Source organism: Mercenaria mercenaria, chromosome 2 (genome assembly GCF_021730395.1).
Source record: "Mercenaria mercenaria strain notata chromosome 2, MADL_Memer_1, whole genome shotgun sequence".
Classification (NCBI taxonomy): Eukaryota; Metazoa; Mollusca; class Bivalvia; order Venerida; family Veneridae; genus Mercenaria; species Mercenaria mercenaria.
In genome coordinates, this window is record NC_069362.1 from 36587759 (window position 1) to 36659847 (window position 72089).

At 37.7% G+C, this 72089-nt stretch overlaps 2 protein-coding genes across 3 annotated transcripts; one reads left to right on the forward strand and one right to left on the reverse strand.

Moving 5' to 3' along the window:
* Positions 1-12835: 12835 nt before the first annotated feature.
* On the forward strand, positions 12836-35606 carry LOC123562670 (zinc finger protein 676-like). Of its 2 annotated transcripts, none has more exons than XM_053535219.1 (9): positions 12836-12924; positions 22525-22640; positions 23292-23427; positions 24406-25699; positions 26479-26704; positions 27797-27880; positions 30417-30506; positions 33154-33858; positions 34813-35606. In XM_053535219.1, exons 2-9 carry the CDS (start codon positions 22548-22550, stop codon positions 34957-34959), a joined length of 2775 nt encoding a protein of 924 aa, XP_053391194.1. In that variant the 5' UTR covers positions 12836-12924; positions 22525-22547; the 3' UTR covers positions 34960-35606. The 2 variants fall into 2 exon arrangements, with proteins under 2 accessions (XP_053391194.1, XP_053391188.1); XM_053535213.1 differs by lacking the exon at positions 27797-27880 and adding an exon at positions 28021-28104.
* On the reverse strand, positions 17077-17637 carry LOC123562111 (uncharacterized). The gene has a single exon (XM_045354761.2). The coding sequence runs from the start codon at positions 17635-17637 to the stop codon at positions 17077-17079; it is 561 nt and encodes a 186-aa protein (XP_045210696.2).
* Positions 35607-72089: the final 36483 nt, after the last annotated feature.

Sequence of the window (72089 nt, forward strand, 5' to 3'; positions counted from 1 at the left end):
TTTGACCTTGAGTTGTGACCTTGACCGTGAGCCAACATGGCTGACTCATGTATTCTGCACATCGTCTTGATGAGGTGATCATTTGACCAAAGTTTCATATGAATCCTTCAAGGGGATTAGGGGATACAGAGCGGACACAAAATGGAAGGCTCAAACCTTTGACCCCGAGTTGTGACCTTGACCTTGAGCCAACATGGCTGACTTATGAGTTCTGCACATTGCCTTGATGAGGTTATCATTTGACCCAAGTTTGATGAAAATCCTACAATGAGTTTAAGAGATACAGAGCGAACACAAAATGGAAGGCTCAAACATTTAACCCTAAGTTGTGACTTTGACCTTGAGCCGACATGGCTGACTCATGGGTTCTGCACATCGTCTTGATAAGGTGATCATTTGACCCAAGTTTTATAAAATTTCTTCAAGGGGTTTAGAAGATACAAAGCGGACACAAAATGGAAGGCTCAAACCTTTGACCTTGAGTTGTGACCATGACCTTTAGCCGACAAGGCTTAATCATGAGTTCTGCACATTGTCTTGATGAGGTGATCATTTGAACCAAGTTTCATGAAAATCCTTCAAGGGGATTAGGAGGTATGGAGCCGACACGAAGTGTTACGGATAGACGGACAGAAGGACGGACGGATACCATTCCTATAGCTCCCCACCCCCACACCCCACTCGTGACGGGGGATTAACAAAACGAGTTAGTAAATCTAGTTCTGACATGTTTACTAAAATTATATGTCACAACTGACACGTTATTATGTCTAAATACACTCCACCTTTAATACGATCTAATGTTTCTTAGAACGAAGACGTCACCGCCGAGGCGCATAGCAAGGTATTGGAAGGGGTGCATGTGCCCATGTTAGGGTCTTCCCCTGGACTTGTTTTGAAATACAGGTGTGAAATGCTATCCTCAGGTGCATTTATTGGTGGCTGTACTCCTCCCATATTGGGGTGGGGTCAGGGGTTCTCCCCCTAGAAATTTTTTTAAATACTGGCATGAAATGGTGGCCTCTGCTGCATTTTAGGTCTAAATTTTGAGGTATTGTAGGGGTACGTTACTCCCCTCTTGATTGGGTGGTCAGGGGCTCTCATCCTGGAAATTTTTGAAATACAGGTATGAAGTGGTGGCCTCTGGTGCGTTTCGGAGTCTAAATTTTGAGAAAAATATTCTTTTGCCAAAATAGTAGGGTGAATCTTTGATTAGTACAGGTTACTTCTCAGCCAACTGTAGTGTGTGTGTGTGTGGAGGGGGGGGGGGGGGGCACATGCCCCTTTCAGCTCGGCTCGGCCCTGGAGCCGGGCATGCTTTCCTGTGATATTTCAGAAAGCAGACAAAGAAAATCACAAAGTATGTAATGCAAACTGAAAAAATGGGGGTCAGACTCCCGACGAAAAGGTATAATAGAAATACCGTACCCACTCGGCCAACGAGGAATCACTGACTAAATCGTTAACTTTGTGTTTTGACTTAATTTTATGTTATTGTTTTGTTTTCACTTATAATCGCCATAATCACAGTGTATAGACTCTCTGTACGCCCAACCGGAAGTCGCCAAAAACTAGGCGTTCAGAAATCAAAACACAAATTTTTGCTGTCGCGGATGGCTTGGATTTTCATTGTTTATTTCGTTAATATCGCATAAAGTAAGTGTATTTTTAATCTACGTATTGTTTAAGAGCTACTGTTTACGTAGATACCAAACACGCCTATTAAAACTCTTAATATACTTCATTTCAAGTCAAATCACGTGTGGGTATTTGTTCGATTTTGTAATGAAACTATCAATTCTTTGAAATACATGTATCTTGAGCTTTTGCAAAGAATTGAAACCTTTGCTACTTCGTAGATAAATATCTTACGCATCGATAAATACTAGCATGGCTCTATGGTAACGAATGCGTTTTTAGGAAAATGTGTTTTTCTGAGACATATATGCCGATTACACTGTCCCACTAGTCGATACATTACTGGCCCACTAATCGCAATTTCTAAAATCCGGACTGAACGCTTAGTCGAAAGACTGTACGCCTATTCAAAACTTCTTTTCAATCATATATTTCAATAATTTGACTTTGTTTTATGACAACCGACAGTTAAAAAGTAATAGTTATAATTTCTTTCGTTTTCGTAACAGTCACGGACCAGTTTATATGTTATTTCTACAGTTTCGAATCCACTTTTCGTAAAGGTTAGTGTTTATTTTGAACCCTTAAGAAGGCTGATGTAGCCGAAACGTTGGTTAAAAATAAAGTGACTTGTTTTTAAAAAGTTTTTGTAGTTTTGACTACTTTTAATACTTATGTTTATTAGTAAGTAATTATCAAATTAATTTAGTCTAGCACGGCTCAGCCGCGCGACTAATTCAATTTGGTAAATGCGTACTAATAAACTCTAACCTGCATAGTGTTTGAAATTATGTTTTGTAATAATGACTAGATTCTTTACACATAAATCAATAACGCATCATTCATATAATCGTTACGTGGCACAACTCAGTGTTCGATCCATCTCCGGCATCTCAGAGACTTGTTCGGACTTTATGACGGGGACTTTATCATCATACACAGAAGAAACAGCTGGCCGTCGGCGCGCTTATTGGTAATTTCTGTTTATTTTAATATCCGGCTCCAAATCACCGCTGATATCAGTCAAAATCAAGCAGATCGAAGCTATTATCCAATTCTTTTTCGTTTGCATTAATAATTATTGCAGTAATCGCTACAGAATAAGCGGAAAATGACCTGGCTCCTAACGTTTACATCAGTTGTTCTACACGTATAACCAACCACACCGTCTTGGAAGATAGATGAGCGGACTCGTTTTGGACACTTTGATTGTACAAAGTTTTCATGTAGACAACGCGTTTGTCTGTTGGCGGAGCTTAAATTCAAAAAATTATTTCAAGTACTTCGCCTTGGTTATTTGGATATAATGGGAAGTCCCTGCATAAAAAGGCTTTGTTTGCACAATGTTTACGTGAAGTTACAGTAAGGTATAAGCAAAAGTAAAAAAAAAGATGTGACAGAAAAAAGGTTGCCGAAAAACTTCATTTAACCGAAGCCTGAGCGAGTAGAATAGCACCGCTATTCCCCGAATAATCGAGCTAAAAATTCAAAGAAAAAAAAAACAAAGTGTCCTGTCAAGCTGAACGGAATAAATATATATTTTTCTCGTATGTTAACGGAAACTCGTGTACAGATTCTATTTCTTGTCCAAGACAAGAACATCGTTAGTGAAACAGACCAATAAATACTCTTTCACTGTCGCAAGTAAAATACAATAAAAATTTATATTTATAAATTCAGTAAGTACAGTGTATAGAGCCTACAAGCCCAAACACTTCGTAAATGTCTTTATTGAATAGGCGTACAGTGTTTTGGCGAATAGTGGTACAGTTATATATAAAGTTTTGCGACTAGGCGGTCAGTGCATAATTCAGATGCATGTTGAATTAAACAATATTTAAACTGTTCAGGATTGTAAATTCATATTTGTAGGTATAAACTCATTTGCATGGATTTATAATTTAACATTCAGAAGCGGTTCTGACAAGTATTTTACTCGCAGTTCCTAAATAATGGGCATTTTTAGCCTGAATGCATCGTCTTTTGCTTTGACTTGCTGGGTTTTGGTTGAAAATACGTTTTAATTTCATGTGTTTGTCTCTATTTAACGGCAGTTTGTTGCAGAGACATTTATCATACACTGAAAAATATACACAACAAGAATATTTATTTCAAATAGCCACAGAAAAACATAAAAATACTCACTACCCGATAGCTTCCAAAAATTTGAAAAACGAAAGTGAACGCCTAGTTATTAGCGACTTCCGTTTGGGCGTACAGAGAGTCTGTACACTGTGATAATACTGTGCGCTACCTGTAGTTCGGTTTCGTGGCAAGCGATGTTTTTACATGTCCTTTTAATAATGGAACGGTCCGTTATTTAGGTAGTGTTATTCGGTACGATTTTCAGTGGTTCTTACCTAAAGTCCATTTTAATCGACTTGGCGAGGCGTGGTTTCGCAATGGTCCACTGCATTATTGTGCAGGATATGTGGTATATTCGGCAATCTAATTTCTTATTCACCGGCCATCTGCCTTACATTGTAACCACTGTAGCTCTACCTACTTTGCTTGCTTTTTGAGTTTACCATTATTTGCATAAGCCAGAGATTAACTCCGCCCCGCCAGGTCAAATAAAACGCACTATAAGTAAGGCAAAGTAAATCATGCTGACTTCCCTAATCGGTAGACGAGTATATAAATTGACCCATCAGACTACATGCGCACTTTTCATTTGCTGCAGTATGATTTTGATGTGATTTTACAGTAAGCAAATGTGACAAGAGAAATCTCTCTTAGAAGATACATGACCCCTACCTTTCTCTTATTTTTATATCAGTTTTATCATAACTCTTTAAAATGAGGTAAGAATTTGTTCTCTGAAATGGGTCTAGCTATGTCTGGTAGCTCTTTCAAAAATGTCAGTTTTATATAGAATATATAGAGAAAACTATTTACCTGTTTGTGACCTATATGGTCATCTCCCAAGTTTGTTCAAATGGGGGGGGGGGGGGGGGGGCACTTGGCTCCCTTTAGAGGCCGCTAGAGCTAAAAATAGAAATACTTTTAAAAGTTTTTTATATTTTTTTTCTAAATTCTTTTTTTAAATTTAATACTTTGTCACATCACATGCAAGATATAATTAGGTCAAAGCCTCATGTTAGCGACTTAGGCCTACTTGGGCCTTTTGTTGAATACACCCCTTGGTTCTTTAGCGTGCCCAGTGTATATCACCGATACACGCAAGGATTGTCTGTGTTTCTGAGTTGGGTGAGGAAGCCACCTGCTTTATGAAAAATTGTAAGCAATCTCTTCTGGATATATTTTTAACAAACTCTAAAACATCATGTGTAAAAACTTTGAATTTTACAACAGGTATATGTGACTGTCATAATATGATAAGTTCAGTAATAAATAACATGACACCAACCATTGAAAAAAAAAGTGCTTTTAGAAGTTTTAAAAATTTTAACCCTGTAGATTTTAACTGTGATTAAGCAAACTTAAATGTGCATAAAAGCTTGTCTCACAATAGCCGTGATATTAATGACACTTATAACGCTTTTGAATCAGAAGTTGGTAGGATCATAGATGAGCATATTCCAGTTAAATATACATACAACAAGAGCTGTCTCCATAGGATGACACATGCCCCCGATAGCACTTTGAATGAATAGTTATGGCCGATGTTAGAGTTTAGGACCTTTGACCTACGGAGCTAAGTCTTGCGCGCGACACATCGTCTTACTGTGTCACACATTCATGCGTAGTTATTTTAAAATCCATGCATGTATGACAAAGATATGGACCGGACACGCCCATCAATGCACTATCATGAAAAATGACCTTTAACGTCTAAGTGTGACCTTGACCTTTGAGCTACGGACCTTGGTCTTGCGCATGACACGTCGTCTTACTGTGGTACACATTCATGCCAAGTTATTTGAAAATCCATCCATGGATGACAAAGATATGGACCGGACACGCCCATCAATGCACTATCCTTTAACGTCTAAGTGTGACCTTGACCTTTGAGCTACGGACCTGGGTCTTGCGCGTGACACGTCGTCTTACTGTGGTACACATTCATGCCAAGTTATTTGAAAATCCATCCATGGATGACAAAGATATGGACCGGACACGCCCATCAATGCACTATCATTTAAAGTCTAAGTGTGACCTTGACCTTTGAGCTACGGACCTGGGTCTTGCGCGCGACACGTCGTCTTACTGTGGTACACATTCATGCCAAGTTATTTGAAAATCCATCCATCGATGACAAAGATATGGATCGGACACGCCCATCAATGCACTATCCTTTAATGCCTAAGTGTGACCTTGACCTTTGAGCTACGGACCTGGGTCTTGCGCGCGACACGTCGTCTTACTGTGGTACACATTCATGCCAAGTTATTTGAAAATCCATCCATCAATGACAAAGATATGGACCGGACACGAAAATTGCGGACAGACCGAAGGACCGACAGACCGACAGACGGTTCAAAAACTATATGCCTCCCTTCGGGGGCATAAAAAGAAGGACAAATTGCCTATATGAATAAAGTATTAAGGAAAGCAATCTATAATAAGAAAATGTCATATCATAAATATCTAAAATATAAAAGCTCTGTAACTGGGAAGATTATAGACAAAAAAGAAATCTTGTTAATAAGCTTAAAACGAAATCTTTTAATAACTACTTTATGGAAAGGTGCTTAGGTGGATGCAAATCAACTGATTTTTGGCAAACTATAAAACCATATATGTCTAAAACAAAAAGCATGTAGTAATGACACTAAGATCATTTTAAACGAAAACAATAATATTATTTCAAAAAAGATGAAGTATCAGAAATTTTCAATGACTTCTTTGTGAATTTGGCAAAAGATATAGGTAAGAACTACACCATTGATAAAAGTAATCACCCTAGCTTGAATGAAATTGCTACAAAAGAATTCAAACAAGATAATTTTTGACTTCTCACCTACTGATCAAAATACTGTATCCAAAATAATTGATAAATTTAATATTAAAAAGGCAATTGGTGTAGATAAAAACCTGTTAAAATATTAAAAAGAGGCAAACCATCTTTTGTACCTCAATTTACACATCTTTTGAATAATACAATAAACTCGGGCATTTTCCAAACAGATTAAAACAAGCTCAGGTCACGCCAATTTTCAAAAAGAATGATCCATTACTAAAGTCTAACTATAGACCAGATAGCATTTTACCTGTGCCCTGAAAAAATTTTGAGAAAGTTCTGACAGTACAACTTAGCAATTATTTTGATTCTATTTTTGACAAATTTCTATATGCTTTCAGAAAAGGTTATGGTTGCCAAACAACTCTTTTAAAACTCCTTGAGGACTGGAAAATGGCTCTTGACTCAAAATGAATATGTTGTTGCCATTCTGATAGACCTATCAAAAGCATTCGATTGTCTGCCCAATAACATTCTCCTTAGTAAACTTAAAATGTATGGTTTAACTGATAAGTCTATAAATTTAATGTCTAGTTATCTTTCAGATAGGAAACAACAGATTAAAATTGGTAACATTGTAAGTACTTGGGCTGAAATAGATAAGGGAGTGCCTCAAGTTTCTATTCTTGGGCCTTTACTTTTTAATGTTTTTATAAACGATATTTTCTACTTTATAAACAATAGTACCCTCTATAATTATACTGATGACAACACTCTCTCATTTCACACACCGAATTATGGTGAGCTCCTTACAACTTTACAAACAAAATTTGATAATTTAATTGACTGGTTTAGATTTAATTGTATGCAGGCTTACCCTGATAAATTCAAGGTAATTGCTGTTGGTAAAAAAAAACTCATGATAAAGCTCCTCTGTTTAAAATTGGCAGTTCCACTATTGAATTCGAAGATATTGTGAAATTACTGGGTGTTGAAATTGACTTTAGTTTAAACTTTGACTCTCATATAAACAATATTTGTAAAAAGGCTGCTCAACAAATAAATATTTTAAAACGAATAGGAAAAAAAATTGATTAAGCTTAACAGATTAACAATATTTCATACCTTTGTGCTCTCAGACTTTAATTTATTGTCGCTGTCTTGGCATTTCTGTTCAGTCAGTAATACTAAAAATTTGAAAAAAAATCAAGAACGTGCTCTGAGATTTGTATATGATGAATATGATAGCTCTTATGAAAACCTACTACTTAAGGCCAAGTTACCATCATTACACTTATGAAGGACTAGACCAATAGCCATAGAACTTTTTTTAATGAAATTGCCCCTAGAGTGCTGTCAGATTTAGTAGTGAAAAAAGATTCCAAGTATAACTTTAGGTATTCCAACATTTTACAGGTCCCTCAAGTTAAGACAACAACATATAAGAACTCGTTCCGTTATGCAGCACCGGTTCTGTGGAACTCGCTACCAGAAAGCTCCAGGCAGCTAACAGATTTTAACCAGTTCAAAAACCAACTTGGGTTCTAGGACGACACTTGTAAATGTGTTGCATGTAAATAATCCCTGGAGCTTTCTGCTGGTGGGTCCCGCAGACCAGCTGTTCCAAACTTGCTTCCTAAGTTGCTTTGATTTGCTTGCTTTGATGTTTTATTTTGCTTTTGCTTTTGTTTTTGAATATTATCATGTCCTGAGTTTGCCATGTTTATTGTAGTTTATTAATATGCTATAGCCTCTGCTTATATATCTTGTTGGCTGATTGCCTAGTATGTGCTATCTCCTTGCGTGTATGCTTCTGTGCTTATTATTGCATTACACACTGTCTGTATATGTCACATGCTTTCTTTTATGTTGTTTTTGGCATTTGCTACTGTGAGGAAGTTGCTGATCAGTTCTTTCCAAATCTGATTTGGAGGGGAGGGGGAGGGATACAGTTTTTTTATCATTATTTCTTAAGCATACACTTTTGTGTGTTTTTTTGTATTGCAGATCTTATTTTCCTTTCTTATGGCAGTTTTTAGACAGCAGTGTCTAGATCAGCAGCTTCAACACAGATTTTAATACTTGTAGTATTGCTCAACTAGCTCTATTTAAATTTATGTGCTTATCTAATATTTCTTTTGTAGCTCTATTATACTTCTGTAAAATTTGTTTTAATTTGTTTCATAGTCGGTTCTGTATCTGTATCGGTATGTTGATACGCCGTGGTAACCAATGCTGGCTTTTACACGACGGGGGAGTACGCATTTAGTCAAAATGAGAGTTTGAAAGTCTATTTCTAAAACTGTTCACAGTGTCTGCATTGACCACACTATCGTCAAGTTTATTCCAGTCATAGATGGTTCTGACAAAAAATGAATATCTATAGTTTTCTGAATCAGCCTGAATTGGTTTGAAGCACTTAGAATTAATTGTCACATAATTTTCCACACTATTTTCATATTCATATTCCGAGTAACGAGTAGCCCGTATCGCTCGTCTCTGTCTGTGGGGCTGGATGTAGTGGTCCTTGTTGATTGCCGGTACCAGCCCTTCCACCGCATTGTACATCAGCGTCAACCTCTGGTCTTTACAGCGATCTTGAAGAGTAGGTAGCTTTAAACGTTGAAGCATTTCAGTTACACTCCCTTCCTTTCTCGATTGATAGTCCTTCATGATGAACCTGGCCGCGGAACGTTGAATGTTTTCTAATTTCTCAATGTCCTGCTTGATATAAGGATCCCAAATCACTGATCCATATTCCATTTTTGATCTCGCTAGCGCTAAATATGCGTTTTTCCTGCAAGATTGAGGAGAGTGATGAAGATTTCTCCTTAAAAAGCCAAGAGTGGAATTTGCCTTTTTTCTCACTTGATCTATGTGTGTGTTCCATTTCATTGTTTCTGAGAAAGTGATGCCAGGGTAGGGATTATCCTGAACTTGTTTGAAAATTTGTCCTTTCGTGGTGTAAAAGTGAGAGGATTTTTGCTTAACACTCAGATGGTAACACTTTTTCACATTGAATTTCATTCCCCATTTTTCTGCCCAGTTTATCAAGTTTTCAAGATCTTGTTGAAGTTTTATGTGATCACTAAAATTCTTGATTTTTCTATAAAGCAAGCAATCGTCTGCAAATAATCTTATTGTCGACTTAACACATTCTGGCATGTCATTGATATAGCAAAGAAACATTAACGGCCCTAACACAGTTCCCTGAGGCACGCCTGATTCAACATTCACTTCATGAGAAGATTCACCCTCAACAACTACCTTCATTTTACGTTGAGTAAGAAAGTTATTAATCCATTGGAGAATTGGTCCGTGTATGCCATATGCTTCAAGCTTTGATAGAAGTTTTCTGTGTGGGACTGTATCGAAAGCTTTACTAAAGTCCAGTATCAATACATCTGTCTGAGTGCTACTGTCAAAGGATTCAACAAATCATGAGCTGTGACCACTAACTGCGTTTCACAGGAATAACCGGCACGAAAACCGTAGTTAAGGGATGTGAGGACCTTAATTATGCTTGTCTAAGTGATCTAGCAGATGTCGGCAGATAATATGCCCCAACAGTTTCGAAGTCACACATGTGAGTGATACCGGGCGATAGTTTTCCGGCAAGTGCATATCACCTTTCTTAAATAATGGAGCGATGTTTGCATTTCGCCAGTCTCTGGGCAACTCTCCAGAATCTACAGACTTCTGAAAGATAACTGTAAGTGCGGGAGCTATCTCCGAAGCACACTCCTGTAACACACGGTTTGGCAATTCATCAGGACCAGCTGCTTTGCTGATTTTGATATTCTGAAGCAGCTTCATAACTCCCTTTTTATCGATGGTGAGAGATGGAATGTCACTTTTCACACGCGTAGGGAAGGACGGGATGTTGTCATCATCATTCTTTGAAAACACTGACTGGAATTGTTCAATCAATTTCTCAGCTTTCCCTTTACCATCCGTGATTAAGTGGTTACCAAATTTTAAAGGTTAAACTCCAATATTGTCTTCCTTATTTGATTTCACATATTTCCAGAAGGGCTTGGTGTTATTTTGCTTTAGGCATTCATTTATAGTATTGTTTATGTATGACCACTCTGCTTTACGAAGTTCACGTTTACTGTCTCGTTGGCACTGACGGTAACGCGTCCAATTTTGAGTTTTTCTAGCCCTTTTGTATAATCTAGCTTTCCGTCTTAGAACACGTTTGACTTTACCCCTAATCCATGGAGTTGAATTACTTGATCAGAACATTTTAGATGGCACATTTTCATTGACAGTTTTCATTAATTCAATGATCCCACATTTCATGAACATATTTTCCAGATTCATAGAGCTCAATTACAGTTTTTGAAATTTCATTGATCTTAACTTTTAATTCATTCCAGTTTGCTTTTGAATAGAGAAAACACCTTCTTGGCTTTTGTTTTGTGTAGAAAGGTTTAGTATCGGAGTCCACAACCACTATATCATGATCGGATATGCCAGGCGTGTTTATAGAAGTTTTTATCAGAGATGGGTTGGTAGTAATTAAAAACTAAGTCCAATAAGTTTTCTTCACGTGTGGGTTTATCATGAATTTTAGACAGATTGAAATCAATCGCAACATTCATTAAAGCTTCTTGCACTTCTTTATCTGGAGCATTTTTGTTAACAGTTAGTCTGCCAATCTACATCAGGGCAATTAAAGTCCCCTGCTATGAGAATCTGATTATCTTTACCAGCAGTGGCCAGTTCAAGAGGACGACGAAGTTCCTGTATATCTTTCATGTTTCTATGCGACATATAAAATGACGAAATCAGAAGGTTTTTTCTTTCTTTCAATTTCACATTCAGTCACAAGTTCAGGTTTTTCGAGTGCACCAAAATGAAAACACCAGCCCCTAAGGAGCTTCTGTCATTTCTAAATGCAGTATAATGACTAGGGAACACTTCACTGGATTTAACAGCGTCAGCAGAAACCAGTTTGCCAGGTTTGACCCCACCCCCACCCCTTGAGCCACGATTCAGTGCCACAAACAATGTCGGGTTTAATGTAATTCAATGCAGTTTGAAATTCAGAGTTATTACTACGAACAATTCGACAATTGAAATTCATAATACGAAAGTTCCGTTTTGCAGAGACACTATAAAATGAAGAAGTATTTGTATGTCCATCCGACGAAGATAGACGAGATGTCCTAATACTTTTAGTGCTATTTTTCACAGAACGACTGCTGGTAATGAGGGGGCGAAAAGGTGCACCTGATGTTACTGAGTCATTGCAACTGATTCATCAATATAAGATAGGGGATTATATATATTTGATGTGCATAATTCAAGAGATCTAACCGTGAAACAGTCAATATTTACGCTTTCACATTTGCAACATAGCCATTGAATGTGAGAGTGTCTAGCTAGTAAATCGTAATCTGCCGAGCACAACTCAATGCACGATCTGTGGTTCCATATCGAACAGCCATCACATGCTATACCGTCTAGATGCTCCCAAGTGGCTGGCATTTCACAAAGACCACAGGGATATATACGTGAATCATCAGATGGTCCTGGGTTTGTTTGAATATCACCACTCAGTAATATTAAGCAAGCAAAAAGTGCCAAGCTTTTGTTTTCAGTGTTGATGTATTTAGGCGACCAAAATCTATTTTTCAAAGTTTTCACACAAATTCCAACGGACACTGATGGTGTTTTGGATTCATCATTGACATGGATCAACTTCAAGCAGAACAAAATCCACAAAAGCAGGTGGAGTGACATACTCATGTTGAACCGGGTGGGTGGGGTACAAGGTGGCTTCCGGGCAGATGTAGGGTGGCAGGTTGATACACTATATAATCATCACGGGGCTACTATTTTTGAAAAAACCAATGTTAATGGAGGTGAATTGCACTAGATGATACAAAATGTGCGTCTAAATTATCACCAATTTGATTAGAAAAGAGATTTTTTCCCAAGATTTTTTTCTCGCGCATGCGCACTCCCAAAAGCTCTTCAGAGCTTATGTTTTGTAATATTGTCTTTCTTGCCGACTTAAAATAAAACTTTTTGTATTGTATTGTATTGTATTGTATTGTATTGTATTGTAACACTGAAAAGCATTTCTGAAAATTCCCGAGGAACAAACCCCGGACCTGTGGATGGGAAAGCCAGCGTGCAAACCACTGAGCAATTCCGTCCACCTTTATTTATTTATTTATTGTTTCTGTCTTTGAAAAGCTGAGTTTATCTTTAAAAGCATCACACTTTAAATATGTTACGCATTGCCATATATTGATTTAGTGGTCTTCAACCTGAATCTAACGTACCAAATTGAATAGGTAATATTTGTTCTACCACCGGCAGCACTGTGCTGATTGGTGGATAGCGGAAAACCAAACTGAGTGTACAGGAAGAATTACTTCAGAATCTCTGTTTAACACGATAAAGTGGTAATTTTGAACAAATTGTTTTTATTAATTTATATTCTTATTTACTGCTTTATGTAAAAAAAACTGTGTTAAATCCTGGAGCGACAGTAGGGCAGCACACAACCGTTGTGAATGTGCTCGCGTAAAATCAAGATGGCGTATTTTCGATTCGTACTCGAAATTTACACACCATCGGTATCAATTCTCCTTCTTTACTGTATAGCAATACAAACATTTCTTGACACGAACAGTCGAAACTCTGAATTTCATTTTCAATGACAAGACTTAAGCTGTGCCGATACCTAGTCGAACTAGACTAGTCCAAATAATTGTACTCGAGAGTTGAATATCGTTATATTATTTTGACTTGTCGATATCCGCCTCCAGGTACAAACCAGAAAAGGTAAAAAATGTGGTAGCACTGCCCTCTTCTTTGCGTAAGTAACACCCAATGGAATCCGTTCGGCGGGAATTATGTTATAATAATGCAACGGATAAAAAAAAGAAATACATAAATAGAAAGCCTGTAATTTTTCCTTTTCGATGATGTATATATTACCGAGATTTCTTGAGAAAAATTCAAACTATGGCAGTTAAAAAAATGCCAAGGTTTAACACGAGTGTACTACATATTGGAAAATGGCCGATCACCGGTAAACACATTACTACACGAAGCGTTTTCATTGGTCACGCCTCCGACCGCCATAACATGAAGACGATTGAAACGTTAGAGGTTTAAATTTTTACGACAGAAATTCTTGATAAATATGTCCTGTTCTTATGTTTTTTATTTACTATTTATGATTTAAAACAACAGGTAAGCAGTTACGGCTAAAGAAAAATCGTGACTACTGATAAATTGTATTTTCAATTGACCACAGTTTCCACCACAGTTTTGATTGTTTCTGGTTGAGACCTCTAGGTAGACAACGTAAAATATCAAAATGTGAAATCGGTCTGCCTGAGGTCTCATTATTTAGATTAGAACTAGACAAGCTTACTGTCGCTGAGTGGCTGCTTTTTAATTTCTGACTTTTGCAGCCACAGTTTGACGTCACAATATAAAACAAACTGTATACATCGGACTACTAGTCGAACTAATCCGACTTATACATGTAGTGATTATTCACTACACAGGAGCCGAGGAACATATAATTAATAGGATGCCTGGCTGTGCAGCTTAGCCAGGCTGGTAACATTGCCCGATCGGGCTTTTGACAGAAAAACTAATATTTCTTGCAAAATAATGAAGACATTTCTTTCAAACTTGGTCCATTTATTAAGCATAACATATGATACAAATAAAAATAAAAATAAATTGGTTGCCTTCAGTTTTGGAAGAATTATTTCCCCTTTTCAGGTTTTTATGACGCATAATTTTTTAAGTCCAAAAAAGATATGTTCTAATGCTAAGTTTAAAACAAAAAAGAGTTCAATGGCTTTCTAATGCTCTAAATTATTGCGCTAGCACATGAATGTATACATTTTACTGTGTTCCCAGTTACAACATTATAGAGAAATGTTAGTTGTAAAAAAAATTGTTCCATCATCTGCACTAGAAACAAAGTATTAACCCTAAATATATAGAATAAAGGTATTGGCGCACAAGTTTGGAGCACTAGAAAGCCATTGAACCCTTTCCTGTTTTAAACATTGCATTAAAACATAATGTTTTGGACTTTAAAAAATATGCATCATAAAAATCTAAAAAAGGGAAGTAATTCTAACAAAACTGAAGGCAACAAAGTTATTTCTATCTTAATGTGCATCATATGTTATGCTAAATAAATGGACCAAGTTTGAAAGAAATATCTTCATTATTTTTTAAGAAATATTAGTTTTTATGTCGAAAGCCCGATCGGGCAATGTTACCAGCCTGTTAGCAGGAGACAAGATAGACATAAAAACCACCACTTACCTCCGATAGGAATCAAGGATGCAAGCAGATCGATATCTAATGAGCACAAAGATACGTCTTTGCAAGATGGCTGGAAGGGCTAGAATGATTAATGATTGGCCGCCTCCTCGTGTGACCTCTTGATGACCTCACCATTGCCAGTTGGCGACCCCTTCTCAGCACTGGTCTCAGGCCACTATTCACTACACTCCTCTCTTTCTTATAAGGAAGATTCTAGGGATACGGATCCTTACCTCTAGACAAGCCTGTTAGGAGTTTTCTTGGGGTACGGACCTCCTTTTTCTAGAGATTTATGGTTATGTATATCTTAAATTTTGTTGAAAATGAAATAACAAATAAGCCTTAACCAGTCTTCACTTAAAACTTGGATCTCATTGGTCTACAGATACCAGCGTTCTCTCGATTGTTTAACTTCTCTTTCAAAACCTAAACATGCTAAATAACCGATGAACTCCAAATGAATACACCGTTCCGTGCCAGTTAGATTGTTGTCAAATAAACTGTTGAAAACAGCTAGCTTAATGAATGAATCTATCCCTTAAATGAATTCTATTTGAAATTCAGCAAAAAGAAAAAAATAATAAAATAAATTGGGCGTAATAGTATGCACCTATTTATTTTGTTATTTAACAAGGTATAATGATAATTGGCATGGAACTGATTGTTTAATAATCAATTAAGGAACATTAAGTAAAAGAAACTGTGAAAATGTCCCTTGTATCTGGTAACGGCTACCAAATATGCAAAAAACCTCATACACTAAGCATGCTAAGGGTTAATTATCAGTTTAATATAGTTTTTTTTTCTGAACATATTTAACATTATTTTGTTTAATCTTTATATCTTTTTCGAATCCTTGTGATTTACTTGGTGTTCCTCGGTTATTTACATTCCGAAAGAAAATGTAACAAATCTGATGAACGTTGTTATCTGTAACTCATTTAGCTAAAAGTTTAAGGTGAATTCTGATGAAGTGTTATTTTTATTTCATTTTCAACAAAATTTAAAATATAAATGACCCGTAATCTCTAGAAAAACGGAGGTCCGTACCCCTAGAAAACCCCTAACAGGCTTGTCTAGAGGTACAGATCCGTACCTCTAGAATGATTCAGTCAGATCCTAGAGGGACTGATCCGTACCCCTAGACACTTCCTTCTTATAAACCAGGTCCCCGGGGTAGAATTATTGGGTCTCCCCAGGGGTAGGGCTGACAGAGGGATCTAAACCTGGCCTAGATGTATGGCCCAGTGGAATACTGACACCTGTTAACCTAGGTGAGGTCAGAGCTGTTGATAGCTCTAATTTAACCAAGTTTGGTCGCTTTTCCGGAGTGAATGGGTTGATGACCTTTAGGAAAAGGGTGAAACTACACAGGCTACTCTCCACCCAAGGGAAGATATGGGTGAGAACCCATAGGGGCAAAGAACAAGCAGAATTGCTAGAGAACAACATCCATGTGGGACATAATCATTTTTCCCAGGCCATCCTATGGGTGAAAATTCATACACAAAGGGCAACAGTAATTAGCAAAATCCATGTGGGACATATACGTTTCTCCCTAGCCGCCCCATGGGTAGACTCACATAAAACGGAGAACAAAGCATAACAGTAGGTTAAGCGAAATCCATGAGGGACATATACATTTCTCCCAGGCCATCCCATGGGTAAAAGCCCATAAAACGGAAAATAACGTGTAACAGGGACTTGGACATTTAACCATTGTGTGACCCAGGAATACATTCCTGCCCACTTAAAAATTGACCTAGATACTAAATGGACAGGGGTCTCACCACCCAGTTAAGGGGAAATGAGACCAAATTCAATAGGAACAGAGAGACCATAGAAAGAAGGGCTGGTTAACATTCATGGATCTGGAGACATGAGAGACCGGGGGAAAACTCCCGGGCATGGGCCACTAACACGCACTTAATCGTCAAAGAACAGCTTGTTAGCATTTTCACAGGTGCGGGACATAAGGGCCTGAGGGGAACCCCCCAGGATATGGGCCACCAATACTGCTGTGATGCCCAGCAGGTGTGGGGCATTGTAGGAATACTGCGGAGAGCGAAATGCTGGGGCCATCCATTTCCAAAATTAACCAATCGGAGGGGATGCTTTTTTGAAGTTTTCAGACCAGCCAACTGGTCTGTGTCATACTCATAGCTCCCCACCCAGTTGTTTACGCTAAAAAAGGTGTTAGGGAAAGCTTCCCTCCACAGATTGACTAAATCGGTAGACCCCTGGAAGCAATGCAGTTAGATGTACTGCGTGTTAGGGATCCCGGCTGCTTGACACAGTGACAGGAGCCTCAGGGTCGGCTCCATGTTGAGCCTATCCCGGGGGACACCCCGGGCATGAAGGACTAAAACCCCCTCAGGAGGTACCCATCGCAGTAACTCGTGAAGGAACTCCTGAGCCACCCACTCATAAGGGTGAGTGGTCCTATCTAGGCCCAACTCCCCATAAACCACCAGGCGACGGGAGTCCCAGAGCTGGAACTTAAGTTCCCGCTCATGCCTGGTCAGCAAGTTTACAGATTTTGGGTGTACCCCCACTGTTTTGTACATCTCCCTGGACATCAGATCTTCCACCCTCATAAGCGAGGGGAAGAACTGGGGATCGCAGAAGGAAGTGACCGCACCTTTAATCCCAACCAGTTGACTTGCGGGCACCTGTCCCACGCCCCTAATAATATCCCCAAATGAGGCGGTGATAGAGAGCCCCAATTCCCTGGTCAGGCGATCAAGGTGAAAATGGGTATCTACCACCCAGGCTCCTTCCTCGGTTACCCTCTCAGGCAAGTTTGCCCCTTCCATTCCAGCTCTACTTCTGGGGCTTTGGCCTTCACCTCCGGGGATATTGCTACGTTTACCCCCCCCCCCCCCCCCCCCCCCCCCCCCCCCCCCCCACCCCCACAGGAGGCAATCTGTCAGACGCAGCTTCCCCCGAACAAAGGACAGCTGCTCAGCGGAGGATAGCAAATTAACCGCCACTGCCAGACACCTCCAATCCCCTAGGACCATAGGAGACCAGAGGGATCTGAGGCTGGGCACCAGTTCAGCCCTCCACCCATTAACCCGTGCGAACAGCGCCATATTGGCAATCTGGTCGTTTTGAAATCCCTGCTCCAGGCTAGGGACTACCTCCTGATTGATCAGGTGGATCAAGCGGGAAAGGGTGCCCATCCCCCCTCACCCGACTGGCCAGCCACTGAACATGACGTTCCCGCTTCCTAAGGGTGGCGGGGTTCTGAGCCCCCAAATGGAAAGGCCCTGGCAAATGTGACATGGGTTTTCATGTCCGCAGCCCGAGCCCCACAACTGCGGACTGGGCACAACTTTCTCTGGGTGCTCCCCTGGGTTTTGGGACGGGCTCCTCCCCAAGGAGCTTCTTGGGAAGGGTTGTTGGCTGGGTTAGGCATAGAGCTTGCCTTGGGGTGTACAGAGTTGAGTCTGTGGACTGAGCATGAGCCCTGGCCCTCAACTCACTCGCATCCCCGTAAGCTTGGCTCTCTTCATGGGGGACAAAAAGAGGTTCAAGGGAACGTTGCCTCTTTGACACCCGTTTGATACTGCCAGAAGCAACTTCCTTTCCTGACCTCCCCCTTAACTGGAAACCCTCTTGGGTCAAGGTTAACCTTGGTTTCTCAAGGGAGTTGAGTGAAGTTTCACTCTCCCCTGAGTCGCTCATTGCTGGTAAGATGAAAGGGGGGAATACCAGTCTCGAGTCCACTGGAGAGGTGGACAGTGCACCTTCCAGCAGGGCCATATACTCCCCTACCATCTGTGAGGCCAAGGGACTTTCAGGCTTTGATGAGGAAAGGGACATATCCGCCCCTGGTTCCTCAAGGGGAAATGTAACCTCCTCCAGCCTATTGAGAGCTGGAGGCGCAAGAGGTTTGGGGGCCTCAAGTGGAGCCCAACTAGGATGTACAATTGGCCGTTCGGATTTATCCTCCTCGGCTGCCCAATTTACCCGTATCCCCTCCCAGACTGCTCGAAATATTCTCATCCTCGCAGTCTTCATGATGCCCGGAAGAATCAGTCCCACTCACTCCGGAGCCCTGAGGGGAACTATTGGCCAAAGGATTCAGTCCTCGGCCCAGAGAGAATCTGGTGACCAAGGTGGAGGCATTCCAGCTCCTAGGTCCACTCCTATCAGGGGAACTGACAGGGGATAGACTTACCCCTGTCATATGCCTACAAGGGCTTTCGGTAAGGGAAGGGGACCTGGACCCCTCACTACGTGTCCCGGGGGTCTCCTCCCTGGGATCCACCAGCTCTATGTCTGGGTCACTCATAAATGTGAACTCGTCCACCACATACCCGGTGCGAGCTATGCCAAATCTCCCTCGTTGGTGCCTTCTCATGGTGGTCTGAAACAAGGTAAAAGGGTGTCATTTTACCCTCCTAAACACGGCTTAACAGGGGAGTATTTTCCCCCGCAACCAGAATGGTCAGTACATTCCAGTCACTGCTGCAGGGCCCCCTCCCCAAGTCCCTCCTGACAACGCAAGCACTTGTATTTGCGAATATCTAGTGCCTCTGTGGGCGAGATATTCACGCAAGAGCCATGGTACCAGGTATCACAGAAATGGCACATTATCATAAACCTGCCAGACAGTGGCTTCCGACAGATACAGTAAATTTCCTCCTCAGCAGTCTGAGGCATGCCAATGAGATCTGTCCCTTTTTTCCAGAATTCCAGAACCCACTTCGGTAATTCCCGATCTTTGCACAACTTCATTCGGTCATGGTTAGTGGTGAAGATGGCATTTTTGACCTTAACCCTAAAAATGGACTTGGACAAGGCCTGGACAAAAGTTCCTGGCCCCTTCCATGGGTTTACCAGCTTCCTACATTTACCCTTAGTGGCTGCCGTGTCAAGAATATACACTGCATCACCAACATTATACGTGCATTCTGCGAGGCGTAGAGCATAATCGCGTTTAGGTGCTTCTGATACGTTTTGAGACGTTCACGTGCTATGCAGTGAGCTTCATTATTCTGGATCATTAACTGGGTTACGTATGATTTCTCATCCCCCGCCTCAGTCTCTGATCCAGCGGGAACCAGGAACATGAGATGCGCTGGGGTGTTCACCTCCTGCCCCAACATAAGCTTATTAGGTGTAAACCCCGTGGCACTATTCACCGAAGAGCGCATAGCTGCCGCGATCTGCGGCAAGAACTCATCCCACCTATTTTGTGCCTGCCCCGTGAAACACCTCACTGCATCTATAAGTGTTCAGTTGTAGCGTTCCACCTGACCATTGGCGGATGGGCGATACGGAGTATTCTTGCTTTGTGGATCTTAAGCATTTCACACAGGTTCGAAAACAGATTGCTCTTGAAATTCCGCCACTGGTCAGTAAAGATTTCAAAGGGGAAACCCATCCTACTGAAAAACTCATTCACAGCCGCCCTGGCCGTGATTTCTGCTGTTTGACTGGGCAACGGGACCAGTTTGCACCATTTTGTGAACTAGTCCACCATGACTAACACGTATTCATTACCCCTAAGGCTTTTGGGGAGCGGCCCCAAGAAGTCCAGATGCACCCGTTCCATCGCCTCCCCTGCATGAAATTGAAAAGGGATCATTTCCCCCCTTCCCAGGTGGGTTGGTTTTTTGCTCCGGTTGCAAACCCCACAGGACTTCACATTTCCTTACCTTAAGCTTTAAGCCATACTGACAGAAACGTTGTAGGTTGCCCGGCTGTACATATTCCAGAGTAACTGTGGAAAAACTGCGGATAAATGCAAAACTTATGATTTATGGTTATGTATATCTTAAATTTTGTTGAAAATGAAATAAAAATAAGCCTTAACCAGTCTTCACTTAAAACTTGGATCTCATTGGTCTACAGATACCAGCGTTCTCTCGATTGTTTAACAGTTAACTTCTCTTTCAAAACTTTTTTGTTCTCACTAATATATAGCTACCATTTAATAAAACTGACTTCGTGTTATATATATTTTATATAAATTTGAATGTTGATATCAATGTCAATTGTGGCTGAGTTATGGCCATTTTTGGACTTGGAAATTGGTTCAGTTTTCGTACAAGTCCATGTTTTGTCAAAACTATTTGACATGTGGCTTTGAAACTTTGAACTCTTGTTCACTGTGATGATCTCCATCTGTTCCCTTACAGAAGAAAAAGGCCTGCTGTGTACTCTTGCTGTGTACATACAGCGTATATGATGCGTACATGATGTGTACTGAAATCAAGGGCTTTAAATAGTGCGCAGGATATACACCGTACATACACCGATAGTACGTTTGTAGTACACTGTTGACATGCAAATGAGCTCTGCCGCGTACTACTTGCTGCGTACATGCTGTGGACTACATAGTACACAGGATGTACGCTGGAGGAATTTAGTATGCGGGAAATAGTACGCAGCATGTACGCGGCACATACACTTTTCACATGCAAATGAGCCTGCGGTGTACTACCCCTGCGGCATACATGCTGTGTACTCCTGCGGCGTACATGCTGTGTACTCCTGCGGCGTACATTCTGTGTACTCCTGGCCCGAGTCCTGCGGCGTACATGCTGTGTACTCCTGCTGCATACATGCTGTGTACTCTTGTGGCGAAACTGCTGTGATAATGTAAATTCCTTACCCTACCAACTTTCTTATGCAAATGCTGATCATTTGGACAGAAAAAAACAGAAAAAAGATAAGTGACATGCATCAATAAGTATTTACCCTTACCAAAATAATGTAGATTGATGTTATCAAATAAATTAGTATGCTTTTCTTCATCCACTTTTCAATGAAATAAATCAATTTTTGTATCATGTAATTTGGTAAACATCTGAAGAAAATGGCGTAACTGCATCAAGGGGAAACAACTTAAATGCAACTAAATATAAGTGTTATAAATTTTGAAGTATCTGCGGTGTACATGCAGTGTACTATTTTCTTGTACAAGTCCCTCCTGCGTACATGCAGTGTACTCCTTAAATTTTCAGAGTCTGTGCTGCGTACTTGAAGTGTACTAGTGACCTCCTGCGTACATGCTGTGTACTCGTCGAAATAGTACGCGGCATGTACGCGGCATGCGGTGTATGTAAAATGTACTCCTCTGGCGTACTGCTGTGTTCGCGGCATATACACAGCAAATACGCAGCATGTACGCCACAGAGGCTTGCTTCTGTAAGGGTTGTCAAGGATATGTAACTATGTCAAAGATATTTGACTGAATTTTGGTCTGTTTTGGACTTGTAAATCAGTTAAGTTTTTCATATCAGTCCATATTTTGTTAAAACTGTTTGAAATATGGTTTTGAAACTTTGACTACTTGTTTACCATCATAGTCTCCATATGTAGGCAAGACTAACTGGGGCAAGGTTTTTGGCTCTGTTATGGACCTCTTTTGACATAGAAATTAGTTATGTTTCGTGTACCGTTCTATATTTTGTCTAAACTTTTTGATACATGGCTTTACATTTGCATAATATCATAACACATTGCCATATAGTGCAACACTTACCAGTTCCACAAATACAAGTACATTGTCTTACCTGAAAATCTCTGGTAATATTTTGTCCCCATACTTACATCAGTTCTTTGAATATTAGTACTTGATTTTCATGTGGATATCCAAGTCCTCTGACACTCGCTACAGCTCTACCAGTATGTGGTGCTCTTCATAGTTTTCCATCATTGATAATGATTTAGTTTTTCATTTGAAGGTAATAGATGAAGTTCAGGAAATATGGCAAACCTGATTGAGTTAGAAGATACTGGGGAAAGGTTGAAGGATGCCGGGGAAACAGTGGTTGAACTTCTGGTAGATCTAGATATATTGGTAAGTGTTCAAATGAGCCGTGCCATGAGGAAACCAGCATAGTGCGTTTGCAGTCAGAATGGATCCAGACCAGCCAGCACATCCACACAGTCTGGTCAGGATCCATGCTGTTCGCTTTCAAAGCCTAAATTGTAATTAGAGAAACCATTAGCAAACAGCATGGATCCTGACCAGACTGCGCGGATGTGCTGGCTGGTCTGCATCCATTCTGATTGCAAATGCACTATGTTGGTTTTCTCATGGCATTTCATAGCATTTCTATTGAGCAGCATTTACAAGTGATTTAATTATGTCAATGAAATAATGAAAGTGAATTGTGAAAATTTGTTGTCTCCTGTTTGTTATCTTAAAACTTCTCACTTCTATAAATGTTTCTCTTTATTTTCATATGAAGTTATTTTAAAAGTGAGAGCCACGAATAGAAACTGTATTGACACAGTCATGTACTTCTGACATAAAGCTGTATCAAGTAATTGAAGTATACCTATTGAGTGTTTGAATTACATTGCTGCCATAATTTGCAAAAAGACTAATATTACACCTTTTGTAACACAGAGGAGGGGCAAGTATTGATAACACAAGTTCGAAGATTGGAAAGTCTTTTTACAGCTGTGTACATGTACTGTTTATAAATTACTTTCCTATTTACAGTGTAGGAAACTGGAGTTACTTGGCCAGGAGACGTTGATTTTCTGCTCTGGTTCAGACGGTGTTATAACATCAACTGTAGCATCTTTATTCTTTAAACAAGTAGATACCGTCTTTGCAAAATTTAAAGAATTCTGTAGTAAGTACTTTGATTTTCTTTCAGTTTGGTTGAGGCATTAAGGTAGTAGTATTAGCACTTGGCAATTTTTGTCTGATTACATATTTTCAGTTTGGGATATCTGTATTTCTTGGCTGGGAAGGAAGGTCGTATATTAGTCCAAGCTACATTAACATCTGATAAATACTGAAGTAGGATACAGACAGAAATTAACATAATCACATAGAAATTTCCAAGTATCGTAACAGGTCCACTACCTTAAAACTTCAATAAATGCCTAATAGACTGTATTTAAGTCAGGTTACAAAACTGCCATTGCTGAGAGATATAGATTTATAATATGTATATGTGTGTCTTTTAAGATTATTGAATCTGCAAAAAAATCTTTGAAAATAGCATGCTTTTATACCTCAGCAATAGGTTTTAGGATTACATAGGGTTGTGTATGCCTACTCTGTTATGAAATAGCAATGTTCTGAAGTGATCCACAATATGAGCTGTGCCATGGGAAAACCAGCATAGTGGGTTTGCATCCGCCCAGTCTGGTCAGGATCCATGCTGTTCGCTTCCAAAGCCTATTGCAATTACAGAAACTGTTAGCGAACAGCATGGATCCTGGCCAGACTGCGCGGATGCGCAGGCTGGTCTGGATCCATGCTGGTCGCAAAGCCATTATGTTGGTTTTGTCATGGCACGGCTCATATCTCTTTGCAATTTCATCACATATTGGATGATTTATATTTGTTATAATAACTACCAAGTATATTTTTCACTGGACCAGGTACGAAATTACAGAATGGTAAATCTGTTAAGACTTTTGCCTGTTACACATGTAAGATCAAAATATCTTTCACTTATGAAAACCAGGTTTTGCATTTTCACTTAGACTGTGAAACACGAATCAGATATACAGGTTGTGAAAGATATTTAGACATTCATAATTCTTGCACTAAAACAAATAAGTACCCTCTTAATCTTATTTAATATTGTCTACTTCAGCACAACGACCAACAGTAGATCAGTTAGTTGTGCCTCCAAAACCTGATACAGATAGTGCATCCAAGCATGAACCAGTGGAGGATGAGTATGATGGTGACACCGATGATGAAGTTGGAGACTTTGATAAGTCAGAGAATACAGCTGAAGAGACAAGAGATGAAACAGGTTTGAATTCTGAAACATTGGTTACAGAAACATCTGATGTTCAAGAAACTGTTGATAGTAACACTGAAGTTCAAACTTCAAATAAAAGATATCTTGAAAATGGAAGGTTGGGAAATGGAATAAAAAAGACAAAACTAGATGGAACAGACTTTTTCTCTGATAAGAAAAATTTACTTCCTAGTGTGTCTGTGAGAAGAATTGATGAAAAGAACGGACCAGGAAATCATTCTCAGAAAGACAAGAAATATTTGGAGGTTAACGATGAGAAGTTACTGTTGTTGACACCAGAAGAGTCGGGTCTAGATTTAACACAGGATGAAAATACTCCATTCAGTTGTTTCAAGTGTGAAAAAATAGCCGGTGGTTTGAGCAGGTTGCGAGAACATCTTACGAAGGTTCACAAGATTAAAATAGGCCATCAGTGTGTTTGTGGACGTTTCTTTCAGGATACTGCATCGTATAATAAACATACAGACAACAAATGGTACAATATGTATCACCATGAATGTCAGCATTGTAAAGGTATCTATCCTTCAGTCAATGCCTTAAAATCTCACATGATGCGTGTTCATGATGAGAATTCTGCAGATATAATAGTCAGTCAAGCTGAAAAGCTTGGAGACTTTCCTTGCTTGAAATGTGAGACATTGTTTCATCATGAACAGCATCTTATAGACCACAATGACAATTTACCTGACTGTGATGTTGCAGTGAAAGATGATAAAATGGTTGAGAAAGATTTAGCTGACTCTGAAATAGTGTACATGATCGAAGACGGAAAGGATGTCAAAACAACATACGGAAAAATTATGGCTTCCCAGAAGTCTGCACCATATACATGCCCATGTTGTACAGACTCGTTCACAAGGAAAAGTAATTTTCAGCGACACATGTTGCGGCACCTTTCTCAAGGGACACATTTATGTCTGATTTGTGGAAATAAATTCAAGGGAAAAGATGGTCTTCAGAGGCACTTGAATCAGCATATGACGCGTCCATACAACTGTTCAAACTGTAGAAATAGGTTTGAGACTCAAGCCGAGTTAAGTTTGCACATGAGCAGTCGGTGTAAGGAGGGTAGCAGGGATGATTTTAAATGTGACCTGTGTGATCATGTTGCCCCAAACATGTAAGATTTTTTATGCTTTTATGAAAAAAAAAATTCTGGGAACAAGATGACTGTTTTAAGTTAGAAAAAAAGAAACAACAATAGTAGTAGGTTTTATTGGCTGATATGATAAAATCGGGTTTCAAGACACAATTTTTGGCACTGTATTAAATCACTATTCTAAAAATCTCACAGTTCTGCACATCAAAGCAAATTTCATTTCTGTTGACACCACAAAAGTTTGATTTAGAAAAAGGGCTTGTCCTATTAAGGTGCCCAGAAACATTTATGGGTACTGTACCAAAAATTATTTTTATGCCCCTGGCATCTACTGATGCAGGAGGCATACAGTGATTGTCCTGTATGTTCATCCGCCCGTCCGAATGAGGTTAACCAAATGGGACTTTTCGTCTAGCATCAATACCCCTTACTAGAATGACTTGATACCAATGCAGATGTAACCTGTGACCATTTCTCAGACATCACCTGACCTCAGTTTGAACTTGACCTAATTTTGGACTTAGATTACTTTGTATCGACAAGGATGCCACCGGAGGCATCAAGCGTTTATTGAACACAGTTTCTTGTTTTCGGTATTGGTTTTTCAAAACGTAAACAAGTTGTAAAAGGATTTTTTAGCAGGAAAGGAAGTTAAAGGCAAGGCTTTGGTAGAAATGTTGTATCCTATGCCATCATTGTCAGTGTTGGCTGATAGAACAGTTCCTTAACTTGTAGGCACAGTATTAGAGAAATTCTGTTATTAAGGCATATTGAATAAAATGCCTGCTTGTCTGTTTAAGGTCTTCTCTACGGGTCCATAAGAATATGCATGCAGGACTTAAACCGCATGAATGTGCTAAATGTGAGAAAAGTTTTGCAACCAAGAGCAGTCTGGAGCGCCATGATGCAGTGCGACACCAGGAGGCTACTCCTTTCAAGTGCGGCCAGTGTGGTAAAGCATTTAAAACGAAAGATAACCTGAAAAAACATTCTAAAGTCCATCAGGAACCAAAATTTTCTTGCGAGGTTAGTCTGTAACTAATTGGTTTTTGTAATGTATAATTTTGATACATATATTGGTGATTAATTAGCATTTATAAGGAAATACTTAGAGACGCATACTTGTACTTTTTGCTATAGATAGACGTTATGTTTCAAAAAACCAGCTTTAGTAAAGAAGCAGAATAATATCTTTGTAATTGCTAAAGGTCCTAATGATGGCAAAAATGATCTGCTGCACTGTTAGTTATGTCTTCAATAGATAGTCAACTGTCTAAAGAGAATTCCTAAAGAAAATAACTGAAAGGGGCTATTTGTGCTACTTTTTATGCCCCACACATTTATGTGCAGGTATATAGCATTGCTGCTGCCCACATGCCACAAAATCTTGTGTGTCCAACTCCTTCCTCACTATAGTCTTGATTTGCTTCAAACTTCCTAAGATGAAGATTTGTTCGTTTGTTTGTTATGGATTTAACGCCGTTTTTCAAAAGTATTTCAGTCATGTAACGGCGGGCAGTTAACCTAACCAGTGTTCCTGGATTCAGTACCAGTACAAACCTGTTCTCCGCAAGTAACTGCCAACTTCCCCACATGAATCAGAGGTGGGGGACTTATAATTTCAGACACAATGTCGTTTATCAAATAGTCAGGAGAACATACGCCCCGCCCGAGGATCGAACTCGCAACCCTTAGTTCCGTAGACCAATGCTCTTACCTACTGAGCTAAGCGGGCGGGCACAGGTGAAGACGCTTGATATGCAGATGAACATAAGGAAGGAATTTTTCTGTGACTATTTTTACTGCATTTATGGCCCATTGATAATTTTTTTTTTTTTTTTTTTTTTTTTGTTAAATAGATGATCGCACAGTATATGGGGGCATCCATGTCCTATGGACACAATTCTAGTTATCTAAGAGGTTTAGTAGACTGTATTGTCAAGTTTTAGCTTCTCCACTCTTTCATTTTAAAATTGTTAAATAAGTCTGCTAATAGTACATATACAAAATGTATATATAATGTTTGATATGCTGTAAAATATTTTATCTTTGCATGTTTTCTTGGAAGTATATCATTTATATTAACACACAAAATCTTGCTGACTTGTTGTTTGTTAGGTGTGCGGGAAAGGCTGGGTGGAGAAATGTAGCCTGAGAAAACATATGCAGGTTCATACAAAAGCGAAACCTTTTATATGTGAGGTACTGTACATATACTATTTTCTCTGTCTATATATTTAACAAGTTTTCTGTACCTTGTATGAGAATGGGATACAAGTTAAATATATAGATAGAGAGAATTATATGTAATGTTACTGTCTATCTATATGTTTAACTTGTAGGTATGTGGCAAGGCTTGCACAGAGAAGGGTAACCTCACTAAACATATGAGGACACATACACAGGAAAAACCTTTTGTCTGTGAGGTATTTGTTGTTGTGTTATTCCATTCATATAAAGCCACTGATCAGAAATTTTAATCTTAAACTTTTCAGTGCTGTATTTATACTTAAGTATAAAGTTCATACTGAAATTATTTTTCTTCCCACTTCACACTCACAAACTTCATAGAAGTGCTGTTGCTTATGAATACTACATACAGAATGGGTGAAATTACTTATTTTTAGCTCACCTGTCACAAAGTGACAAGGTGAGCTTTTGTGATCGCGCGGCGTCCGTCGTCCGTCCGTCAGTCCGTCCGTCCATAAACTTTTGCTTGTGACCACTCTAGAGGTCACATTTTTCACGGGATCTTTATGAAAGTTGGTCAGAATGTTCACCTTGATGATATCTAGGTCAAGTTCGAAACTGGGTCAGGTACAGTCAAAAACTAGGTCAGTAGGTCTAAAAATAGAAAAACCTTGTGACCTCTCTAGAGGCCATATTTTTCATAAGATCTTCATGAAAATTGGTCAGAATGTTCACCTTGATGATATCTAGGTCAAGTTCGAAACTGGGTCATGTGCCTTCAAAAACTAGGTCAGTAGGTCAAATAATAGAAAAACCTTGTGACCTCTCTAGAGGCCATATTTTTCATGGGATCTGTATAAAAGTTGGTCTGAATGTTCATCTTGATGATATCTAGGTCAAGTTCGAAACTGGGTCAACTGCGGTCAAAAACTAGGTCAGTAGGTCTAAAAATAGAAAAACCTTGTGACCTCTCTAGAGGCCATACTTTTGAATGGATCTTTATAAAAATTGGTCTGAATGTTCACCTTGATGATATCTAGGTCAAGTTTGAAAGTGGGTCACATGCCATCAATAACTAGGTCAGTAGGTCAAATAATAGAAAAACCTTGTGACCTCTCTAGAGGCCATATTTTTCATGAGATCTGTATGAAAGTTGGTCCGAATGTTCACCTTGATGATATCTAGGTCAAGTTCGAAACTGGGTCAACTGCGGTCAAAAACTAGGTCAGTAGGTCTAAAAATAGAAAAACATTGTGACCTCTCTAGAGGCCATACTTTTGAATGGATCTTCATGAAAATTGGTCAGAATGTTTACCTTGATGATATCTTGGTCAAGTTCGAAACTGGGTCACGTGCCTTCAATAAGTAGGTCAGTAGGTCAAATAATAAAAAAACCTTGTGACCTCTCTAGAGGCCATATTTTTCAAGGAATCTGTATGAAAGTTGGTCTGAATGTTCGTCTTGATGAATATCTAGGTTAAATTAGAAACTGGGTCAACTCTGGTCACAAACTAGGTCAGTAGGTCTAAAAATAGAAAAACCTTGTGACCTCTCTAGAGGCCATACTTTCGAATGGATCTTCATGAAAATTAGTCAGAATGTTCACCTTGATGATATCTAGGTCAGGTTCGAAACTGGGTCACGTGCCATCAATAACTAGGTCAGTAGATCAAATAATAGAAAAACCTTGTGACCTCTCTAGAGGCCATATTTTTCATGGGATCTGTATGAAAGTTGGTCTGAATGTTCATCTTGATGATATCTAGGTCAAGTTTGAAACTAGGTCTACTGCGGTCAAAAACTAGGTCAGTAGGTCTAAAATTAGAAAAACCTTGTGACCTCTCTAGAGGCCATACTTTTCAATGGATCTTCATGAAAATTGGTCAGAATCCCCATCTTGATGATATCTAGGTCAAATTCGAAACTGGGTCACATGCCATCAATAACTAGGTCAGTAGATCAAATAATAAAAAACCTTGTGACCTCTCTAGAGGCCATATTTTTCAATGGATCTTCATGAAAATTGGTCAGAATTTTCATCTTGATGATATCTAGATCAGGTTCAAAACTGGGTCACATGAGCTCAAAAACTAGGTCACTATGTCAAATAATAGAAAAAACGACGTCAGGTGAGCGATTCAGGACCATCATGGTCCTCTTGTTTTGGTTTATTTAGTGTTACTAACCAATACATTTAAAGTAAGTCTGGAATTTTCTGAAAAGTTTACATAAAATACTGAGCCATGCTCCTTTAATGTTCTTAGGGAGTATGAAGTTTGGTAGGTAAATAATTTAAGCTGTTAACCAGCATTAACTTTTCTTCACAAGTAATGGACAACTTCATCATATGAATCAAAAAGGGAGGAATACAAACATCTACTCTTTGATCTTAACTTGGAATATTTGGGAATCAATTGCACAACCTCTGTAGGTAGCCATAAATTCTTTCAGAGCTAACCAGTGACTCCACTAGGATTGAGTATAAAATCTACTTTAGTTTATAAATATTGTAATAAATGTTTGTTAATACGTGTTGTGTATATTACAGCTATGTGGTAAAGCATATGGAAGGAAATCATTGTTAGACAATCACAGACGCCTGCACACTGGGGAAAAACCTTACAAGTGCACTAAAGAGGTTAGTTTTATACACCCCTTTGTTTGCTCTAACGTTTAAGGTGAATATGACCACATTGAAGTGAAGCCATTTGCTCAGCTTTCTCAATGTGTAGACCAAATGTGTAACAGTATGCTAGTTAAATTTAAACAGTTTGTAGTGGCCTGAATAAGGAGGGGAACAAATTGTATATAGCAGATTATCCAGGCAAAATGTTGACTCAACTACATAGCAGATTATCCAGGCAAACTGTGGTCTCAGTTATATAGCAGATTATCCAGGCAAAATATTGACTCAGTTATATAGCAAATTATCCAGGCAAAATGTGGTCTCATTATATAGCAGATTATCCAAGCAAAATGTTGTTTCAATTATATAGCAGATTATCCAGGCAAAATGTGGTCTCATTATATAGCAGATTATCCAAGCAAAATGTTGTTTCAATTATATAGCAGATTATCCAGGCAAAATGTTGTCTCAATTATATAGCAGATTAACCAGGCAAAATGTTGTCTCAGTTATATAGCAGATTATCCAGGCAAAATGTTGTCTCAGTTATATAGCAGATTATTCAGGCAAAATGTTGTCTCAGTTATATAGCAGATTATCCAGGCAAAATGTTGTCTCAATTATATAGCAGATTATTCAGGCAAAATGTTGTCTCAGTTATATAGCATATTATTCAGGCAAAATGTTGTCTCAATTATATAGCAGATTATCCAGGCAAACTGTGGTCTCAGTTATATAGCAGATTATTCAGGCAAAATGTTGTCTCAGTTATATTGCAGATTATCCAGGCAAAATGTTGTCTCAGTTATATAGCAGATTATCCGGCAAAATGTTGTCTCAATTATATAGCAGATTATTCGGGCAAAATGTTGTCTCAGTTATATAGCAGATTATCCAGGCAAAATGTTGTTTCAATTATATAGCAGATTATCCAGGCAAAATGTTGTCTCAATTATATAGCAGATTATCCAGGCAAAATGTTGTCTCAATTATATAGCAGATTATCCAGGCAAACTGTGGTCTCAGTTATGTAGCAGATTATCCAGGCAAAATGTTGACTCAGTTATGTAACAGATTATTCAGGCAAAATGTTGTCTCAATTATATAGCAGATTATCTAGGCTGACTGTTTGCTTAACAGTTGTAAATAGCAGATTATTTAGGCTGAGTGCTGATGCATTGGGGATATTGTCTGTAGGGGAGTTTGTCCTACATTCACCTGTTGTATTGAGCAGATTATCCAGGCCAAACGTTGACTCACTTGATAATATATAGCAGATTATCTAGGCCGACTCTTTGCTCACCAATTGTGAACAGCAGATTATCCCGACTGAATGCTGATACATTGGAGATTTTGTCTGTAGGGCAGTTTGGCCTACATTCACCTATTGTAAATGGCAGATTATTCAGACTGAATGCTGATACATTGGGGAAATTGTCTGTAGGGCAGTTTGGCCTACATTCACCCATTGTAAATAGCAGATTATTCAGACTGAATGCTGATACATTGGGGATTTTGTCTGTAGGGCAGTTTGGCCTACATTCACCCATTGTAAATGGCAGATTATTCAGACTGAATGCTGATACATTGGGGGAAATTGTCTGTAGGGCAGTTTGGCCTACATTCACCTATTGTAAATGGCAGATTATTCAGACTGAATGCTGATACATTTGGGATTTTGTCTGTAGGGCAGTTTGGCCTACATTCACCTATCGTAAATGGCAGATTATTCAGACTGAATGGTGATACATTGGGGATTTTGTCTGTAGGGCAGTTTGGCCTACATTCATATATCGTAATTGGCAGATTATTCAGACTGAATGCTGATACATTGGGGATTTTGTCTGTAGGGCAGTTTGGCCTACATTCACCTATTGTAAATGGCAGATTATTCAGACTGAATGCTGATACATTGGGGGAAATTGTCTGTAGGGCAGTTTGGCCTACATTCCCCTATTGTAAATGGCAGATTATTCAGACTGAATGCTGATACATTGGGGGAAATTGTCTGTAGGGCAGTTTGGCCTACATTCACCTATCGTAAATGGCAGATTATTCAGACTGAATGCTGATACATTTGGGATTTTGTCTGTATGGCAGTTTGGCCTACATTCACCTATCGTAAATGGCAGATTATTCAGAATAAATGCTGATACATTGGGGGAAATTGTCTGTAGTTTGGCCTACATTCACATATTGTAAATGGCAGGTTATCCAGACTGATTGTTGGTTAACCTTTAAAATGATACATGCAGGGACAGAGAATCCCTACTGTGTTATTACAGATTTGAATCTTGTAGGTATTTCAATCATGATCTTTCATTTGCTTTTCCTGAACTATGCATACTATTTTGCATTTTATCTCTGTAACAGTTGTCCTGTAGATATGCAGACATACAAAAACACTTGGAATATTTATTACTTATAAACCTACTTATAAACCTAGATGTTTTCTGCCAAATGTTGACCTCAAGTGAAGATAAAGCAAGAATATCTTACAAATACTGAAAAACTTACTTTCCACAAGCATTTAACTGTTGGGATTTAACTGTTGGGGTACTTACAGTAGAAATCATTGAACTATAAAACTAATTGAGAGATAACTTATGATATTAGATATTGAATCAAGAATAAATTCCATTTATTTCTTTGTTTTTAGGGCTGTGATAAAGCTTTCCGTAGCTACTCCAACTTGAAACAGCACATCCGTAATCACTCTGCCACCCATCCTTATGTCTGTGATGTCTGCGGTAAAATGTTCAAACAACCCGGCCGTCTCAATCATCACCGTAAAGACCACACTGTCGAATTCAGATGGCCGTGTGCATACTGTGAACAAAAATTCAAATCCATTTTCATGTACAAAGGTCATCTAGCAAAATTTCATGCAGACATGAAAAATGACATTGAGGAGAAAACAAATATAAGATTGTACGAGTGTGAAATGTGTCATAAAATGTATGGTGATAAGGATGATCTGACGCGGCATATATACATTCATCAGAATATTAAACCGTTTAGTTGTCAGTATTGTGGGAAAAGTTTTAACGATAAGAGCAATATGAGACAGCATGAAAAAATACACACGGGTGTAAAACATCATTGGTGTGAAGTGTGTAAAAAAGGTTTTATTCACAAACGTGATTTGAGAAATCATATGCAGACAAACCACACAAAAGATGAAGACGATGATGTTAAAACTCCAAGAGAAAGGAAACCCAGGAAGAAACCATTACTTAACATGAACAGTATGGCGAGCCAAGGCTCGTATGCCGAGTTTACTCCAGTGCAAGGTCAGGAGATGGACATGCAGTTGATTCAGGTGGATTATCAAGGGAAAAAAGGCGTGGAAACAGTTATAGAGGTATGATATAAAAACAGTTTAATCATAGTGAGGCAAGGTCATGTTTCAGGGACCTGACTTAATTTCTGGATTTTTTTTTTATTTCCGTGCAATAGGTCACAAAGGAGAATAGCTACAGCATGCAAACTTAAGAGGATGACTCGGCACCGTTTGAAGATCCTTTGTGTTTTTTGATCAGGTCAAAGGTCAAGGTCACAGTGATGTGGAGACTAAAAATAGTTCTGTTAAGTAAAACAGCTATGGCTTTCAAATCTGATATAATGACTATGTACCACTACAGGAAGATCCGTTTTGATTTTGCGGTCAAACCTAACCAAAAATATTGTGTAAAAGGGGAAATAATCCATTGTAGCACTTTTGAAATAATGTAGAAAGTCGACATCTTGCCTTTTTACCTACATTTAACACTTATTGTCACTCACTTAATCATTTTCTGTGTCAAAGACGCATTTTTACCAAACAAACTTTCACCCCAACTGTGGCGATAGCTTTAAAAGCAACAGCCAGCTATTCACACTAGTATTGTCGTTTTCAGCTATATTTGTACACTATAAAACTGACCTGACATAATTTCTGGTATTTTTTCATTTTCAGGACTCTACACAATTATTAAACCATTACTTAAACTATTTCTACAGTTAGATCTAGCTGCTTATGGTAGGCAGCTGTTTAAGACAAGTTGACATTAGAACAAAAAGTCAGTTTGGGAAGTTGTTTGTCTGGCTGCTTAATGCAAATGGCTGTTTAATATAGGTGGTCATTTAGACAGGTTCAGCAGTATTTTATTTCTCATTTTTCTTTCATGCTTATGCATTAAAATATGGTGAGAAATTTTCCAAAAAAAAAGAATCTTCGCATAGCTAAATTGACATCCTATTTCCTTAATTGATTTTTTTTCTTAGTTCGGTAAAGTAATGATAGCCATTGATATATCAGGCATTGATCATGTTTCAGGAACAGCCCAGAGACCTTACTGTACAGCCGGCTCTAGCCTACCTTGGCTCACATGGTGAGATACCTATGCATAATTTCCCTGTAGCGGCAGTTAATGCAGCCACTGGGCAGATTGAACCCTTGATGATTATAGAGAACTACCAGTGATCTGTTTCCATAGCAACATGGTGAAAACCTTCCATTTACAGTCCTAGGCAAGGCAGAAGTATCATGCAGTTCAAAGCTGAATTTGGTATTTTTAGCTCACCTGTCACAAAGTGACAAGGTGAGCTTTTGTGATCGCGCGGTGTCCGTCGTCCGTGCGTCCGTCCGTAAACTTTTCCTTGTGACATCTCTAGAGGTCACATTTTTCATGGGATCTTTATGAAAATGGGTCAGAATGTTCATCTTGGTAAATTCTAGGTCAAGTTCGAAACTGGGTCACGTGCCTTCAAAAACTAGGTCAGTAGGTCTAAAAATAGAAAAACCTTGTGACCTCTCTAGAGGCCATAATTTTCAATGGATCTTCATGAAAATTGGTCAGAATGTTCACCTTGATGATATCTAGGTCAAGTTCGAAACTGGGTCACGTGCGGTCAAAAACTAGGTCAGTAGGTGTAAAAATAGAAAAACCTTGTGACCTCTCTAGAGGCCATAATTTTCAATGGATCTTCATGAAAATTGGTCAGAATGTTCACCTTGATGATATCTAGGTCAAGTTTGAAACTGGGTCACGTGCGGTCAAAAACTAGGTCAGTAGGTCTAAAAATAGAAAAACCTTGTGACCTCTCTAGAGGCCATATATTTCACAAGATCTTCATGAAAATTGGTCAGAATGTTCACCTTGATGATATCTAGGTCAAGTTCGAAACTGGGTCACGTGCGGTCAAAAACTAGGTCAGTAAGTCTAAAAATAGAAAAACCTTGTGACCTTTCTAGAGGCAATATATTTCACAAGATCTTCATGAAAATTGGTCAGAACGTTCACCTTGATGATATCTAGGTCAAGTTCGAAACTAGGTCACGTGCCGTCAAAAACTAGGTCAGTAGGTCAAATAATAGAAAAACCTTGTGACCTCTTTAAAGGCCATATTTTTCATGGGATCTGTATGAAAGTTGGTCTGAATGTTCATCTTGATGATATCTAGGTCAAGTTCGAAACTGGGTCACGTGCGGTCAAAAACTAGGTCAGTAGGTCTAAAAATAGAAAAACCTTGTGATCTCTCTAGAGGCCATATATTTCATGAAATCTTCATGAAAATTGGTCAGAATGTTCACCTTGATGATATCTAGGTCAAGTTCGAAAGTGGGTCACGTGCCATCAAAAACTAGGTCAGTAGGTCAAATAATAGAAAAACCTTGTGACCTCTCTAGCGGCCATATTTTCCATGGGATCTGTATGAAAGTTGGTCTGAATGTTCATCTTGATGATATCTAGGTCAAGTTCGAAAGTGGGTCACGTGCCTTCAAAAACTAGGTCAGTAGGTCAAATAATAGAAAAACCTTGTGACCTCTCTAAAGGCCATATTTTTCAATGGATCTTCATGAAAGTTGGTCTGAATGTTCATCTTGATGATATCTAGGTCAAGTTCGAAACAGGGTCATGTGCGGTCAAAAACTAGGTCAGTAGGTCTAAAAATAGAAAAACCTTGTGACCTCTCTAGAGGCCATACTTGTGAATGGACCTCCATAAAAATTGGTCAGAATTTTCATCTTGATGATATCTAGGTCAAGTTCGAAAGTGGGTCACGTGCCATCAAAAAGTAGGTCAGTAGGTCAAATAATGAAAAAACGTTGTGACCTCTCTAGAGGCCATATTTTTCATGGGATCTGTATGAAAGTTGGTCTGAATGTTTATCTTGATGATGTCTAGGTCAGGTTTGAAACTGGGTCAACTGCGATCAAAAACTAGGTCAGTAGGTCTTGAAATAGAAAAACCTTGTGACCTCTCTAGAGGCCATACCCTTGAATGGATCTTCATGAAAATTGGTCAGAATGTTCACCTTGATGATATCTAGGTCAAGTTTGAAACTGGGTCACGTGCCTTAAAAAACTAGGTCAATAGGTCAAATAATAGAAAAACCTTGTGACCTCTTTAGAGACCATATTTTTCAATGGATCTTCATGAAAATTGGTCAGAATTTTTATCTTGATAATATCTAGGTCAAGTTCAAAACTGGGTCACATGAGCTCAAAAACTAGGTCACTATGTCAAATAATAGAAAAAACGACGTCATACTCAAAACTGGATCATGTGGGAAGAGGTGAGCGATTCAGGACCATCATGGTCCTCTTGTTAATACAACTGGTACCGATAGTATTTTGAATGAAGTGTGACTCTTTTTTAGTAGGTTTTCGTGTTTTGAATTAGAGCGCAGTATTGAAAAAAGTAGATATTAATTAGGAAGAAGTCTGAAATCTGGTCTAGTATTTTCTTATCAGAAAAGTACAGATTAGGCAATAGAAAGTTAGTTTTTAGATTCTCATCCCCGCCCGCCCCTATCTGAAACCCCCCGCCTTGAAATTTTTTATTGGTCAAAATCCAGATATCCAAAATTTCATGTCCGGATACTGGTACACTTTCATAAACATTGCATAATTCTAGAGTTTAAAGAAAATGTTTAACATATTATGGTAATGCAAAGACAATTTAACAGCATTTGACAGTATCTGATATTAACATTTACCATGACATTACCTCTTATTATAACAAATTAAGAAAAATGATCATAAAATATCGGCAATTCACACGACTAGCAGACGTTCTGGCAAACTACTTTCGATTTCAAAAACTTTTAGAAAAAGGTAAAGCCAATGTATTTTCTTATCCTTATTTGATTGTTATTGATTGTTATTGATTAGAAATAAGTATCTGTTGTCTGGATTTCAATATTTCAATTGTGTTTAACATGGAATTTGCCTTCGTGGGGAAGCCTGACATGCCATTTTCACGTGCAAAGTATACTGAATTACCGCGCTATTTGTTTCATAGATATGGAAATAGGATTAAAATATGCTGTGTATGCAAGTGCATCTAATTAAGAAATATCTGAATTTTTTCAAGTGTAGAAATACTAGATTCCTCGTATTTTAAACTTTAAGCTCGAAAGTCAATATCATCATCATCATCGGTTCCACGGGTATATAGCTTTTAGCACATGCTCAGCAGAATGACGGATTGATTGTTTTCTTTAAAAATCGTGTCTGTACTTCGACAGAACTAAATATTTTGAATTTTCAAATACACTGAACTGACAAATATTAATTTGCCGTTGTTGTAGATTTACTTTTTTGTATAGGATACAATCAACCATCAGACAAAATGATTTACTATCACATTATAAACAAGATAAAAGTTTATGACATAAAATTATTTGGTTCATTTCAAAATTATTTCAAAATGGGTTTTACATATACAAGCATTCAAAGACACAGCAATACACACTAGAATATCAATACAGTGATATTTTAAATATAATTTGTCAGATTGACCTCCACAATACCATATTTCCAAATTAAAAAATAAAAAATAAAAAGTGCCCACCTGCCCCATTTTTTCTCAAAATTCGGATGAGAATCTAAACATTTATTTTCTCTGGCCTTACTTATGTTAAAGTAATGTTCAAGTATTGGGAAAATATTGTGAATGGGAAAAAAGACGTTTTATGTACTTTTACTGTATGACGTAGTTTTATTTTTTTCCCTGTGAATTTGATAATTCTTTAAGTAACAGAATTGACCCAAGAATTAAAAAGATACTGTCTGTCTTTATGTTTATTATAAGTAAAAAAAAAATACTAACTGTTAGATCCACCAAACAAGCAACAAGATTTATCATGAAATGCAGTTTTATTTTTGCAATCCAATTATAGATTATGCATCTGTTTTTAGTCTCTGAGGGTGGTAGTAGAGTTCTGCCAGAAGTTAATTCACTTGCTTCGCAGAGAACTGGGTTTGAAACCTCACTTAGAGCGTAGAGTTCTGCATGTAATGAAGCCATCAAGCTGGTCACGGAATGTTGGTGGTTCTACCTTGGTACCCACTCATGCCTGTAACAATTCCTACACCAACAAGAGCAAGGATAGTCAACATACGAGCTAAATTGTGTCAGTGTGATTTTAAACCCAATCAATAAATAAAATGAAAATGCCTAAGAGAATGTAAATAATAAAAAGTTCAATAAATGGCAGGTGTGTGCCATAATGGAAAGAAGATGCAACCAAAAGGTATATTAACTGTTAAGTATAATAAACATATTTTAATACCATTGTAACAGTATTTCTGTTTTGATGTTTATAAACAAATTTTTGTGTTACGAGTTATTAATGGCTTTTGTTAAGAACTTAGCCTTTTTACATATTAGAGGTTGTGAGTCAGAAAGTTATGCACTCCTTTTTAGCTCACCAGTCACAAAGTGACAAGGTGAGCTTTTGTGATCGCGCGGCGTCCGTCGTCCGTGCATCTGTCCGTAAACTTTTGCTTGTGACATCTCTAGAGGTCACAGTTTTCATGGGATCTTTATGAAAGTTGGTCAGAATGTTCATCTTGGTAAATTCTAGGTCAAGTTCGAAACTGGGTCACGTGCCTTCAAAAACTAGGTCAGTAGGTCTAAAAATAGAAAAACCTTGTGACCTCTCTAGAGGCCATATTTTTCACAAGATCTTCATGAAAATTGGTCAGAATGTTCACCTTGATGATATCTAGGTCAAGTTCGAAACTGGGTCACGTGCCATCAAAAACTAGGTCAGTAGGTCTAAAAATAGAAAAACCTTGTGACCTCTCTAGAGGCCATATATTTCAAAAGATCTTCATGAAAATTGGTCAGAACGTTCACCTTGATGCTATCTAGGTCAAGTTTGAAACTGGGTCACGTGCCTTCAAAAACTAGGTCAGTAGGTCAAATAATAGAAAAACCTTGTGACCTCTCTAAAGGCCATATTTTTCATGGGATCTGTATGAAAGTTGGTCTGAATGTTCATCTTGATGATATCTAGGTCAAGTTCGAAACTGGGTCACATGCGATCAAAAACTAGGTCAGTAGGTCTAAAAATAGAAAAACCTTGAGACCTCTCTAGAGGCCATATTTTTCATGGGATCTGTATGAAAATTGGTCTGAATGTTCATCTTGATGATATCTTGGTCAAGTTCGAAACTGGGTCACGTGTGGTCAAAAACTAGGTCAGTAGGTCTAAAAATAGAAAAACCTTGTGACCTCTCTAGAGGCCATATATTTCAAGAGATCTTCATGAAAATTGGTCAGAACATTCACCTTGATGATATCTAGGTCAGGTTCGAAAGTGGGTCACGTGCCATCAAAATCTAGGTCAGTAGGTCAAATAATAGAAAAACCTTGTGACCTCTCTAGAGGCCATATTTTTCATGGGATCTGTATGAATGTTGGTCTGAATGTTCGTCTTGATGATATCTAGGTCAAGTTCGAAAGTGGGTCACATGCCCTCAAAAACTAGGTCAGTAGGTCAAATAATAGAAAAACCTTGTGACCTCTCTAAAGGCCATATTTTTCATGGGATCTGTATGAAAATTGGTCTGAATGTTCATCTTGATGATATCTAGGTCAAGTTCGAAACAGGGTCATGTGCGGTCAAAAACTAGGTCAGTAGGTCTAAAAATAGAAAAACCTTGTGACCTCTCTAGAGGCCATACTTATGTATGGATCTCCATAAAAATTGGTCAGAATGTTCACCTTGATGATATCTAGGTCAAATTTTAAACTGGGTCAACTGCGGTCAAAAACTAGGTCAGTAGGTCTAAAATTATTTAAATCTTTTGACCTCTGTAGAGGCCATTTTTTTCAATGGATCTTCATGAAAATTGATCTGAATGTTCACCTTGATGATATTTAGGTCAGTTTCGAAACTGGGTCACATGTGGTCAAAAACTAGGCCAGTAGGTATAAAAATAGAAAAACCTTGTGACCTCTCTAGAGGCCATATTTTTCATGAGATCTTCATGAAAATTAGTGAGAATGTTCACCTTGATGATATCTAGGTCAAGTTCAAATCAGGGTCACGTACCTTCGAAAACTAGGTCAATAGGTCAAATAATAGAAAAACCTTGTGACCTCTCTAGAGACCATATTTTTCAATGGATCTTCATGAAAATTGGTCAGAATTTTTATCTTGATAATATCTAGGTCAAGTTCAAATCTGGGTCACATGAGCTCAAAAACTAGGTCACTATGTCAAATAATAGAAAAAACAACGTCATACTCAAAACTGGGTCATGTGGGAAGAGGTGAGCGATTCAGGACCATCATGGTCCTCTTGTTTCAAATTTTGTTTATTTTTAGCAGGAAGGTTTATGTGTTTGTTTCTTCAGTCTTGAATAATTTAAGCTAAGAGTTTTGGCAGCAAAGTTTATATTGTTCATTCAATTTTAATAGGCTTTAAAGCAGTTTTAATTGTCTGCAAATTCATATTGACAAAACTTGTCTTTAAAGTAACAAAACCATTGGAAACTAAAAACAAATCCATACAATAATGTGTTAGACACTTCTGTCCCAGTATAAATTTTAGAAAAGTCTTTAGTGAATTACGGTACCATAAACCAGTGATACAAGTACACCTATGACGAAAAAGGAAGTATCATGATTAACAGGTCTTGATTTACTCTCGTGTTGTATAAGTTATATAACAATAGGATGTAAAATAGAAATTGATACTCTTGCTTTATTAACATGAAATATTAAATAAGTTGTTTTCAGATTGTTCAGGTCTACTAATTCCTTGGAATTCTTCCAAGTAAAATTAATATGTCTCTGACTGATTCTGCCTGTCTTATTGCTGTCTGGTGTATACATGTTCTGTTTTTAGCTCACCTGAATTGAATTTTAAACCTGCCCACTTAGCTCAATAAGGAGAGCGCAGATCAGGGTCACGAATACAATGCCTGGGTGTTCTCTGTGGCGATTTGATAAAAGACATTATGTCTGAAATCATTCATCCTCCACCTCTGACTCGTGTGGAAAAGTTAACAGTTAGTTGCAAAGAACAAGCATATACTGGCACAGAATCAAGAAACACTGGTTAGGTTAACTGCAAGTTGTTATATAACTGAAATACTTTGACAGAGTGGTGTTTAACTCAAAACAAACAAACATTTATTCTTTTTGGTAAGCAGTTGTTGTTTTGCTTTAAGTGAGTTTCTTAAGTTGTTTACGTATGGATTCAAATGACTTCCTGTTTGAAACTGCTTCTCTGATGTCCTCCAGATTTTTTTGTAGCATTCTAATATGAAGCTTCCTTAAGTTTGTACAAATCATGACCCTGGGGTCATTTTTGGCTCTGCCCAAGGGCTTATCAACTTGGAGATTTTTTCTGAAAATTTTACATCTACTCTGCACTGGAACTTCTACACAAGAGTTTACAGTGAAGCATAAGCCTCCAGCAAATTTCACACAGAGCGTTCATTGCCTAAATATTCTGACCATAATGTCATTAGTTTACTTTGGAGGGTTAGAACTTTCTTCTTTGGGTTTCTTCTCACTTTGTTTTCCATGACGAGTTTTACCTGAACTGTGATTTCCTTACCCTCTGTAGACAGAAGGTGCACTAGGAGGTAGAATGGAAGATTCCATTTATTGGCATGATCATTTATGCGAGCATGTCGCCCCTCTACATTGTTGTTTATTTATTTTTCAATTTCATAGATCACAACATTAACACACATTATATAGTATAACAATATAAAATAATTTCAACAAATAAATTTCTACTGCACATATTAAATTTGACATATTGTAAATTCAGCATTCTTAAAAGCAAAAGTGATAAATAAATACTTAACCCTTAGCCTGCTGGCGGCGATTGGTTTTGCCTTTGCGACCAGTGCAGACCAAGATCAGCCTGCACATCCGTGCAGGCTGATCATGGTCTGCACTGTTCGCTATTCAGTCAGTAAATTTTCAGTGAAAACCCCTTTGAATAATAAGTGGTACTATCCAAATTGAAAGATGGACCAGTCTATTATAGAAATATAGCAGGGTAAGGGTTAAGAGTAATAAAGAGTTTAAGAGCATATTTTTTGCTATTGAATTAGAAAAACTTTGGTAATATGAATAAGATCTGTTGTTGCATGGATAACCCATTAACCCCGAAAGCTTATTTCCATCGGGGTCCAGTTTACCAAAAATGAACAAGATGGAGCCGGAGAAGTAATGAAACTAATTTAGTGAGTCTTAAAACATATATATTGACAATTATAAAAGCCATATGTAAGTAAAAAGATTTACATGTATATATAAAAAATATGATTTTAAGGTATAAGATGTTTAATTACTACAGACAAGTAATACTGCCATATAATGTTTATATTATAACACAATTAAGTTAAACAGCTTTATTCTGAGTTACTTGCATTTTTTTTTTCAGGTTTTTTTTTTTTTAAACTTTCATACCAAGAACAGTCAAAGTGACATTGGAAGTAATTTTCTACTGTCTATTTGAAGACCTTTACATTGTCTGTATAAAAATTCGAGTCTTGAGTTTACTTTAAAAATAATATTATTAACAACAGTTACTGCTTCACCTGATAGTGTATTTTCAATATTCAAACCTAGATATTTTACTTAATGCTCAGTAGTTTCTAAGGTATGTCTATTACAAACAATGTTAAAATGTTTAATTTTTCTAAGTTTTTCCTTGGGTCCGAAAAGAATACATTCTGTTTTTTCAAGATGAAGTGATAACTTATTATCAACAAGCCAATCTTAACAGAATTCTAGAACTTTGCCTAACTTATTAGAAATAAAATCTGGATCTTGATGAGAAACAAGTATAGTGCTGTCATCAGCATAAAAAATAAGCTTACACCCTGGATCAATACTAGTGATCATATCATTAACATAGCACAAGAAGACTAAAGGGCCTAAGATACTGCCCTGGGGAACTCCACAGGTGACTGAAGCTGCAGATCAAGAAGTTTTGTCAACATTTATAACTTGTTTTCTGTTTATTAGGTATTATTTAAACCAGTCTGTGCTGGCAATTCCCATAAAATTTAATTTTCCACATAATATAGTATGGTCAACAGTATCGAAAACTTATTGTAAATCCAGTAAATAAACCTCTGGAATTGTTTGTTCTAATATGATCTAAAAGATGAATTACACAAGTGTCGGTAGAATGTGAAGTCCTAAAAACTGACTAATGTTCGTACAATAAATTATTTCTAACTAAATACATTTCTAACTGCCTGTATACAGCTCTTTCTAAAATCTTAGAAATAATACTTAAAATGCTAACAGGTCTGTGGTCACCTACACTAAGAGTACTATTCTTTTTGTACTAAGGTTTGACCCTGGCAAACTTCATTTCTTCAGGAACAGTATTATCAGCAATTGACATATTGATAATAAAAGTAACAGGGTAATTTTAAAAAATCAGCACCATCTTTTAAAAATCTAGAAGGTATTCCATCAAGACCTGTACTTTTACATACATTTAAATTCAAAAGTTCTTTATATGTGTATAAAATTCTCAGACACAGTTTTCAAGTGAAAAGTTTCCCTATTCGTACAAGAATTGGAGTAGAAATTTTTTACAACACAAGAATCTTAGAGTATCCAAGTGGAAGCTTAGCTACTATATCTGAGGCTACCATTGTGAAGAATTCATTAAAATGGTTAGCAACAGGTGTTGAGTCATGACAGTTTTCACCATTGATACTAAGTACAATGTTCGAACATGAATTCTGTATATTTTTATACCCAAGAGACTTTAAATTTTACCATAACTTCTTGGGACAGAATTTGTTTTCTTCAACTTTAGTAGAGAGATAGTCAGACTTTACTTTTCTGATTTGCTTTTGTAAATTGTTTCTTTGTTTAGTAAATTGTTTCTGAGTTTACAAAACATTTTATAGTCTTATTTATAATCATTTTTTTTGTAATTTATATAAGTAGAGGTCTTTTTGCTTAATTTGGTCAATAATATCTGATGTCATCCATGGTTCAGTTGATTGATTAAGTTTAATTTCTTTAATGGGAGCAACAGAATTTAATACTTCCAAGCAAATGTCAATAAAAGCCAGCAAGACAAAGTTTACATCTTTTGCTAAAAATCAAGCATCCCAATTTATATTATTATTATTATTTACCAGATTTTTATAGTGCTCTTTTCATCCATAAAATAAATGTTCAAAAGCACTGAAAAGTCTTCTTTATTTTAATTCTTTTAAAAAGATCTCAGTTTAACAATACATGTATTTAGTTTCTATGTGGGCATCTTAACTGACTTAAAAAAAAAAGTGATAACGGGGATAATTCCTGATGCAGAAAATTTCTCAGAAGTATTACAAATAACATGATCTAACAGGCTACTAGTAGTATCTGTAATTCTTGTTGGTTCAGAAATAATCTGACTAAGGTCAAACATTCTTAAAATATTAAAATACAATTAAAAAATATTATTTGAATAATGATTTCACAATCAGACCTTAACTTAGACAAAGTACTTTCAAAACGATCCAGAAAGTCTGTCTGTTTGGGGTGGGGGTCTGTAAATTGTAATAACAATGATAGGTTTTGTTCTAGGAAGCAAAAGTTTGAAAAACGAAAAATCATTAGATGTATCATTTAGATCATGTCTTTTAGAGAAAGCGAGATCATTAACTAAAGGATGTATGTACAGACTCCTCCACCATTTCTGTTTCTGTCTGCGTAAAACAATATGATTATCTATGTATATTTCCCCATCAGTTATTGTACTATCTAACCACGTTTCAGTTGTAGAAAGAACAGCAGTGTTAGATTTTTTAACGATATATTTAACTTTGGACATTTTTGTAAGAGAGATCTGCAAATTCATATATTAAAAAATGCAAACCCTTACAAGAAAAACATTGAAAATGGTCAGTATTTGCCTTTGAAGGTAAAGACTTTTGCTCTTTTAGGATAAATAGATCCTTTCATTCTTCTCTTTTTCCATTGTCCGTTTTTGAGGCTATGATGTGCTACATCAGCAGAACTAAATTTGCATGGATTGGTTCGGTGTTGTCAATCCTCTTTCCAGCCTCATTAACTATTCCTTTCTTTTAAGCTTGAATGTTTGAAAATTTTCAAGCAGTAAAGCTTTTGTTGTCAGGTCTGCTGGCATCTATTATCTGCCTTATAAAAGTTTTGAATGTAAACGGATTTTTACTGCCTTACTACTTGTGGGATCCACAGATTTTCCTCATAAGGAACTGACTGTCATAATAAACCCAGTTTTTCGTTGGGAGTGGAAAGCTTACTTATTACAGACATGTATTTTAACAGACCTTGAATAGCATCAAAGTGTGTTGACAATTCTGGCTTATGATTTGCCATCTTGAAAAATTAAAAAAGACAAGTTTTTATCATCATTGTTTTCCAACTGTAAAGAATTTATTTCAGTAAAATCTTTATTCCAAATTTTTGTTTCAGTTGGTTAAAGAAATCAGTAGTTGTGGATTGATTTGCATGCTGCGTGGTTCGAATGGCCGAGCAGTAGAATTATTTGTTACTGGATTAATTGATTATTTGTTTGATTAGTTGTCTGTTATCACAGTTAGATTGAACACCTGTACCTTCAACCAACTGCCTGCGGGGTAAAAGACCAGGAACTTCTGGATGAGGAACCCCTTCTCCTGCCTCCACTTGGTGAACAGGTAGAGCTGCCGGCACTACAGGGGGTGTGGTGGCCTCAGAGTTAACTTGTTAAATGTAGAGCTTTCCATAATGTACCATGGACCTCTACTATCACAGAATTCCTTCGTGAATTGTTTTTACCATCTCCCATGATGACTTGTCAAAAAGGTTAATAAACCACGTAAAGGCATGGCCCTGTAAATGTAGATGAAGTGCTATGATAGCATGCTGTGGTTCTGCTACGGAGTTGATATTGGACAGAGTACAATGGAACAATTACAGGTGGTGGTTGTGGTCCTGAAAGGAGGCATTCTAATAGTATCCATGGCAGAAGAATTTAGTCCTATAGCATTTAGCATGTCGAGCAGGAACAGCATTGAATAGAGTATACATAGCAGATAAACCATGAGTAATATCCCACCCAGTTGCTACCATTCTAGCTCTAAATGCATTTTGCAACTGATGAAGCCCACAAAAGCCAATGTTAATAAGCCGATGCTTGTTCTCATTTTCAAGCTTTTTCTGAAGGGCATCAGAATCAGCCCAGTTTACGTTTGGACCATCTATTGCCAACTGAACAAGACTGTTACAGCCTAAATGTGATTCAATACATTCTGCAAAAACAACGGACTAAGTCAGTTGCACAAGCTTGACCTAGGAAGATAGAAGTAAAGTAACTGTTAATGACTATTGTGATCCTAATGTCTAGCTGCTTTTTCTGCATTTCTCTGTTTAACGACTCATCAAACTCACAAAGTGCTCATGGTGAGCTATTGTGATCACACTGTGTCCGTCATGCGTGTATGTGTCCGTCCGTTTGTTAAGTTTTCTGTCATCAATAATTGTGTTTGATCAATATCTCCTGCTAAACCACTGAATGGATTTTAATGAAACTTGGCCTGGATGTTCTTTGGTTGGTCCTCTACAAAAGTTGTTCAAATGGTTCCACTTGATTGCACACAGGGGTCGCCAGAGCTAAAAAATAGAAAAATCTCCTAAACCAATAATCCGATTTTGAAAGAATTTTACACAAAGGGTTCTTATGTCTGCTTCTACCAAGATTGTTCAGATTGTTTCGATTTGTCAAAAAACGTGGCTGCCGGGGGGTGTGGTCATTTTCCTATATGTATGTAGTGGAAATCTAAGTAATTATGCCCCTCTTGGAAGGTGGAGGGGTATATTGTTTTGCAGATGTCGGTATGTAGACCAATCCATTTACGGATGATAACTACAGAATGTTTGGGCCTAGGATCATGAAAGTTGATAGGGAGGTTGGCCATGACCAGCAGATGACCCCTATTGATTTTGAGGTCAATAGATCAAAGGTCAAGGTCACAGTGACCCAGAAAAGTGAAACTGTGTCCGGATGATAACTCAAGTTATTGATTTTGAGTTCAATATGTCAAAGGTCAAGGTCACTGTGACCCAGAAAAGTTGTTAGCCAAAGTGGGGTCAATATCGTCCCCACATGTCTCCGCAGAACGAAACCATTTTCTTGAGCTAGAAAACTGAATATTAGATTTATCAGTCTTTACAGACATCTTCTTTCTGGAGTCATTTTGTCCATCAGAAAAATCTCCATCTCTCTGAACTACAGACGAGTCATCACCACAAAAGGGACGGATCAAAAAGTTGGATAAGCCATGTGAGGGTTCAGATTGAGCTCGGTAATAATCATAGAGCGATTTGTCCTGATTCCGGGCCTTTTCCATATCAGCCATCCACTTAACGAGGCCAACAACACTGGATATTCATAAAATTTAGTCAGAATAATTGCCTTGATGAAATCTAGGTCAAGTTAGAATATGGGTCATCTGTGGTCAAGAACTAGGTCACTAGGTCAAATAAAAAAAAACCTTGTGTATGCGATAGAGACTATATTTTTCAATTGATCTTCATGAAATTTGGTCAGAATGATAACCTTGATGAAATTAAGGTCAAGTTTGAAATGGGTCATCTGGGTCAAAAACTAGGTTGCTAGGGCAAACTAAAAAATAACCTTTTGTATGCGATAAAGGCTCATTATTGTGATTTATGAAATTCGGTCAGAATGATTGCCTTAATCAAGTCTAGGTCAAGTTCAAATGTAGGTCATCTTGGCTCAAAAATTAGGTCACTAGGTCAAATCAAAGAAAATACTTGTTTACCCTCAAGATTTTTGGTCCAGTCTTTATGAAAAATGGCCACAATATTTGTGTCCATGAAATCAATAGGTCAAACATGTTTACACTGTTATGGTGTGTTTCTCAGGTGAGCAACCTAGGGCCATCTTGGCCCTCTTGTTAGCAGCCATCCCCAGTAACTTGAGAGAAATGTAATTTTGAAGATTTCTCAGAAAATGGGTTTATGCTTATGATAAATCTCTGCCAAAAGCATATGTACTTAAATATGTAGCCCAATGACCAGGATAGCCATAATTAATAAAATAATAAAGAAATTGTAACTAACACTAGCCCCACTAAAACCTGATATTGCTTTGAAACTTGCAACACTTGTTCACCATCAATAGCTGACCCAGTACAGCAAGAAACATAACTCTGTCCTGCTTTTTGCAAGAGTTATGGCCCCTTTTGGACTTAGAAAATATATGATTTATTGGTTAAGTTTTATGTTTAGGTCAAGTTTTCTCCTAAACTATCAAAGCTATTGCTTTGAAACTTGCAACAGTTGTTTACCATCATAAGCTGACTCTGTACATCAAGAAAGATAACTCCATCCAGCTTTTTGCAAGAATTATGGTCCTTTTTGGACTTAGAAAATCATGGGTAGGAAAATTTTTCTATTATACAAAAAATCAGATGAGCGTCAGCACCCACAAGGTGACTGAATCATCACCTATTAACACCTTTCTTTCTTCTTTCCCAACCCTAACAGTGATTTCCTTTTGCAGCCATTTAAAACTGAATATATTTTTCACACTTTTGTCACATTCTCTGACTTTATACTCGTCCGTGGATTTGACCATTTCCATTTTAAAGCAGCATGCCTCCAGATCGTTCGACAACAAAAAAAACAACTTAATTACTGACAAACTTTATGTTACGGAAACACATGAGAATTTGCTGTTTTTACTACTTTTAACGATGAAAATCGAAAAGCGTTTCCAGGTAAACTGTCTCAATTTTAAATATCTATATTTTGAAGTCATTATTCACTACTTCAGCTATAGCGCTATTGGTTATGACGATGGGAAAATGTCTTTATTGCCGCAGCGGTCCGGGGTTTGATGCCCAACGCGGTCATCTTTTTTTCTTGATTTGGAATTTTTAAAATATTTTAGAAACAAAAATTCATATTCTAATGTTCATAATATGACCAAATTTGAAAGAAAGATTATTTTTAGCCAAATCTGGAGGCATGCTGCATTAATGTTTTGATTTATGAATTTTTTAGGTGGTCGCCATTTTGGAAGTGCAGCCTAAGTGTACAAGGTAGAAGCCCCCGCCCCCTTCCCAAATTTTCTCCTCAGATTTATCCGCGAGTCCGCGGAAAATTCACAGTCCTGTAATAAGAAAAATTGAAATGTTTAAAGAAAGCATTACAAAATTTTCTTCATTTTAAATCAAACAAAGCAACATTGAATATACGAAAGAAAATATACATACAGGTCAAATGAATTCTTCAAAATAATCCCTAAACCAAGAATATATGTGGGTCTTAGACATGACAGTGATAATATCCTATAATTATCTTATTTGCCTAGGTCATGTCTAACAAAAATATGAACAAAAATAATACATTTCATTTCAACTTGCTCACACACTCTCTCACAGTTTGTAACTAATTATACAAGCAATAACAATCCACGCATAAATTCGATTGTCTGTATCTTCTTGATACGTCTTGGCGATTGTGGAGTTTTTGCGATAGTGGCGTCCCATAATCAGTGTTAAGATGTCCATCATGTCAATTGCATAGTTTATTTTAGCGCTGCAGACAACAGTCCGTCACAGTGGTCCTAGTTGTTGATCCGTCTTGTTGAAGATGCACTTGTGTTTACTTTTATTGTTGTAGTTTACAGTTACGGGTTCCCTTACAGAAGCAAGCCTCTGTGGCGTACATGCTGCGTATATGCCGCGAACACAGTAGTACGCCAGAGGAGTACATTTTACATACACCGCATGCCGCGTACATGCCGCGTACTCTTTCGACGAGTACACAGCATGTACGCAGGAGGTCACTAGTACACTTCAAGTACGCAACACAGACTCCGAAAATTTAAGGAGTACACTGCATGTACGCAGGAGGAACTTGTACAAGAAAATAGTACACTGCATGTACACCGCAGATACTTCGAAATTTATAACACTTATATTTAGTTGCATTAAAGTTGTTTCCCCTTGATGCAGTTACGCCATTTTCTTCAGATGTTTACCAAATTACATGCTTCAAAAATTGATTTATTTCATTGAAAAGTTGATGAAGAAAAGCATACTTATTTATTTGATAACATCAATCTACATTATTTTGGTAAGGGTAAATACTTATTGATGCATGTCACTTATCTTTTTTCTGTTTTTTTTCTGTCCAAATGATCAGCATTTGCATAAGAAAGTTGGTGGGGTAAGGAATTTACATTATCACAGCAATTTCACCACAAGAGTACACAGCATGTATGCAGCAGGAGTACACAGCATGTACGCCGCAGGACTCGGGCCAGGAGTACACAGAATGTACGCCGAAGGAGTACACAGCATGTATGTCGCAGGAGTACACAGCATGTACGCCGCAGGGGTAGTACACCGCAGGCTCATTTGCATGTGAAAAGTGTATGTGCCGCGTACATGCTGCGTACTATTTCCCGCACACTAAATTCCTCCAGCGTACATCCTGTGTACTATGTAGTCCACAGCATGTACGCAGCAAGTAGTACGCGGCAGAGCTCATTTGCATGTCAAAAGTGTACTACAAACGTACTATCGGTGTATGTGCGGTGTATATCCTGCGTACTATTTAAAGCCCTTGATTTCAGTACACATCATGTATGCATCATATACGCAGTATGTACACAGCAAGAGTACGCAGCAGGCCTTTTTCTTCTGTAAGGGTTGTTGTATTGTGGTATCGTATAGTTCTGTTTGTGGAATATTTTTCTCTTTTGTTTTGATGGATTACTGGATGGTGTTCTGTACTTTTCAACTTGGAGTTGTTCGATTCCTATCTGGTATTGGTTAATCAATGAAGCTGCTGTGTTCTGATATCTTACGGAACTCTGGTATTCTGTGTTGGCTTCAGATTGAAGGTAAGAAATTAACGTCATCTTTTTCAGGAGAGAATCTCCATGTTGTATGCTGTAAAGAATGTAGTTCCTCTAGTAAGTTATTAGTAAGTGCTCGCATGCGTCCGATTTTGTCCGGACCATAACTGACATGCATGGACCAATCTTGTTTATTTTATATTTAGCATGAATGTTTACCTCAATGAGAAGATGTGTCATGTGCAAACCCCATGTTCCTATCTCAAAGGTCAAGATCACAGTAAGAGGTCAAAGGTCAAATTGAAGTTTGTCCAGAGCATTTCTTCTTCATGCATGGTGGGATTTTGATGTAACTTGGCATGAATGTTCGCCATTATGAGACTGAGTCAGTGATTTTTTTTACTTTTTTTTTGGCAACAGCCCATGCCTTCTAAATTGGGAATTTTTAGCATGATAAACTTCAAAATTGGGAAACATTAACAAAACTTAATAAAGAAATCATTTTGAATAGTTTCATTTTAAGGTAAATTTATTTCATTCAAATATGCACTGAGGTTGAACAGACAGGACAGACGGGTTATTTTCTGAGGTAACAGGATCTGATGGCTCAGATAGCTTAGGGTCACCATGAGCTTCTGTTGATTTCTGAGGGTCATTCTGTGGGGACTCAGATTTCTTGGACAGACTACTTTGCTTTTCTGACGTTTGATTTGAATTGGATTTCTCTTTAACTTTAACAAAAGATGTTCGAATGTCTGGAGCACCAATGGTGTGTTCAAGTTTTATTTTCTTATTATAATATTTTGAATTATGCGACATTTTTCGATAATTTTTGTAATTTTCTAACTATTTTTTCCGAACTCATTTTGACGCATGAAAAAGCGTTGAGCGACCGTGATGAAAGTCATACTAAATGCCGTACTGTGCCGTGACCCGTTTTATGTAACAACGCGCTTCAAATTGGCAACAAAATTCTGCGAATAACCCATAATTCTAAGAGTTGGAATTTTTATGATTATTTGCATCGTTTTAGTTCAGCTTTCGCAAGAAATCAATCTAATTGGGAAAAATCATCTTGTTTTTGGGAATTTTGAAGCATTTTTTTGGAATTTTGACCATTTTTGTCAATTGGGAGGACGCCGAATTTCGGAGTCAAATCAGCGCAAAAAATCACTGGGAGTGTCATGTGCAAGAACCAAGTCCCTAGGTCCATGGTCAAGGTCACACTTGACAGCTGGCGGTCTCGAAATTCTGCCCGTGGGCATACTTGTTGTTAGTGTTGCTTATTATGCACTTACTACAATATATGCAACAGAAGAGTCTGAGCTGCAGTTTCTCAGAAATCTTGAGGATTTCCAATACACGCTGCCTCTCAAAGTTTCGTATCATCCAACAGCGTGAATTTCTTCTTTATTATATTCGTCGATTTATCCTCCTTTGATGGAATAAATTCCAATTCTTCTCTCTGGTAGACTGTTACGTTATACTTCGCCACTCTAGTGTGTCTTGTTTATTTGCTTTTGGGCGCTTCCTAGCAAGGCAAAACAATTGAGAAAATATTTGTTCTTTATATTTACGGAAGCAGAAAATAATGAGTTGCAAAGCTATGATTGCCCCTATCATTATTAATATATATCCCCATATTGGAAAATGCTTTGATTCCATTGGTTCAAGACTCGAGTCATGCTTATGTAATTCTTGCACAAGATTACAAAGTGGAAAGTCTTCCATATTTTCAAGGTGTTCAGGTGTTTTGATACTTTCGTTATCAAAAGATATGACAAGATCAAGCTTTTTCCAGAGATTCACATTACTAATATTATAGGACTTAACCACACTATATAAAGATTATACTTGCAGGATTTTCAATGTTATTTGTTAGATAGACTGCCGCTGGTAGTACAGTCTGATGCACCCAAACATTGCAGTGCTTTCTGACCTTTTAATTATCATGATTGTAGTTATTTAAGAGGCAGTAAAAACGTGACCTACGTTGCTATTTCTAATTGGAATTCTTATATTACATATTTCCAAGCCAGACTCAATGCAGAGCTTGGCTTCAGATTCGCTTAACAGAATATACTGGGATCTGTCTGAATTTACTGCCAAATATTTTGATTCTAGTTTGTAAGTAGGCTAATATATCTAGTATTTCCGCTCATTTTTGGTCTGTCCAGAAGTGGAACAGGAAGAGAATAAGCTCGGAATATGTCAAACTGTTGCGAACATTCTACAAGATTTCCTTTTGAATAGAACTAGACTATAAATTGACCAACTTTTCCTCCAACCTCCAAATTGTTTTATTTGGCACAAATGTTTGTCTCAGCGAGACAGTTTCGTGTGCAACTCTCAGTCCTTTTAACAGCTTGTGGACTCCACATGTTGCTCTTGGGCATCTAGTCATGAAATTTGGTCAATAATTGCCTTGATGAAATCCAAGTTGAGTTTGAATATGGGTCATCTGGGGTCAAAAAGTAGGTCACTAGGTCAAATCAAAGAAAAACCTTGTGTATGTGATAGATGCTGTATTTTTAACTTGATCTTCATGAAATTTTGTCAGAATAATTGCCTTGATGAAATCTAGGTCCAGTTTGAATATGGGTCATCTGAGGTCAAAATCTAGGTCACTAGGTCAAATCAAAGAAAAACCTTGTGTATGCGATAGAGACTGTATTTTTCAATTAGTCTTCATGAAATTTGGTCAGAATGATTGCATTGATAAAATCTAGGTCAAGTTTGAATATGGGTCATCTGGGATCATAAACTAGGTCACTAGGTCATATCTAAGAAAATACTTGTTTAAACCCATGAGACCACATTTTTGGGTCATCTGGGATCATAAACTAGGTCACTAGGTCATATTTAAGAAAATACTTGTTTAAACCCATGAGACCACATTTTTGGTTCAATCTTAATGAAAATTGGCCAGAATATTTGTTTCCATGAAATCACTATGTCAAATTTGTTTACATTGTTATGGTATGTTTCTCAGGTGAGCGACTTAGGGCCATCTTGGCCCTAATGTTTCTTGTACTGAGATGAACTTTGACCTTGATTTTGACCTTTATCTAATCTTGAAATTTGGAACATCCAAAAATGGCTTAATGGTGGGCGCAAAGGTCACTCTGTGATCTCTTGTCTCTACTTCAGGTCATGTGACAATCACATGCCTGTTGCCTTTTGCAGAATTCTGTGGAGTGATTCGCCAAAGCTGTGTTGCTCTTGACCGACTCAGCTCCTGGCTGGTTTGGCCGGGACTTCTGACCAAGTCACATTTTCTTACATATGGAGGAATATTGAAGGGTTTATTCTTCAGACATGTTACTAAATTTGGTACACATAATTGACAGTTGAATTGTTTGACCTCTCTAACTGGGCATTGGGAAGCCTAGGATGGTCTCTGACAATAATCATCTGTCATATAGTCATACTTACATAAAGCTTGACCAATTTCAAGTACATGTGTACCAAACAATTACATGTACATGGTAGGCCATATTGTTACATTATATCACTTCCGGGTCGTGACATCGGGAAATATGTCGTCCGGTGGAAGAAGTGTCAGCATGCACTATGTTGCTGGCCACCACAGCAAGGAATATCAACAGTACAACACCTAACATCCTTCACTCATTTTGGATTCAATAACTGGTAGAGAGTCTGTTCCAAAGCAAGCCGGTTTTGCTGGAGGCCGTATTTCTGCTGTCACTTTTGTTGGAGAAAATGGCTCCTCTTCTGATTATGGAACACCCCAATGAAGAGAGCTTCCGGGATGGTCAAATCTTGTCGATAAACAGTAACTAACACACCAGCATTTATCAGTCTGTTATCAAAAAGTGAATGCAGAGCAGCAGGAGTATGGTTCCCACCTATTACTTCCAGGACAACACCGCCTGGCACCAGGGCTCGATCTATGTTGCCTGACACAAAAACACCGGCGAGGACATTAAATTGCATCCCTCCAACTAGAATACTTTTCCTCAGTTTCTCAACATGTACTGGGTCAAGGGGGCATACCAACTTTTCATCTGATGGTGCTCTTAAATTGCTGACATGTCACCTGTAAATAAAATATATAAACAAAATTGTATGAGTCATTTGACAATGTTACGCACCAAATATCTAAACTCTTGGCAATGTGATTTTGGAGAAAAAGATTTTTAAAGTTTAGTTTTGGTTTAACCAAGGCAACCAGAATTCTGCATGAAATGAAATTATTTAAACAGCATTGGTAGAGGATATTCTGGGTTAAAGTGTCATCAACTTCAAACACATAGTTTCAAAGTAAACATTTGAGCCGTGCCATGAGAAAACCAACATAGTGCGTTTGCGACCAGCATGGATCCAGACCAGCCTGCGCATCTGCGCAGTCTGGTCAGGACCCATGCTGTTCGCTTTCAAAGCCTATAATTGCAATTAGAGGAACCATTTGCGAACAGCATGGATCCTGACTAGACTGTGCAAGCTGGTCTAGATCCATGCTGGTCATAAATGCACTGTGTTGGTTTTCTCGTTGTACGGCTCATTTTGTAAAATGATGGATCATCAACCTATACTTATAGCTGTCCTTTAACAAAGCTTATAAAACATAATTATATACCCAATACTTTCTCCCTGGCTACATGGGGATTACTAAGAGTAATGGTTTGCACCTCTGACAGGCTGCTGGTCAAAATATAACAAGAAATACATCAGTAATTGCAGATAATACTTAAGCCTCCATATTAATAGGAATAAAAGTTAACAGTATATGTATGCCTGGCAAATCCATTACTTTCATTTCCTGTAATTTAAGATAATGATTAAACATGCAAATACTGAAGCATCTGAATGATGAACCGTGGTAAATTAGGTGATAAATCACAAGAAGGCATTGATTGTTTTCATTCTGACATGCTCAGTGACATATTTTAATAAATATGCTGGACCTATATACTTGAGAAGTAATGTATCGGACGATTTGACATCATAATGCTCTTTTACAGGTCCGCGCGTCAATACATGTCTAGTTCCCATTCCTTGCTTGTTGTGTTATAATCCCCCTAACTCTTTGTGTTCTTTTGTTTTGTAGGGATAACGCATGTTTTTTCGTGTTATAACATCTGCAGAATCCCGAGGGATTCTGCAAATGTTATAACACGAAATGAACATGCGCTAACGCTATTCTAGCATAAAACGCGTAGAAACTGCTGATAAATGGATAAAATGTCTCTCAACGTCATTAATTTTCCACCAAATGCGAGGGAATGTCTTAGTTGTTTTTTACGTTGACGTCATTTCGTTTTGAATTATCCGTTTTGGGGCCGAATGACGTTTACGCTTTGCCACAGAATGCGCATATATAAAAAGGTGTTATAACAGCACGCAAGCGCGAGAATCTCTCTGTTAACGCACGTTTTCTCTCCTGTTAAAACACCCCCGAAAAGTGACAAGAATAGCAGTTTTATGCTAGAATAACTGTTCATTCCAATTGACTTCAATGATCTACTTAAGATCCTTCTGCATACCTGTTTCAACAGTGTTTCATTATGGATGGTGCTAATTACACGAATATTAAAAATGCAGCATATAAAGTTTACGCTCCACAATTGCTGACGTCACTAATGTAGTGCCAAATGTGATATTTTTGGCTAAAAAACTTGATATGCGAGCCTGCATTTTTAACTAGACATGTTTCGATCTTGAGTGCAGTTCTGTAACAATTTTTTTTGGCATATGACGGCATTCCTAAACTGTTCCGCCTCCAGATATTATTATTAGGTAAGGCTGTTCTAAGAGCCTCGGCTTGGACAAATCCTTATAACATATAATTATCTGGATGACAGTAGCATTGCTCTATTGACATTTTTGAATTTTCAAGAAATTTCTTTGACTCAATGTTTTAAAGGGAAACTTTCCATGACCAGTTGAACTTTAATGTTGGGCCAACACACAAGGGAGCAAAATGATGTCTTCCTGGGCCTGTTCTGACCATATTATTGTATATGTTGAACTCTAAATAATTATGGCATTGCCATTATATTTATTAATATTTTATCTACATCTAAAGGTTGTATAGCCAATGACATGTTGTAATATGTATAGAGAGTGTAAGCTTTAAAATGTATAATAAATATTTAATGATAAATCAAGCGAAAAATATTCATCATCATGTATTTTTTGATAGACATTATGTGGTAGTCTCAAGGTCTTCAGTCAGTGCACAGATTACAGTCCTTGTGTCATTGTTCCTTCTGTTTGACTACCAAACTGAAATATCCTCAAACAAAGAATTGTCTTTAAACAAGCTTTCTTTCATTGTTGCTTAACAGTCCTTCAGTTGCTGTTGCTGAATAAGTATGAACTTTTTGCCAAGATACAAAATAGTGGTTGTTATAGTTCTTTTGTTGTTTTTATGCCCCCGAAGGGAGGCATATAGTTTTTGAACCGTCTGTCCGTCTGTCGGTCTGTCAGTCTGTCGGTGTGTCCGCAATTTTCGTGTCCGGTCCATATCTTTGTCATCGATGGATGGATTTTCAAATAACTTGGCATGAATGTGTACCACAGTAAGACGACGTGTCACGCGAAAGACCCAGGTCTGTAGCTCAAAGGTCAAGGTCACACTTAGACGTTAAAGGTCATTTTTCATGATGTACATTCGTGTCCGGTCCACATCTTTGTCATCGATGGATGGATTTTCAAATAACTTGGCATGAATGTGTACCACAGTAAGACGACGTGTTGCGCGAAAGACCCAGGTCCGTAGCTCAAAGGTCAAGGTCACACTTAGACGTTAAAGGTCATTTTTCATGATGTGCATTCGTGTCCGGTCCATATCTTTGTCATCCATGGATGGATTTTCAAATAACTTGGCATGAATGTGTACCACAGTAAGACGACGTGTCGCACGCAAGACCCAGGTCCGTAGCTCAAAGGTCAAGGTCACACTTAGACGTTAAAGGTCATATTTCATGATAGTGCATTGATGGGCATGTCCGGTCCATATCTTTGTCATTCATGCATGGATTTTAAAATTATTGGGCATGAATGTGTACCACAGTAAGACGACGTGTCGCGCGCAAGACCCAGGTCCGTAGCTCAAAGGTCCTAAACTCTAACATCGGCCATAACTGTTCATTCAAAGTGCCATCGGGGGCATGTGTCATCCTATGGAGACAGCTCTTGTTCTGTCCGACTTTCAAGTAAATTATTGTGATAGCTCATTTGTTGTTACCTCTGACTGACTGCAAATATTGTATATAAGATTAAAAGTAAGGATTTTCTCAGTTCAGTTGTTGTTGTTCCTTCAGAATGACTGTCAAACATGTAAATCTTTCTTCACCCTTGTGTTACTTAGGTCATAGTGACTTTACAGTCTGTCTGTTTGACTGTAAAAGGGGTCATAGTGACTTTATGGTCATAGTGACTTTACAGTCTGTCTGTTTGACTGTAAAAGGGGTCATAGTGACTTTACAGTCTGTCTGTTTGACTGTAAAAGGGGTCATAGTGACTTTACAGTCTGTCTGTCTGACTGTAAAAGGGGCGGGGCCTATGTGGCTAATGGTTAATGTCCTTGACTTCAAATCACTTGCTCCTTACTGATGTGGATTCGAGCCTCTCTTGGGGCATAGAATTCTTTGTATGAGGAAGCCATTCAGCTGGCTTATGGAAGATTGGTGGTTCTACTTAGGTGCCCACTCATGATGGGCGCCATAGGACTTATAGCTGTATCGATATGATGTTAAATCTATTAAATAAAGATAAATAATGAATAAGTAGTTTTTGACTGTAAAACTGATGATACAAAATGCCAGCCAGGTTGTAAAATATGGTGGTGCACTTATTTTCTTGTTGTCTCTTCAGACTGACTGCCAGAAATACAAAGTGATTTTCTTAGCTCTTTTGTTGTTGTACCTTCTGACTGACTTCCAAAATTATAAAAAACATCCTTTGACCTTGGTTTACAAAAAGTGATTCTCATATTTCCAATTTATTGGTAGTCTGTTTGACCATTAAACCAATATAATATAAAATACCTATCATGCTGAAAAAAGTGATGGTTTCAGGTCTTCCGTCATTGCTCCTTCAAACACTGTCAAATGACTAAAAAAATATACAAAAAGGGGTTTTCTATTTGTTCATTTGTTAGTGTTCCTTCCGACTTCCCGCCAAACTTGTAAAAAGTATTACTTCCTTGTTTTACAAGAAAAATACTGTCTTTAAAAAGTTCTCAATTACTTGGAAGTAAGTTTAACTGTCAGACAAACACACAGAATGCCTGCAAGTGTAAGGGATAGTTTCAGTTTTTTATGAAAAATTCCAAGTTTTAAGAAGTTTTGTAATTTTTTTATTCCCATTCCCACTATTTGAATGTATTTGACAGGTATATATAAGAAGAAAAGAATGTTGGTTTAGTACTTTTGTTGTTGTTTTGCCTTAAGACGGATTCCCTAAATGGTAAAAACAGATTCTAAAGTTCTTTTGTTGTTGTTCCTTCAGACTGACTGTCTAAATGGTAAAAGCAAATTCTGAAGTATTTATGTCTCCCACCACACAGTGGTGTGGGAGACATATTGATTTACTCCTGTCTGTGCGTGTGTGTGTCTGTCTGTCACAAAGCTTGTCCGCACTCTTAAGTCGAACATTTCTCATCCAATATTCACCAAACTTTAACTAAATGTGTTTGCCAATTTTGATAACTAGCCAAATCGGGCAAGGCACTTCGGAATTATAGCCCTTGGAACTTGTTTTTGATAATCAAAGCACTCAAAATCTGATAAGGTAGTTGAGGTCTTGGTGCATGATTGACTCATATGCTACTATTCAGATGATTAGGCACTTGTGGGAGACATGCGCTTTTCTCAAAAGCAGCTCTAGTTTCTTGTTGTGCCCTCAGGCTAACTGCCAAAATTGTACAACCAGATTCTAAATTTCTTTTGTTTTTTTTTTCTTTCAGATTGACTGCCTAAATGATAAAAACATATTCTGAAGTTCTTTTGTAGTTGTACCCTCAGACTGACTGCCTAAATGATAAAAAAAACATATTCTGAAGTTCTTTTGTAGTTGTACCCTCAGACTGACTGCTTGTTTTGCAGTCAGACTGACTCCCTAAAATGGTCTATTAAATGGTAAAAGCAGATTCTGAAGTTTTATTGCTGTACCCTCAGACTGACTGCCAAAATGGTAAAACTAGATTCTAAAGTCCTTTTATTGTTGTTCCTTCACTTTGACTGCCTAAATGGTAAAACCAGTTTCTAAAGTTATTTTGTTCTTGGTCTCTCACTTTGACTGCCTAGATGGTAAAAGCATATTCTGAAGTTTTGTTGTTGTACCTTCAGACTGACTTCTAAAATGGTAAAAGATTCTGAAGTTTTGTTGTTGTACCCTCAGACTGACTGCAAAAATGGCAAAACCAGATTCTAATGTTATTTTGTTGTTGTTCCTTCACTTTGACTGCCTGGATGGTAAAACAGATTCTAAGTTTTGTTGTTTGTTCCACTGACTGACTTACAAAATGATAATTCTTAATTTTTTGTTGTACCTCAGACTGACTGCTAATTGTAAAAAGATCTGACTGTTTTTTGTTGTTGTTACCTTCAGACTGACTGCCAAATTGGCAAAATCAGATGCTGAAGTTACTTTTGTTGTTTACCTTCAGTTTGACTGCCTAGATGGTAAAAGCATATTCTGAAGTTTTGTTGTTGTACCTTCAGACTGACTTCTAAAATGGTAAAAGATTCTGAAGTTTGTTGTTGTACCCTCAGACTGACTGCAAAAATGGCAAAACCAGATTCTAATGTTATTTTGTTGTTGTTCCTTCACTTTGACTGCCTGGATGGTAAAAGCAGATTCTGAAGTTTTGTTGTTGTACCCTCAGACTGACTTACAAAATGGTAAAACTAGATTCTTAAATTCTTTTGTTGTACCCTCAGACTGACTGCCTGAATTGTAAAACAAGATGCTACTGTTCTTTTGTTGTTGTTCATTCAGACTGACTGCCAAATTTATAAAATCAGATGCTGAAGTTCTTTCGTTGGTTTACCTTCAGTTTGACTGCCTAAATGGTAAAAGCAGATTCTAAAGTTCCTTGTTATTGTGTACCCTCTGACCTACTACATAACAGATTTGTACTAATATCTTAAAGTTTTTCTTATGGTTTTCCTCTCTGATAACTTGTGGTGAACAACCAGACTGAAGAGCTTTTTTTCCAAACTGAACAAACAACTGGTGTTCATACTGGTTTCATTTTATGTATTTTTTTCTACAATAATAAAATCCACATGTCCAAGCAAACAGTTCTACCCAAGTGAAAAAAAGCACTGGAATACCACTGGAAAATTCAGTGAAATATTAGTGGAATAATCTGGCTGAATAATTGCTGGAATTCCAGCAGAATACCAGTGATTATTCCACTAGATTATTCCACTGGAATACCAATGGGATTCCACTGGTATACCAGTCAGATTCCAGTGAAAAACTGCTGGTATATATCACAAACAAGACTATATAGAATACAATTGACCCTAAAGGGCATATCCAAACTTGACCTAGATTTCATATAGACAAACATTCTGACCAAGTTTAACAAAGATCCAATGAAAAATGTTGTCTTTATCATCGTGAAGGAAATTGTAGACATAAGCTCGGAATGATGACAGACGAAAAATGATCACAAAAGCTCACATTGTCACTATGTGACAGTGAGCTTAATTACTTTAATCATTATTTACAACAATTTTTCTTTTACAATTGTTCAATTTTAGAGTCTTTCTAAATTATATTTTCCATTTCGAAAGTTTCTTATTTTGTCATTCAAACTAACAAGTATGTCATCCCAGGATGATTCTGTCTTTGGAAATTTCTTGACAACTTCAGCTGAAATTAAATAGTCAGCAACTAATTATACATTTTGATATTATCTTGGCAATTGTAAGTGTTTAATAACTATAAAATCCAAATGTTCAAACAAAAAATCCTAACTAAAAATCTGACCACATGTCCAAACAAACAATTCTAACTATAAAATCCAAATCTTTTACATGGAGATGGAAAATTGAAAGTCTAATGCAAACCTTAAGAAATAAAATTTCAGTTTAACACTTTTAGTCTTATGAAGTACTTATGCATCATGAACATTTTGAATTGAATAAAAAGTTAGAATTGTTACATAAGCCTTCCTGCAGACTATTATTTAAGAAAAGTTTTTGTATGGTAGAAACCTTGTTTTATGACTTCAGTTTCAGACAAAGTTATATTATAGCATATTGAAATATTGTGGCATACTTAAAAAAGGTTGCATGATGTTTTGAGTTTAGTTTTTGACCTTTGAAGGTTCTTGTAATGAAATGTTAAAAATGGTTATGTATAATTGTCAGTCATCGTTTTTTGTGTGTACTTTTAACTGATGCAACATAGACAGTGTTTTGAAACCATCGGAAGTGCTTAGTGAGAATGTAGCCACCAGTATACTGTGAAATCATTTACCCACAACATGCTGGACATAATTGATTCTGCCTTTGTGACCAGTGCAGATCATGATCAGCCTGCACATCCCTGCAGTCTGCATGATCATGACCTGCACTGTTTGTCATTTAGTCGGTATCTTTTTGATAAGCACCCCTTTTAACAGTCTATGGTACAGTCCAAATTGAAAGATGGACAAGTTCATTATAGAAATGTAGCAGGGTAAGGGTTAATATTCATAAGGGACTAATTTTCAATAAGCAAAATTCGCATTCTTTTATCTTGATAAAGTAACAAGAAAATAATGGAAAATCCTTAAACTATCGCTGTTTTGGGCAAAACCACGAAATCTTATACCCACAAATCTAAATGATGACACAGTAACAATATTTTATATAACACATACATATTTTGTATTAAATGTATTTTTTGTTTGCACGTTCTCCTAGAATGAAAAAAAATGTATTTGATTAAACTATGCTTCCTGTATTTGTCAATAAAATATATTAAAAGTTGTCTTGTTTTTATGTATATATTACCTCCCTTTAATTTTTGATGCTATTTCTATAATTGGCTATATACCACTTTTGTCATAAAGAACGTGAGGGTAATTTGAGCAATTCTTTCTCTTTACTGTATCCATAATTGATTTTTAAGCTATTATTACTTTTTAAGTAATCATTTTGATATTATTTCTTAACTGATGTATCGAGCATAAATATATTTTAAGTACAGTTATTAACTCCCTTTTAAATGGTACAATATATCTGCTTCAAGTTTTGTGTGCATACATACACAGGGTATTCTTGAGTGTATAATACATTTTTCTTGAAGTTTTCTTACGACGTTTCCCGTAATTTTTGTTATGACGTGACGTCATTGTACATTATTTCAGAATGTAAACTGCCTGAAGATATGTGTATTGAAAGTGCTTGCAGTGAAGAATTAAAATAATTGTAAAACACAGAAGTCTGCTGCTGTTTATTCCTTACAAATTGAACTTTTATATATATATATATATATATATATATATATATATATATATATATATATATATATATAGTTTGGTGATTTCACAAGTAAAGCTGTAGATGAGACCTCGTCAGGGGATCTACAGGAATGCATAATCCTAAATTTTAGCTGGACTTCCCAAAGATTTTATGGTACCAGCTTTATCGTCCCCCGCCTTTTTCGAAGAAAAGAAAGGGGGACATAGAAATAGGCTGCGTCCTTCCGGTCGTCCTTCCTTCAGTCAGTCACACTGTGCCTGGTCCATGACTCTGCCATCCATGAAGGGATTTTGAAATAACTTTGGATAAATGTTCCCCATAATGAGACGATGTTTCATGCACAAGACTCAGATCCCTAGCTCTAAGGTCAATTTCACACTTAGAGGTCAATGATTAACAGGATCTGTTCCGTGTCCGGTCTATAACTCTGCCATTCATCACTAGATTTTAAAATTATCTAGCACAAATTTTCCCTATAACGGGTTGCAGTGTCACATGCAAGACCTGGACCCCTAGCTAGTCAATATCTCTGCCATTCTTGAAGGGATTTTGAAATTACTTTGCACAAAGGTTGCCCATGAGATGATGTCATGTGCATGATCCAGGCCCCTAGCTCTAAGGTCAAGGGCACACATAGAGGTTAAAGGTTAACATGGTCTGTTTCTTGTCCAGTCCAGAACTCTGCCATTTATCAAGCAATTTTAAAAATGACTTGTCCAAAGTCAAGTCCCTCACCAATATGGGTTCTAGTCTCTCACCAATGTGGGTTTTAGCCTCTCACCAATCTGGGTTCTAGCCTCTCACCAATCTGGGTTCTAGCCTCCCACCAATCTAGGTTTTAGTCTCTCACCAATGTGGTTTCTAGCCTCTCACCAATGTGGGTTCAAGCCTCTCACCAGTATGGATTCTAGCCTCTCACCCAATATGGATTCTAGCCTCTCATCAATATGGGTTTTAGCCTCTCACCCAATATGGATTCTAGCCTCTCACCCAATATGGATTCTAGACTCTCATCACTACAGGTTTTAGCCTCTCACCCAATATGGATTCTAGCCTCTCACCCAATATGGATTCTAGCCTCTCATCAATATGGGTTTTAGCCTCTCACCCAATATGGATTCTAGCCTCTCACCCAATATGGATTCTAGCCTCTCATCAATATGTGTTTTAGCCTCTCACCCAATATGGATTCTAGCCTCTCACCCAATATGGATTCTAGCCTCTCATCAATATGGGTTTTAGCCTCTCACCCAATATGGATTCTAGCCTCTCACCCAATATGGATTCTAGCCTCTCACCCAATATGGATTTTAGCCTCTCACCCAATATGGATTCTAGCCTCTCACCAAATATGGATTTTAGCCTCTCACCAATGTGGGTTCTAGCCTCTCACCAATATGGGTTTTAGCCTCTCACCAGTATGGGTTCTAGCCTCTCACCAATCTGGGTTCTAGCCTCCCACCAATGTGGGTTTTAGCCTCTCACCAATATGGGTTCTAGCCTCTCACCAATATGTGTTCTAGCCTCTCACCATGGGTTCTAGCCTCTCAGCAATGTGGGTTTTAGCCTCTCACCAATATGTGTTCTAGCCTCTCACCAATATGGGTTCTAGCTTTTCTAGGTCAATTACCAACCTCACTTGGTCAAATCCCATAACACGGACATGTATTTTAGCAATTAGACTTTTAGAAAATCATGGTTAAAGTTTTGCGTACACCAAACTTGATGCAGGCATTGAATTGAAACTTCACAGGTGTCTTCGGGGTTATAAATCCAGGTGATAGCATCCAAGTCCCGTAACTTTTGCCCCCTTTTGGGATCTGGAAAATCCTGGTTAAAGTTTTGTGTGCAAGTACATACAGCTATACCTAGCCATATAGCTTTGAGACTTATTTTTTCTTTTTCAAGGTCAATTTCAACCCTGCTGGGTCAAGTTCCATAAAATCTGACATGCATTTTGACCAAATTATGCCCCCTTTCGGACTTCTGGAAAATCCAGGTTAAAGTTTAGCATGCAATTACATACAGCTATTTCCTAAAGGCATATTGCATTTGAGACTTATTTTTTTTAGATCAATTTAGAACTTCACTGGGTCAAGTCCCTTAACTCAGACTTGTATTTTGGGCAAATTATGCCTCCTTTGGTAAAAGTTTTGCATGCAAGTTACTATTTCAAAAACTAATGCAGATATTGAATTGAAACTTCATGTGTCTTTGGGGTTATAAAACTAGTTTACTTGATGCTATGGCACCTAGTTTTATAACCCCGAAGACACATGTTTTGGGACTTGATGCTATCACCTAGTTTTATAACCCCGAAGACATGTGTATGTGAAGTTTCAATTCAATATCTGCATTCTATTAGTTTTGGAGATAGTAACTTGTATGTAAAACTGTGTCCTGTTATATTAGTGTTACTCAATCAAACTTGACCAATATTGCATGTAGTTTCATGAAAATTACTGAAGATATTAGGTTTCCAGTGAACTAACAGTATAATTATTGATGGATGGACAAAGGGTAATCACATGTTTAGTACTACTAGCAATATGATTTAAATTTTCTCTCAATTTTATTGTGATAAACATTCTGACCATATTTCATGAAGATCAGGTAAAAAACACTTGCTTCTAGACTTTTTATGTTTTTTTTATGTCTACTTGGACTCAGTGTTGTTACACTTTCTGGTCATTTGGATCATGAAAAACATTCAGTTTTACTACAATACAGTTCCACAGAAGCCGGTGTTTAGGGCATGAGGGGTGCTAAACATTTCATTACCTCTCATGAACAGAATCGATCAAACCGAGTCTGCTACCAGTTTGCTTTTCACAAATTTTATTCTTTACTGTTATTATCCCCCGACGAAAGTCAGAGGGATATAGTTTTGGCATTGTCCGTCCGGAGCCATATCTAGGAAATGGTTGGGAATATTTATTTAAAACTTCATATACTTGTTTACCACTATGAGTTCTTGCGGCCCGTCAAGTTTCAGTCAGATTGCCCAAGTAACACCAGAGTTATGGCCCTTAGAAGTTTCTAGTGTTAACTATATAGGGTACTATAAATATGGCAATTTCTGCATCATAACTTTTGATATATTTGACCTTGAACTATGAAACTTTAGCAGAATTTAGAGCACTATAATGTGGTTGTGCACACACAATTTCGTATGGATTTCTTTTTTAACTGCAGAGTTATTGCCCTTTAATTGTCTAAAAATCCACATATTTGTACATAACAAACTTGCCATTTTGCAGAATTTCATTAAATTTCTTTCATTCTTTTCTGTGAACATTTATTATAAACATGTGAAGTTGCGCACCCACACCTGGTCACCCACTTGCCTTGGTCACCCGGGGTGACCCCGGGGTCAAAATTGACCCCGCCCCAGGCTCCACTTGATTTTACATAGGAAAATCTTTAAAAATCTTCTTCTCAAAAACCAGAAGCCCTAGAGCTTAGATATTTGACTTGTAGCATTGCCTAGTGGACCTCTACTAAAGTTGTTCAAATCATGACCCCGGGGTCAAAATTGACCCCCGCCCCATGGGTCACTTGATTTTACATAGGAAAATCTTCAAAAATTTTCTAAAAATAAACCAGAAGGCCTAGAGCTTAGATATTTCACATGTAGCATTACCTAGTAGACCTCTACAAAATTTGTTCAAATCATGACCCCAGGTTCAAAATTGACCCTGCCCCAGGGGTCACTTGATTTTACATAGGAAAATCTTCAAAATTTTTCTAAAAATAAACCAGAAGGCCTAGCGCTTAGATATTTCACATGTAGCATTGCCTAGTGGACCTCTACAAAATTTGTTCAAATCATGACCCCCGGGGTCAAAATTAACCCCGCTTCAGGGGTCACTTGAATTTACATAGGAAAATCTTCAAAATTTTTCTAAAAATAAAACAGAAGGCCTAGATCTTAGGTATTTGACATGTAGCATTGCCTAATAGACTTCTACAAAATTGTTCAAATCATGACCCCCAGGATCAAAATGACCCCGCCCCATGGGGTTACTTCATTGTACATAGAAAAATCCTCAAAATTTTCTAAAAATAAACCAGAAGGCCTAGGGCTTAGATATTTCACATGTAGCATTGCCTAGTGGACCTCTACAAAATTTGTTCAAATCATGACTCCTGGGGTCAAAATTGACCCCACCCCAGGGGTCACTTGATTTTACTTAGGAAAATCATAAAAAATTATCTTAAAACTAGAAAATGCTTTTGTAAAAAAGCGCATGTCTCCCCCAATGCAAAGTCCTATAGGCAAGAAGTCAATAGGGGTCAGGAGCAAAAGTCAAAGAGACACTGATGGTTGGCTGCAATAGGGATCATCTACTTGACATGTCCAGTCATCCCGCTAAATTTCAACACTCTTGGCCTAGTTGTTCTCAAGTCACTGTTCAGGCTCCTGTGACCTTGACCTTTGATCAAGTGACCTCAAAATAAATAGGGGTCATCTACTCTGCATGTCCAATCATCCTATTAAGTTTCAACATTGTAGGTCAAGTGGTTCTCAAGTTATTTCCAAAAAATGATTTTACATGAACAGGCCACTGTGACCTTGACCTTTAATAGACTGACCCCAAAATCAATATGGGGTCATCTACTCTGCGTGTTCAATCATCCTATGAAGTTTCAACATTCTGGGTCAAGTGGTTCTCAAGTTATTGAATGGAAATGGTTATCAATGTTCAGGCCCCTGTGACCTTGACATTTAACGGAGTGACCCCAAAAACAATAGGGGTCATTTACTCTGCATGAACAATCATCCTATGAAGTTTCAACATTCTGGGTCAAGAGGTTCTCAAGTTATTGATTGGAAATGGTTTTCCATGTTCAGGCCCCTGTGGCCTTGACCTTTAACAGAGTGACCCTAAAATCGTTAGGGGTCATCTACTCTGCATGACCAATCATCCTATGAAGTTTCATCATTCTGGGTCAAGTGGTTCTCAAGTTACTGACCAGAAATGGTTTTCAATGTTCAGGCTCCTGTGACCTTGACCTTTCACAGAGTGACCCCAAAATCAATAGGGGTCATCTACTCTGCATGACCAATCATCCTATTAAGTTTCAACATTCTGGGTCAGTTGGTTTTCAAGTTACTGACCGGAAATGGTTTTCAATGTTCAGGCCCCTGTGACCTTGACCTTTAATGGAGTGACCCCAAAATCGATAGGGGTCATCTACTTTGCATGTACAATCATCCTATGAAATTTCAACATTCTGGGTCAAGTGGTTCTCTAGTTATTGATCGGAAATGGTTTTCCATGTTCAGGCCCCTGTGACCTTGACCTTTAATGGAGTGACCCCAAAATCAATAGGGGTCATTTACTCTGCATGACCAATCATCCTATGAAGTTTCAACATTCTGGGTCAAGTGGTTCTCTAGTTATTGATCGGAAATGGTTTTCAATGTTCAGGCCCCTGTGACCTTGACCTTTGACGGAGTGACCCAAAAATCAATAGGGGTCATCTACTCTTCATGACCAATCATCCTATGAAGTTTCAACATTCTGGGTCAAGTGGTTCTCTAGTTATTGATCGGAAATGGTTTTCAATGTTCAGGCCCCTGTAACCTTGACCTTTAATGGAGTGACCCCAAAATCGATAGGGGTCATCTACTTTGCATGTACAATCATCCTATGAAGTTTCAACATTCTGGGTCAAGTGGTTCTCTAGTTATTGATCGGAAGTGGTTTTTTACATGTTCTGGCCCCTGTGACCTTGACCTTTAATGTAGTGACCCCAAAATCAATAGGGGTCATCTACTCTGCATGTCCAATCATCCTATGAAGTTTCAACATTCTGGGTCAAGTGGTTCTCTAGTTACTGATCGGAAATGGTTTTCAATGTTCAGGCCCCTGTGACCTTGACCTTTGACGGAGTGATCCCAAAATCAATAGGGGTCATCTACTCTTCATGACCAATCATCCTATGAAGTTTCAACATTCTGGGTCAAGTGGTTCTCTAGTTATTGATCGGAAATGGTTTTCAATGTTCAGGCCCCTGTGACCTTGACCTTTGACGGAGTGACCCCAAAATCAATAGGGGTCATCTACTCTTCATGACCAATCATCCTATGAAATTTCAACATTCTGGGTCAAGTGGTTCTCTAGTTATTGATCGGAAATGGTTTTCAATGTTCAGGCCCCTGTGACCTTGACTTTTGACGGAGTGACCCCAAAAACAATAGGGGTCGTCTACTCCAGCAGCCCTACAACCCTATGAAGTTTGAAGGTTCTAGGTCGAATGGTTCTCCAGTTATTGCTCGGAAATGAAGTGTGACGTACGGACGGTCGGACAGGGCAAAAACAATATGTCTCCTGGGGGAGACATAATAAACCAGAAGGCCTAGAGCTTAGATATTTCACATGTAGCATTGCCTAGTGGACTTCTACAAAATTTGTTCAAATCATGACCCCTGGATCAAAATTGACCCCGCTCCAGGGGTCACTTTTTTTTACATAGGAAAATCTTCAAAAAAATTCTAAAAATAAACTAGAAGGCCTAGATCTTAGATATTTGACATGTAGCATTGCCTAGTAGACTTCTACAAAATTTGTTCAAATCATGACCCCGCCCCATGAGGTTACTTGATTGTACATAGAAAATTTTTCAAAATTTTCTAAAAATAAACCAGAAAGCCTAGAGCTTAGATATTTGACATGTAGCATTGCCTAGTGGACCTCTACAAAACTGGTTCAAATCTTGACCCCCAGGGTCAAATTGACCCAGCCCCAGGGGTTACTTGATTGTACATAGGGAAATCTTCATAAATTTGCTAAAAATAAACCAGAAGGCCTAGATCTTAGATATTTGATATGTAACATTTCCTAGTAGACTTCTACAAACTTTTTTCAAATCATGACCTCCGGGGTAAAACTGGCCCCGCCCCAGGGGTTACTTGATTGTACATCGGAAAATCTTCCAATAAATTTCTAAAAATAATCAGTTTGACATTAGAAACATGTAGTTCATATTACTCTGGTGAGCGATCCAGGGTCATCATGACCCTCTTGTTTTTCATTTTTAATTTTCCATCAATATTTATAATCGACATGTGAAATTTTGTTTCCTCTCCCGTTCCCCCGCAACCCCACACCCTTAAAAAATAAATAAATTTACATATATATATTTCCATTCCTTTTTTTTTTTTTTTAAATGTTCAAACCTTCAACATGTTAAGTTGTGACTGCACAAGCCTTGCCCTCAGTCATGTTCAAGATATCTTACCAGTGTTCTCATAAGGACATCTGTTTTTTTAAGTTCAAATGTACATGTTAAACAATAACACCTGGTGCCAAACCACTCAAAGACAATATTTCGTTCCAGTTAAACTTCAAGCTCATATTTCAATTAAGGAGGTAGGTTACCTTGATATTTGTAAGTGCGCATGTCCAACCGGAAGCTAACGTGACGATTTACGACAACGTTTACGACAAACTAAATGTGTTTGTATATCCATTCTTCTGGAAATAAATCTTGAACCTGCCTCCGATCTTATGTTTAAATGTTTAATAATGCAGAAATAATGAATGAATTGCCGCAGAAACGCCTCAAAACATTGTTGTCTTTAAATGACGTCATTGACGTCATGACGTTACGTGTCAGTTACCGCGCAAAATTAATAGCTTTTATTTTGAAAGTACGTTATTCTGTGCTTTTTCTTTATTTGAACTATTTTTAAACAGCCATTATTTGCTGAAATACTTTTTATTAGTCTTTTGGTCTGAAAAATGATCAATATTTTGCTTCTTTTACGTAATTATATTGAAATGTTATGCGGAATGTAAGAAAATGGATGATGGTAACTGATGTGATTGGGAATATAGCTGGCTGAAAGGTAACTTATTAGGGTCATTTACAAATAAAAATTGGGCAGTTTGATTTGTTATACGTATTTCCCAGTTTCCGTTGATAATTTGTTACTTAAATACTAAAACTAAGCTCTAAAATTGTTCAAATTTCAGTATAAAATTGTGGTGTCTTGAATTAAATTGATGTTACC

Coding starts and splice junctions, on each gene's coding strand:
- LOC123562111 (XM_045354761.2), bottom strand. CDS start 17,637: ATGGAAGGGGCAAACTTGCCTGAGAGGGTAACCGAGGAAGGAGCCTGG.
- LOC123562670 (XM_053535219.1), top strand. CDS start 22,548: ATGGCAAACCTGATTGAGTTAGAAGATACTGGGGAAAGGTTGAAGGAT. Junction 25,700..26,478: donor GATCATGTTGCCCCAAACAT/GTAAGATTTTTT, acceptor TGTCTGTTTAAG/GTCTTCTCTACGGGTCCATA. Junction 26,705..27,796: donor AACCAAAATTTTCTTGCGAG/GTTAGTCTGTAA, acceptor GTTGTTTGTTAG/GTGTGCGGGAAAGGCTGGGT.